Genomic DNA, 72089 nt, shown 5'->3' on the forward strand with positions numbered 1-72089 from the left:
CGTCATTACGAATGCCTCTCGTAAGAACGAGCTCATGGTGGCATCGTATCCATGTAACGAGGGAGGGATGTTGGATACGTGCGTCATTGGAGCGACCTCACTTGAAGTGGGTCAAGCCCTACGTACTCAACATCATTTTGGCTATTGGCGTTTCTTTACGTAACGAAATCGAGGTCGCCAACGGGGTTATCAACAAAAAAATGTTGAAAAAGGAATGGTGACAACGTCATTCTCACAAAAATGTAAGGACGGCCACCAACATCCTTTTCCCGACCATGACAACTTTCGATATAATCACGTAATAACGAATATACACATATGTTTACTTATCACATATATACGATCAAATACGTATATATGTGACCACATATGCCTATATTAAACATATCGTTATAGTAAATAGCCACAAATGATGTGATCGAGATACGTAATCGAGGTATATACCTCTACGCACACGAAACATCCACAAATAAGAGATCATCGTAATACGCAATGGAGGTATTGACCTCTTACGCATACAAGACCAAACGCATATCGTTTACAACAAATGAAGGTATTAAACTCATACGCAAACGTAACATATGTTCGTGAACGTAATACGTAATTGAGGTATTAACCTCGTACGCATACGACACTCATCACATATTATTAATATGTCAAACGAGGTATTGACCTCGTGCACATATGTAAATGTTTTAGATAATCAATTAAAGACCACTACAACATCATTGACTTAATGAAAAAAAATTACATATAAACTAAACACATGATTAGATGGGAGAAGAGAAAATAGAAAGAAAAATTATGGAAAGAGTTACCGAAGTTCTTTGTTGATCGTTGTCTGGATCAAGGCCAACCGCACAACGATCGATCAGCATCAATCAAAAGACAAATGAAAAACAAAGAAACATTAGTACAAAGCTCTGATACCAAATATTATAGATCTAGGTACTAAAGTAAGCTTAAGATAAGGATAAAGAAATGAAAGATAGTAAGGAGAAAGAGAAAGAAGGGTGCCGATCCACCCGACCACCCCCGAGCGAAGGGATCGAGACGGACTCGAGCCTCGATCAGCGTCCCATACCACCGCCGTGGCGTCGAGTCGTACCTGGTGCTGGCGCGCTCGCCACAAGAGTTGACCCACCACACGAGCAGAGTCTCGATGTAGTCAAAAGATGATCAAATGAGGGTAGCTAGGCCTCTTATTTATAGCAATACCCAAGGCCCCCAAGCAAGTTCACACTTGACCTAATGGGTTGTCTCAATCCCGAGGATTAAAAGTAATCCTCCCCTTCTTTACACTCTCATTTAACCCTCACACTTATCCACGTGTATAGAATACTACGGTAAATTCTTACCACGGGATATTATATGTTCATGCCCGTAACAACTACCATGATGACCAAACGAACACCCTACAACGAAATAGGGATAAGATGAAGAAGAAATACCCTAACTATCTACCTCTAACGACAAAATGGCGACCCCCTCAATGGTGCCTCTTCACCCCTGTTTATAGTGGAAAAGGGGTGAGCTTATTACAAAAGAAGAGGCCAAATATTCCACTCTTTTCAAAGAGGAATATTTGTCTTGATCTTCGGAGGAGAGATTGATGGGGCCTTAACTCCATCTCCTCTCATTTTCACACACACCACCATGCCCTCTACTTATTACACCCTTACTCCCATCCACCCCTTAGTTTACATGTGCATGTGTACGTAACTACACATCACATTTGTACTTCACAAACATCGTAGTGCACTTTTAGCACCTTACATTTTACCATTACATTGTTTTTCTTATTCCTATTTACAAATTTATTAAGTGCATGTGATGTTGCACATCTCAGTTTTATTCGTCCCACTCAGTTTTCTCACCATAGCCGAAAATCCTCACAACAATGGTCTCGAAGAATACCTTTCGTTTACTGTAAGCTGCCAACAAGACGATTGGGTTGACTTACGATGGCAAAATTTGCCTACAATAATAGTATCTATGCTTCAACTAGGGTTTCCCCATTTCTTGCAAACTATGGGGTTCCACCCGTGTTTTATCATTTCCATTCTAGAGATTTCCATTGTTGAGAATCAAACACAACCTAAGTCTAGTGTGTGAACACACCTTTGTACACTAAAAAGTTGAAGGTTACCACTACCTTCTACACATTAACTATGTGCCATAGAATCATATTTTATGACACATAACTAATGAGTTTCCACACTCCCCATGACACATGAGCTTCTATAGTTGTGTGAGAGAGAGTAGGCATTTTAATGAAGAGAGTGGGTGACTTTATATAAAGCATCTCCCTCCTTCCTTTGTAATTTTGTTGTTTTCTATTGTATTTCTTACTCCTTGTTAATATACATTTGAGCCTTTTTATTTTCCTATCTATCTTGTGTCTTTTCTCTCCTCTTTCACACACACATAACACACATCTCTAATCTATTCCGCATAACAAAATTACTCTAGCTAATTATTTACATGGTATTAGAGCGCATGGTTTAGTATATCCACTAATCCCACTCGACTTATAACACCGAGTCATTTAGAACATGTAATATGTCTCATTCCTTTATTGATAAATACATGAGACGTCAAGCATTACAATTTGTTAACAAACTTTTAAGAATGTATCACACATCCGCACATGACTTTTAAAAAAACATTAATAAAAAACACAGTTAATATTATCAAGATTTCAAATAACATGTATTTTCTCAATTCATACACATTTAGCCAGACATTCGCTTGGATTACGAGAATGCTTTCAACTATCATTGTAATATGCTTCATTTTATATAATGTTGAATTTGAATCCAATTGAACAATTTTACAAACACAATTTTAATGCTATATTTCTCTCTAACTCCTATAAAGCTTGTTATATTAAATGAGCAAATTGCATTTTTGGGTATAATTAGACACATATTCACAAGTGAATATCATATTATATACCTCACATGCCCAAAAACTTCTACGAACATTATATCCCAATCATATATGAACAACTAAATGTAAGATCGAGCAACAACGTTGACTTAATATTATTCTATACACTCAAAACTAAATAACCAAGATTAAAGAGCTCAGAAATCCTAGACTAAAGTTAAATTCAATTATATTAATAAAGAAACAATAATATCCAATATTTGTCATACAATCGATAAGTTCACCATCATCTATTCAATAAAAATTATACTTAACAACCACATACTTCACGAGTCAACCAATACAAATATATGATAGACAATTAAAGTTTGCAAACGAATCACATAGTGTAAAGGAATGGTACTCAAACAAAATAATCTTATATTCCAAAACAAGTTTAGTGTTACAATTGTATAGTTACAAACATAGTATGAACCATACGTTACCATCCCTGCATTCGCATTCGTGAATGATTGAACCATTCGCGAAAGAAAAACACCCTCAAAGAATGATAAATACCATACTTTTGGATTAACTATTTATTATGAGGTAGATAAGCCTAAAAATGGGGAAAAAAACAAAAAAAAACATTAAAAAAATGGGAAAAAAACACAAGAATGTTTGGATAACATTCGCATTCATTTTCCAACGTAGGAAAACGAATGTTATACTAGACGAACACGAATTTTATGTACTATGGTTACAAACACAAACTAATATACAATCACTCCATTAGGAGGTCTGGAACATGTTGCTCTCCAAGATCAGCTGACAGTGGTGCTGCATCAACATGTCTTGTCTCCTTAGCTGAATCTTGTATATGATCAAAACCCAGTGCATCTTCAAGGTCGCGTCCTTCCTCGTCTATAAGTTCCATCGGCTCTCTAGAGGCCATCTGAAACATCTCTGTTTCATTGATATGTTTTGCCCCAACCTCTTGGTGCTAGTCGAGACAATCCCACATGCCTTGGATCTTCATCTTAATAAAATTGACTTGGTCGGGGTCCGTTTCTAATGTGACACAGTTCCTGAACAGTTTAAGAGCACATGCAGTCGTCGTTCGTAAATAAACAATCACACAAACAAAAATAAGAAAACAAGACAAGAAATAATATTTCATTTTTAAAAAAATTGATGAAACTTATGAGATTAGTTGTTCCAGAAAATAAGTCAAGAGCCCAATCATCAGGGTTCGAGAACAACTCGACCAATCCATTAATCAATCGTTGGGGCTTTTGATAAGGGTTTACTAAACTCTTATCGGTAGACACGTGGTGCAATTTCTTCGTTACATCTAGGCACATGACATAGTTGACAACGTTCCGCTCATTAACATGTGGCCGAGCCTTCTTCTTAGAAATTGCATCATAGTAGCCCACGAACATGTGCTCCACAGCGCTCACCATTCGATCACCCAAGGTACGAGTTATGTTCATTTTAACCCTATTGTATAATTGAATCAAAACAAGTTAATAAATATGTAGTAAGCAACATAGAATCCATACATTAAATATATAGTAACATAATGCTTACCAATGCATATGTTCGGTGGCATGGCATCTCGACTTCAATGCAGTCGTGACCGATAACGTTTGACCCATACTATGAAATATAACAATACGCCATAATGGTGCCAAGGTCAACTTTGCAAAGTCCTTAACCATCTTCTCTATTTGCGGATATTTGTATGGCACATCATCGTCTATCGAGCTTGATATTCTGAAGCCATACGGCATATCCGCCATGAGCAATGTATAATGTCTCTTGGGTAATATGTCAAGCATATTACCCACATCACCATTATATACACTATAATACAATTGTCAGAAATGATCACTCTAATGCAAAAAGCTTTTTACGGTATGTGAGTCCTCAAGCACCTTGAGCTCCTTTCCTTTTGTCATCTGTTTCTTGTATTTAGCTTGTTCCAAATGGGTGATGAAGGCGTTAGGTATGACTTCATTGTTATGACTATTCTTCTTTGAACGAGGTGGTTTCTGTAATTATAAATTTTGTAAGAAGAAACCCACTATCCAAAAATCAATTAATATTTGTAGAACATACATACCCATTCTCTAAACACGATAAAGAATTCTTCAGGAGCCTTGTAAGATGATGTTTTTGGGCAAGATTGCTCCACTTCTACCCACGTAGGTAGGGACAATTTTTTCATCATCAGCTCTTGAATCTTCATATACACCTTATGGCTAAAAAACAAAAGAAACTAAAATTCGAATACAGAACAAATCAACAAAGCAAGCAAATCAAAATGATACATGCACATAGATGACTCACTTTTGAAACTCTGTGACCATTTCGTCAAGGCTAAACTCCTTGGCGGCCACTCTTGATAATACAAATATCAATAATCTATCATCCTTAATTCCTTGCAGTGACCGCCAAGGAAGTAACTTCATATGTTCAGCTAACTCTTCAATTACTAAGTCACTTTTATGTGACTTAGATTTCATCTCCACTTGTGTGTTGAGCTTAGCCTTCTTTGATTTTTGACCCTTTATTTCTTTACGCTCCCACATACTAAAAATGCGATCTTGGAGGTTCCACACCTCCCCTGTTCTAAAGGCAAGTTGAAACCATGAGTCATATTTTCTCAAGCCTTCAAACTTGGTGCTTTCGTCAACTGCTATCCCCACTTCAAGTAGACATTGTCGTCGCAATCGAGGATGCAGCCGAGGACCAATCTTTTCAACGCATCAAGGTACTCGTGATGGAAGAACCTGATGCGCTCGATACATGAAATATTTTGTCTATATTCATTATCTTTGTTATGATCCCAAGCTAACAACTTGGCTTCTTCATGTGTAAGGCATGCATTACACACTACATTCGGCATACTTGAAGAAAGGGGTAAGAGTATACTCCTTGACCAGTTGACATCGGGCTTCAGCAGAGTGGGATCCTTCAATCACATAGTAGGTGTAGTCATCTGCCAAATTGTTCTTGAAGTCAGCAATAGTAGGGCATTGATCTAGGTCGACCATTACTAAGAATGGCACTACAGTCGCATGCGGATTAATCTTCATTTTGCTTTTTAAGTTCTGCACATGCACTAAATGTGGCTCTCTAACTTTTAGAGCCCGTCCTTTTGTCTCCAAATCAATGGGTGGCCGTTGAATAGAGCAGATTGGTAAGTGAAATAATTGTCCTTTACGGACAAGCTTTGTCTTTACAATATTTTCTCTGATCCGATTCTGCTCCGAGGTGAGTATCCCGATGAAATGTCGCCCCCTGGAAGAAATTACTTCAAGCTTAGCTTCTTCCTCCTCATTTTCTACGAACTCGAGGACCTTCGGCTCGTCCTCTTCTGGTTGTTGCCTTTTCTTGTACTTCTTATGTTCCGGTTTGGACTTCTTAGCAAATATTGGTGGGGTTGTTGCTTGCGTGACCATCAGCTCTCCCTTAATGTACGGGCGCAAAGCAATAATCAAGTTGTGTTTTGACTGAACATCCTTTTTTAGGGCTTTAGGGTGGTAGGAGTCAGTTATGAAATTACGTTCATCGATCTTGACTCTTACTTCATAAGTAGCAATGGCTGAGGTATTTTTTGATCTTGACGTTGATTTGCGTTGTCGATTGTTTTATTGTTTCTGCTCTGTGCTTTTGGTTAGGGAGGATGAGGCCTCTGCTCGCATAGGAAGCCCGTGTGCTCCCAACTAGAGGCTCATCAGTGTGTGTGTGTGTGTGTGTGTGTGTGTGTGTGTGTGTGTGTGTGTGTGTGTGTGTGTGTGTGTGTGCGCGCGCGCGTGCGCTCTCGTAGAGCTCCAAGCTCTGTATCCGACCCAAGGCCGGTCCTGTATCTTATTTCTCTGTTTATTGATTATTGGTTTTATTGTATCTGCTCTCTCTGTGTCTATTGTTTCACTCTCTCTATATTGCATCGTTATTCGTATATTGTTCTATGGTGTCTAGGAGCACGTTGTTTCTCTCTCTCTTCGGTCTATAGTGTTGGATCGGATATGGTTCTCAGAGCCCGTGCACTTGGTATCCGGCCTCCGGTGACCAGGTCAGACAGCCCACTGTAAGCTTAGCAGTCTCTCTCTCCCTCCTTCGACTCCCTAGTCCCAGACCCCCGTGGTCTCACCCCATCCGCGACACCGTGGAACTCTTTCTTAAAATTTTCATTCATCATGAAGTCATCCAGTAGATATCATATTCAATCTAACATCAAGAATATTGCATACATCTTTCCACATCATCCTGCAACCAATTGATGTCAGCAAACAAACATTTCCAATGCCAACAATCCTACATGATCTATCATTCCCCATCTTTACATGGCCATATTCACCAGGTGTATAAGATTAGAAGCATTCTCTCTTGGGAATCAAGTGAAAAGATGCACCGGAGTCAACAACCCAAGTATACTCATCACTAGCAAGGTTCACACAAGCTTGTTCACTTATGAACAGCAAGCAACTCCTGCTCACTAGTAGCAATGGCTGAGGTATTTTTCTCCTTTGTAATTTTCTTTTGCTTTGTACTACCGTCATTTCATTTTTCCCTCTTGAAATGTCGATAGTTCTTATGGAAATGCGTTGGTTTCCCCCAATAGAAACACGTGACTTTACCCCTAGACTTTGACCTCCCTTTGGACTTGTCACGGTTCTAAGAACCCCTTTGCTTACTCCTTCCTCTATTGGGATCTTGTGTCACATTTGCCTCTGATCAGACGAGGTATCCATTTCTTTTCTTCTCATCTATTCATTTAGAAGACTTTCCTTTATAGCCTCTAGGGACAACTTGTCTTCTTGACAAGCGTTACTCAATGACACAACGTGAGTTTCCCAATTGTCCAGTAGGGAAGAAAGTACCAACAAAGCCTACAACTCATCATCTAGTGGCATCTTGGCTGAGGCTAGTTGGTTCACTAAACCCATGAATGTATTGATGTGAACTACAATGCTCTCACCATCTGTGTACTTCTGCCTCGCCGGTGTCGTGAAGATCCGTCACTACGCGCGGATCGTGAGGTGGAACCGCCGGGGTTTTGGACCAGAAGGATTTAGAGTCGATACAAGCTTTGGCGAGAAAGTACTTAAGATAGATTGGGAAAGAGAGAAGTTGAGATTACACGATCAATTTGATAACGAATTTCTTCCTCTTAATTTTCATACAAAAAAAACCGTGTCTTTTCTCCTCCCCCTTCCCTCTTTTATAGATGCTCTCATGCATATGATGCATGTGAGGGTACAAGACATGCATAAATTGCATGTTTGCCATTTGGCGCTTATGTATTACATGTGGTGCATGATAACCATGTATGAGAATTTACATGTAAAAGTACAATGATAGAAATATAATTTCAACTAAATAGCATGGCTTAATGGTAAGCCAATTGACTCCTAACTTGGAGGTGCAAGGTTTGAATCCTTTCTTGCCCTCCTTGTATATGTAAATATGTATATATATTTATATATTTATTTATCTAGTCGCCGGATACCGGTGCCGCCGCCGGTTACCGTTGCCTCGCCGGATACCGGTCACCGGCTCCATCGCCGGTCCGGTTTTGGTTGGCCAAAACCCTTTACGAGTAGCTAGCCCACCTCCACTCTTAGTTCAAGTTACCTTGAACTCTCTATGCTCCACACATAGACACAAAGATAATATCTTTTGCTCCACCTTATATATGATGAGAGTTGTATTTGTCGTGCCTATGTGGGATATCTCACAATTTTCTCCTTTCCTTTTACAAACTTTATACCCTCATATCTTGACATTTAGTTGTCCGTTTCTCGTGTAATAAAGTGCATTCGAAACCTCCATCATTTTGTACTTAGATATTAAATCTATTTAAAATGTTATCTTCACAATTATTGTACTACGTGATTCATACTCGATTTCGTACGTTTTATGGGATTTTCACACTATTGCCGAAAATCTTCAAGACATCCACCCCCACCAAACCGCACGTCCTCCGGTACGTGCCAAGAAGAGAAGAAGTGAGATTTCGGCTACGATGATCAATTAGATTCCTCGATGTCTTCATTTTCATCAGGCCTATTATGTTCATCGTCGAGGTAATCGAGGTCAGGATCCTTGTCTTGTCTTTTCTTGAAAATCTTTACTCTTTTTCCCGCAATGGGTACGGCCAACCTTGATCCGTCTAGTTCCGCAAGGTGGTATGTGGCATTATCGTTGGCACTTGTCACCACATACGGCCTGAACCATCTTCTTGCGAACTTCCTTGTTGTACTGTGTTGATTGTCAAGGGTGCTATCGTAAACCAAAACCCAATCCCCTTCTTCAATCTTCTTGGGACGAAGTCGATGCGTGTTGTCGAACCGAACTTTGTTCTTTACTCGGGTTGCCTTCATCATCTTTCGCGCTTTTTCTAAATCTTCAAGTCTTCTTTCAAGTTGCCTTATCCGCGCCGCTAATAACTCTTCTCGGCTCATCTCGTTCTCCCACGGTATCGCTACCCATGAGGCGATCGTCCTTTCGATGGGCATAATCGGCTTTTGTCCATACATAAGCTCCGTCGGCATATACCCTGTCACCGAGCTATGTGTCGTTCTATCGGCCCACAAGGCATAGGGTAATAGTCGTGGCCAATTCCCGACTCGACCGTTGCATGCCCGTACGATGGCTTTAACGATAGGTCCATGCCCTCGCTCGATCTTCCCATTTGCTTCCGGATTGTAGGCAGTCGTGAGGGAGAGCTTAACGCCTAGTCTTTCGAAGAGCTCCGTCGCTTCGTGCGCGTCCAACTCCCCTCGGTCGGCCACTATCTTCCCTACACATCCATATCGGCAAACAACATCTTCAAGTAAAAATTTACAAACGGCTGAAGTCGTCTTATTTTTCAAGGCTCGTCCTTCCACTTGATTTGTCAAGTCTTCCCTTGCCAGCGCTAAGTACTTCATTTGTCCCACTCCCATTGGCATCGAGACCAGATCCACCATCCATTTGAAGTGAATGGTGAGTGGGTATGTCGGCTTTAACTCATCACGATGACGTATATTTGAATATATTTGGCAAGTTTCACATGTGGACACGAAATGGAGTACATCTTTGTACATGCTTGGCCACCAGTACTTCTCCTTCAATTTTTCGAACGTCGCCCATGTTCCTCTATGACCTGCCCAAGCACTCTCGTGGAATTCGGTCATCAGCGTCTCTTTCTCTTCTTTCTTTACCACCACTCGACGTGGTATTCCTGTCCTTCTTTTTGGATGTCGCCAAAGGAATCCTCCCTTCAAGAAGTATCGGTAAGCTTTCTTTCGGATTCGTAGGGCCTCCTCCTTTGTCAACGAAGCATCTGTCGTCAATGTTCTTAGGAATCTCCCGATGAGTAACCATTCTCCTTCGTACTCGTTCTCGTTGAAGGCGTGGAGGGTTTGCGTGTCCTGGTCTTCCGCCGACAATCGAGCCATCTTGAAGAAGTCGAGGGCGACATCTTCATCTTCCGAAACCATGTTACTTCCATTTGAAAATCTTGCCCTCGACAGCATGTCAGCCATGGCGTTCTTCTTCCCTGCGATGTGACGGATCTCTGGGTTTAAAGACTTGATGTAGGCGATCCACCTTAGCATAGCAAGATCTGGGGTCGCACATCCCGAGACCATTCCGAGAATTGGGAGACAATCTGTCTCTATTATCACTTCTGACCCGATCAGGTAATCTTTGTCTGTCTTCACTGCCGACACAATACCCCAAAGTTCCCGCTTGACTTGGGCATATCTTTGTTGCCGTTCGCTGAGAACCTTTGCTCCGAACCGGACGGCATATCGCGCATTATCTTCACCTTCTTGGTTGATGACCCACCCGATTCCGGTTGGACTCGTATCTACGGTCACGTAAATTGGTTTCCCTTCGGCATAGTCGGCCTTCCTTAGTGCCGGAGCTTCAAGAAGCAGTTTCTTTAATCTTCGCATCGCCTCTGTGTGCTCGTCTCGCCATTCAAACTTTATTCTTTTCTTTAGTAGTCCATATAACGGTTCGGCGACATGAGCGTAGTGAGGAATCCATATATGATAAAACGCGCACGCTCCAAGGAACCTTCGAACCTCCGTTTGGTTTTTGCATTCTTCTTTCATGTCTTGGATTGCGTTCACTTTGGATGGCGAGGGCTTCCGGCCGTATGCTCCACACAAGTGACCTACCACCAAGATCTCCGGTTGCCCGAATGCGGATTTTTCTCCCGAAAATGTCAAATTCGCATCTTCGAGCCTTTGAAGCACCTTCTCGCAATCTTTCATATGATCCGCAACGAACTTTCTACAACCTTCCTTATCTTTCGATTCATGTTTCTCCTCATCCGAACATCCTTTTATCGGAATATCATCCAAGAATGGCATCGTGATGTTCGGAATGCAATCCTTCAAGACTTTATTCATGGCATTCACCATATGAGCCACCGAGTTCGTTGCGCCTTGGGGTAAGGTACACATCCGCACAAGCCCGATCGGAGTCCTCATGGTTGTAATGTCCCGACTGTCGATCGCCAATTGGAATTGGTCATATCCGGAGTAGAGATCGCCAATGGAGTAGATGGACCAGCCCGCAAATGCTTCGGCAAATTCGTCCACGATCGGACCGATTCCGGCATTTCGAATTGTCACCTTGTTGACGGGTTGAAGATCTTGGATGAATCGCAATGATCCATTCTTCTTCGGCACCGTGAACCACCTATTGGAATAAGGAGCATTCGACGGTTCTAGAATTCCCATACTCACCTTCTCCTTTAAAAGCTCGATCAGCTTCGGAAGGTGTGCTCTCGGAACCGGTATCGGTTTCAAGTTCCAAGGCACATGAGGCACCGTGAAGATCACCATCGGCTCTATAACCTTTGGGTCGGCGCATCCGATTTCTCGTGGGAAGAATGCGAAAGCCTTCCCATGTCTCTCAAGCATATCGCGAAACATTCGGTCCTCTTCAGGGAGAAGGAAATTCTCCTTTCCAACTCGTAGCTTCCCCTTCGTCTCTTTGGTGAAGACATGACCTATCTTCTTCGGATCTCTTAAGCTTGGATCGTTAGCGACTTCCTTCATCTTTTGCCAGCTATCTTCCGGTAGCGGAACCGCAACTGGCTTGATCTTCTTATCCATCGTTTTATATTTCGTGTTGATGTCAGCTTCCTTCATCGAGATGCCACGACGATATTCAGCGATGATAGCGTACATGTTGACAGAGTTAACCGAAATCACGCATTGGTTGTGAAGATAGCTCAAGTCCACGACGTCCTCGATTTCGCCGATGGTGTCGTTAAATGAGGCTTCTTCCATAATATGAGTCACAAACTCCCCTTCTTCTATTATGTTCTCTTCTTTCAACATCTTCTCGAATTCTTGTATCCGGTGCTTGTGCTTCTTGTCGGGTAGTACTAGTTTACATGCGCCACTAGGTGTGACACATGTTGCTTCTCCTTGCAATCCACGCACTCTTCTTTCTTGTGGGGTCTTGTGATTGCTCGGACTATTTGTGCGCCATGCTTCAATAGTCCGCTCTAAAAATCCGAGGATTCGCCTCCGAGACTATCTCGATTCCTTTCATGATTGGCTCGCACCGTTAGGAATTGGACCGATCTTTGGTTGTCAAGACTCTTTATTCGTGCGAAGGCTGCTCCATTATCAAACACTTTGGTCTCCATCCAAGATGATGTGATATAAGGTTGCCCTAGGATGACAGGATGCGACGCCGATTCTTGTACGAAGAAGTGTTGATCCATCTCCACATCCCCGATCGTGACTTTGACATTGGGACAAGCTCCGTACAAGTCCTCCGTAGACTTTGTTGCCGCACGAATCTTCCATCCATGGTTTGTATTGATTGGCCATCTTCCCTTTTTGTAGAAGTCGGTTGACATGAGGTTGATCTCCGAGCCGTGGTCGATCAAGGCTACGACAGTCTCTTTCTTCTCCCCGATCTTCACCGGCATCTCCGTTGTCGCTCGTGCCCAATGAGGTCAAGTGTAGTGGCTGTCCACCATATCTTCATCGATTTCGTCTCTTGCCATCGTTATGGCATTCGTTTTTGCTTTTTGCGGCTTCTCTTCTTCCTCGTCCGATTGTTGTCTCTTTCTCTTTACAAGGTCCACGATCGTGTCATGGAACTCCTTCTTCGTAATGCCAAGCAATTCCCTCAAGGACAAAGTTACGTGGCTATCAAGAACTCGTTCTTCGAGAATCTTCTTTAGGTCCGTCGTCTGCTCTATGTCCGACCTTAGCTTATAGGTAGGTATGGTCCTTGTCCTCCGAGCGGGGTCTTCGACACCAACCTTCACGGACCGAACCGTTTCTTCAACTCGTATGCTCGGCTCCCCTTTTCGGCTTGATTCTCGTTCCTCCGTTTGTAAAGGTCGACTCGTCTCCGCATCGTCCTTCTTTTTCGCGTTCCTTGTTTCATGTCTTTTTTATGGCCCTTGCTCTTCTATTCTCTTTCTCTTTTCTTCGACGAACACCTCGTGGTTGTCGCACATCACCTCTGCGAGTATGGTGTTGTCGTCCACCGGATCCGACCACCCGGTTATGCTTTGCACGCTTCGGTCCGCAAGCTCTACCTCGTTCGATGTGATTTTTCCCTTCTTCTCATATTCGAGAACGGAAGTCCAAAACTTTGCTCCCGCTCTAGCAGCTTCAGTCTTGTCTTTCCCGACTCTTATTCCGGCCGACGCAGCATAGTGCATCGCATCCACATGAGTCGCATCGGCATCCTCCATAGATCTCTTCATTCCTCCTCTTCCGAAATTCACCCGTAGGGGTCTTCTCGTCTCGCTTGAGCAGATCATGTTGTCCTCTATGTATACGATATTTTGTCGAATCGCCTCTCGAAGGCTCGCACAATCCCTTCTCATGTGGTCCATGCTATCGCACCACACGCATCTAAAGGGTTCTTTTCCTTTAGGGCCCCAACGATTCATGTTGGCTAGCGTGACCTTCTCGAACTTCTTCGCTAGCTCTTCAATGATGTCATCATCAATCTTCTTTTCTTCCACGTTACTTTGTCTTGGGGGCTCAGCTACTTTCGGCGGTCTTGCTTTCTCCGTGGTAGTCGATCCCGTCAAGTCGGTGTCATCAACCCATTGGCGACGCTTGTCGAGCCTATTGCATGCCCGCTTCACCGCGATCCAGTCCGCTACGAGCCCATTTGCTTGGGTATCATCTTCGAGAAGAGTCCCCAACTCTCGTCTATCCTTTATGTCCACGGCCTTCAAGAAGTACAAAGTCTTGTCCTCTTCAAGCAACACTTGGTCCGTATTGGGGAGACGACTAAACATCTGGTCGAATTCGTCGTACACCCTCGAGACGCTCATCTTCTTATTCTTCTTCTCTATCCACTTCATCAGGGCATGTCGAGTCATCCTCGTTGAGTCTTCAGTCACGAACTCCGCTAGTATCGTTTTCTCGAACTCGGTCCATGTTGTCTTACCTTCTTGAAGCTCGAGGACGCGTCTTTGGATGTTGTTGGCGACAACTCTCTTGAAGCTTGCGATTTGACGTGCCTCGGACACGTCCCTCTAATTCATCTCCCTTCTATATGCATCAAGGAACTTCGTAACGTTCCTTCCATCGAATTGGCCCACGAGCTCTACGACACGATCGACAACCTTCTCCACGCTCGCGTCGTTGTCCCGAGATCTCATCATTTGCTCGACGATTAGCATCATCCTTTCGAGATCTCCTGCTTGGTTGCTTGAGGACGCCATCTCCAAGTATTAATCTCGACTTGATCCTTCCTACCGCCTCTTTCACGTCGGGTTCACCACTTTATTATGTCGTGAAGATCCGTCACTACGCGCGGATCGTGAGGCGGAACCGCCGGGGTTCTGGACCAGAAGGATTTAGAGTCGATACAAGCTTTGGCGAGAAAGTACTTAAGATAGATTGGGAAAGAGAGAAGTTGAGATTACACGATCAATTTGATAACGAATTTCTTCCTCTTAATTTTCATACAAAAAAAACCGTGTCTTTTCTCCTCCCCCTTCCCTCTTTTATAGATGCTCTCATGAATATGATGCATGTGAGGGTACAAGACATGCATAAATTGCATGTTTGCCATTTGGCGCTTATGTATTACATGTGGTGCATGATAACCATGTATGAGAATTTACATGTAAAAGTACAATGAAAGAAATATAATTTCAACTAAATAGCATGGCTTAATGGTAAGCCAATTGACTCCTAACTTGGAGGTGCAAGGTTCGAATCCTTTCTTGCCCTCCTTGTATATGTAAATATGTATATATATTTATATATTTATTTATCTAGTCGCCGGACGCCGGTTCGCTGGATACCGTCACCGGATACCGGTGCCGTCGCCGGCTGCCGGTGCCTCGCTGGATGCCGTCGGTTACCGGTGCCGAATGCCGTCGGATCACCGGCTCCATCGCCGGTCCGGTTTTGGTTGGCCATAACCCTTTACGAGTAGCTAGCCCACCTCCACTCTTAGTTCAAGTTACCTTGAACTCTCTATGCTCCACACATAGACACAAAGATAATATCTTTTGCTCCACCTTATATATGATGAGAGCTGTATTTGTCGTGCCTATGTGGGATATCTCACAATTTTCTCCTTTCCTTTTACAAACTTTATACCCTCATATCTTGACATTTAGTTGTCTGTTTCTCGTGTAATAAAGTGCATTCGAAACCTCCATCATTTTGTACTTAGATATTAAATCTATTTAAAATGTTATCTTCACAATTATTGTACTACGTGATTCATACTCGATTTCGTACGTTTTATGGGATTTTCACACTATTGCCGAAAATCTTCACGACACCAGTTTTCTCATTAGTAATGCATTGTTAAGGGCATTCTTCCTCTCATACATGCCTGCAAGCTTATGCCACAACTCATAGCAATTTGTGTCATTTGCCAAATGTTGGAGTATGCACACATCTACAAATTGTCTTATGGTTGCTACAACCTTTCTATGAAGGATTCTCCACTTGGATTCAACTACCCCAATCAACTCTTCCCTCCTATAAATCGGCTCATACAAATCCCTCACTATTAGGAGATTCTCCATCTTCATTTTCTAATCAGAATAGTTGTTGGAGTCCAATAGAATCATTCCCAAAAAGCCATTCATCTTCCCCTCCATCTGAACCTATGGCTCTAATACCAGTTTGATATGATTAGGGTCGGAAATGGCCAAACACTCACGCTACTACTGACCACTAACAACAAGGAAATAATAACAAAATGCAAAATAGGGACACGCAATATTTTACGTGGAAAACCCTAAGTCGGGAAAAACCAAATGACCCTCTCAGAACCAAAATTTCACTATACTTCAGAGTGACAAAAATAGCCTCCTTTGTTGAGCGGGCAAGCTCAACCAGATCCAGATCGGCTGAATAAGCAAGAGTCGGATCAATATCTGGAACGGAGAACTGGATAGGTATCCGGAACCAAGAACCGAATCGGAGAGATGGATCGGATTGTAACCAGTAGGCCTTTAGAGGTCTACAATCTTAGCCTAGTATGTAGGCAGATTCCTTGGAATTAGTGTCAATCGCTCATATAAGCATTGAAGTACTTGTCAGTTCTTTTACGGACTTATATAAAAAGTGTTTTGTAGGACATTTGTATGTAAAGAGTGTTATTATTTTGAATTGAGTTTATGTTATTCTACTCTCTCTGTCTCTCCCTCGTACTATGTATTCTCAACCTTCCATTAAACCTTTAATTTCTATTTTACTGTTGTTATCTGATTGAGCCAATTTATCTAAGCTTTCGCATATTAACTTTTACATGGTATCAGAGCACGAGGGTTGAGAACCTCTGCTGCTAACAATTGCTTGAAACAGACAAACCCTAATCACCGCTAAAGAACAAAAGAAAGAAGGAAGATATGGGCAAAAGTATGGTGAGCTCGTTTCCTATAGAAAAGCTCGATCGGAGCAACTATGCATCCTGGTCATATAAAATGCACCAGTACCTATTGGGGCACAAATATTGGAGCTACATGGAAGGAGCAAATGTAGCATCACCGGGTTCGGCACACAAGGACTTCCTAGCATGGGAGCAAGGAGCAAGGAGTGAGCTGAGTGTTGTATTGCCTCGTGTCTTGTGTGCACGACCAAATGCTCGGCTACATTAGGGATGCAAAAATGCCAAAAGAGGCCTAGGAAAACCTCCGAAAGATTTTCGCCGCAAGTACCATGACTCTGAAGTTGTAGCTCCGACAAGAGCTCAATAGCATCCAGCAACGAGACATGTCGTTCATCGACTACACCACCAAGATAAAGGAGATCCGTGATGCGCTTGGTTCCATTAATGTGACAGTGGACAAAGACGAGATGGTCCAGATCTGCCTCAATGGTCTAGCACAACGGTACGAGCCAATCTGAAAAGACAATTTGCACCCGGGAGAAACCATTGTCCTTCTTCGACCTGCAATCGATGGTGATGGTCAAAGAAAACCACGCGACCGGGTCGAGGACCACTCAATCGGACAGTCGGATGTTATACACGGAGGCGGATCGGCCCCGTGGATGTGGAGGACAAGGTGGGTTTGCATGCAATAGCGACGGCCGGCAAGAGCAGAATTGGAGGCACGGAGATAGTGCAGACAATAGTTCTGAACCCTCCACAAGCAAGGGGGAGTCAAGGCGGCATCGGAAACCAGTAATCGAAAGCCGACACGGAATGCTAGTATTGTGGCAACAAAGGCCACTGGGAGAGCGAGTGCTGGAAGAAGCGCGCCGATACGGATAAATCCAGATCCTGCAAGACCAAACAAGGGAGCAGGCAAAGCTCACACTACACTGAAGGATCTGAAGGATCCAGGACCGAAAAGACCGGAAAAGGGCCAGCCTTTGTGATGAAGCACAAGGCAAACTCGATGAAGAAGACCACTTCCGGATCAGAGGAAGTGTGGTACGTTGACTCTAGAGCCTCTAACCACATGACGAGCCACGAAGAGGGGTTCTGGTTTCTGGAAAAGTCGAAGCAACTGGGAGTTGTCAAAACCGGAGACGACACTCCTCACCCGATCGTGAATGTCGAAGAAGTTCCCTTGAGTCATGTCGGACAAAAAGGGAAGCTTACAAATGTGCTTCACATCCCAATAATTACAAAGAACCTAGTGTCAATCGAGTATATCGTCAACCAGGGGATGCAGGTGCGGTTTACACATCTCGGGTGCTTCATTGACGAAGAGGGTCGGATCATCGTGCAAGGGCGTCGGGATGGGAGAATGTTTATCCACGACACCAATGACGTTGGCACCGCTTTGTTCGCAAAAGGACAGAAAGTCGAGTCAAATATCGACTTGTGGCATAGGAGGGAAGGACTTGTATAAAAAGTGTTCTATAGGACATTTGTATGTACAGAGTGTTATTATTTTGAATTGAGTTTATGCTAGTCTCCTCTCTCTGTCTCTCCCTCGTATTGTGTGTTCTCAAGCTTCCATTAAACCTTCATTTCTGTTTTACTGTTGTTATCCGGCTGAGCCGGTTTATCTAAGCTTCCGCATATTAACTTTTACATCCCTAGATCTCACTTGGGGAATATCAGAAACTCGAGGCCACAACCTTGACACAATCTTCATCTCACTAACTGGATGGAACAAACAAAAACAATAGAAAACACAGAGCAATAAAACTTGGTAGAATGATTGTCTGGTCATAGACGATGGTGCTACAACACCTACAAATCATCTTCTGAAGTCCCTTTGCCTTTCTACTTAGTCTCGCAAGAACGTTGCAGAGTTCACCTCTGTCTTTTCTATCTCTATCTATCTCACAACAACTACAATAGATCATCCATATAAGATATATATATATATATATATATATATGACCCAAAATAAACCTAACTTGGTTTTCGGCCTTACAGCTCTCTTACGGTTGTGTTCGGCCTTGTAGCCCTCTTCTCCCATAAGGAGGGATACAAAACGTAACACTTTATGCTTCCATATAAGGGAGAACATGTACAATTTTTGCAATTTAAGTATCTTGGTATCGATGTACCACCCACAAATAAATGGAGTGTATGCTTTGAATCTAGGCTTCAGAGCGGTTAAAAGTTATTATATGTTAAGCAAATGCGACAAAAAATGGATAGGAAATGAAACTAATGTTACTTAATGCCATGGCAACACAAGTTGTGCTTTATGGAGCAGAAGTGTGGAGAGGCATTATCTTTCTTAATGCATGGAATGAGATTGAGAAGATTCAAAAGATGTTTTTGAGAAAATATTGAGTTAAATCTATCGCCTCCTATCAAGTTATGTTGTTTTAAGTGTTCGAATAGATGTTGTTATGTTGTTTTTGAGGGAAGATTCAAAAGATATTGGCACTACATTACAAATAGTTCAAAATATACCAAATCATAAATAACCACATCTTGTGTCGAATATTTCATGCAAACTACAAAGAGATTTACAAGAACAACATTTCTTCATCATGTCAAAAAATGGTTAAAAAGATGGATGTGAAAGAATCTCTAGGAGCTTTCAAAGTCATTTTTTCATCATGTTAAAAAATGGTTCAAAAGATGGGATGTGGAAGAATCTCTTAGAGCTTTCAAAGTGATGCTATGAAATGTCATGGTTATATTGAGTAAAGATATGAAACTTACTAAGGACAAGAGTGGAAAGGTGTTAAAAGGATACTAAAGGATGACACATATTGTGCAATTTGATAATTATATATAAACAAGAGGGAGATGTTCATGTGTATGCCTTACATTCACACAGGGCCGAAACGAATCTCTTTCTTCTTTCTTACATGATCAGTTTCACACAAGTCCAAATGCATTACGTTTGAAAGTAGAAATAATCACTTTCAACTTCATGGAAGTAGATGCTTGAAAGTTACAAAATAACTATGGAAGAAACAGATGCTAATGCAATAGGTTTTGCACAATTATTAAGAAATTATCTACACACTAACCAATTATAACTGAAAATGCTTTACAAAATACCATCATATATTTCTTAAAAACACAAAAAATAGACATATAGTCAAAAAGCTAGCATGTATTATTATTCATTCTTTGACATTATTTGGCCACAAAATGGGTACCATATTGTCAAAGCTAGCATGTATTTATTCATTCTTGACATTATTTTGCCTGTCAAAAGCTAGCATGTATTATTCATCCTTTGGGACATTATTTTACCCATCTATCCTATTTACAACACTACCCTCCAACACCCAAAATTAGAAAACAATGCTCTCTCTATGAGAAGAGCATGCGCGAGGCCGGAGGTTGCATTGTTGCAAGAGACGCGAGCTCGCGAGCAACAACTCGCGTCTCCGAAATCTACCCCCTTTATCATCATCATGACGACGACGTTCTTTCTCCTCCTCTTCTTTTTCGTCTTCCTCTTCCGAATGATGGTGGTGGTGATGACGGGGCCTCCTCCTATACTCCTCCTCAGACTCCTCACGAGTCCGAGGAACACGACGTAAGCCCCCATAGACCTCCCTCATGACGCTGCATCGCTCCTCCACGGGGATGCGCTCCAAGCTCCGGCAACACCTCTCCGAAGGCCTGCTATTTACAAATGAGTCCCCGATTCTACGCTCTCTACGACCACCACCACGGTGCTCTCGATCGTGTTCATGCTCGCGCTCTTCTTCTTCATATTCACTACCCCGATGGTGCTTCCTTTCGTGCTCCGGCTCGCACCTATGGCCCTCGCGCTCTTCGATGTTCCCTTCCTCTTCCTTACGGATGTCACGCATTTGTTCACGGATATAGTCCCCGCACGCATCCCGGAGTTGTTCCTCCCGTTGAGGAGAGAGTCGTGGATCCTCATAACCACCTTCGAAGCGGTGCCGATCTTCAGCATTGAACCCAACAATATCATCATAGCCATCGTCATATCGATCCCGCATTGTAGGTGTTCTCGCCGCACCCACCATGGTGACCACCAACATGAGGGCCAAAATGGCCATACAAGAGCTTAAGATTATCTTCTTCATCATTGTTAAACTATATATTTTGCTTGTTTTTTTTGCCTTCTCTTGCACACTAGAGATGCAGGATCTATTTATACACACACCTCGCATTCATGCATATGCAATTGAACCCCCTCGCTCTTTCTCTCGTTCTTCATGTGTGCCATGTGTCCATGAACAAGCGTGTGCATGGCCACCCCCACACACGTGTAAATAATATTGGCCAATGTATTGCTATTACATGCCCATTACGTGTATGTTTGTTTGCGGCTTTCTAAACTCATAGAAAAATATAATGTGTGTGTGTACACATGGTAACCTTCAAAAACTATATACAAAATTTGTGCACAAATTAGTCGAACTAATAACCAAATCTAGTCACTGCTCACCTTCGGTTATACATAACCACAATAATGTGAGCCCTAACTAATGTTAATCATTAATCATGCATACAAAAAACGTGCAGGAACAAGAAGCTAGCTTTTGGCGCATTTAAGTCTCATTAAGAAGTCCAAGGTTTATGGGTAAGGGTCCCATGGAACATGGGGTTTGTCATGGTTTTCCATAACCTCTCACTACCCTTTGTACCTAAGAAGAAACAAAAACCAACATGTTGCTCTCATTTGGCATTGGATTTTGAGAAATTGGTACAAATGTACATACAAAACGACATTCGCGGATTCTCATGAGTCTTTTGTTCATATCTACGAACTTGTACTATACCCCACAAATTGAGTTGTCTACATTGACAATCAACACAATCAAGTTTTATGTAAAGCCATATAAGCAATCGTTGAATGGGCATTAAATCGTTTGGGTCAAAAGTAGAAAAGCCCAAGTGCATGAAACCTATTTACCTTGGACACTTTCATTTCATCCTACTAACATATTATGTCATAAAATATTTCCTTTTAAAAGGAATGTTTTCATTTTCTCTCCTATTTTCAAGGGTTGAATGTTGTAATGTCATGTTTAAGGACTAATTAAAACTAGAAGGTCGAAAGAAGGGATTTTATAATGATTGCAATTTCAAAGCCTTTTAAAGGGGAATTTGATGATCATTTTCACTTCCTATGCTATGACAATGCTAACATTGTTAGGAAGTCGTATCTTAGGAGCAATCCCCATAAGAGCTTTTTATAATGTTTGCAACATCACACCCACTATGGCATTTGAGCCCACAACGTTAATATTAAAATGCATTAATAGTGTCACCTCTACACTATAACAATTATAAATTTGAGTTCAAACCTTCATTGATAGTATAAACTTTCATTTATTTGGAATTTATCAATCTCCCATAATTACTCGGTTTACATGGGGGACAAACTACTCTTCCTATCCCTACAAAAATTGATGGCACGAGATGTTTCCAATTGCATAGGAAATCCAAAACTTCCACTTAGTCAGAGCATCGATATTTTTATCAATTTCCAAAAATCCTTCACCAATGACCGCGATCAAACATGCACCATTCATTCTCTAAACATGAGTGAAGACTCTACTAAAAATGATTGTTTGTATTTTGCCTCATTCAATAAAACCTTGTACAATCCACAAGCACCAAAATATACTCCATTTGCTACATATATTTTCAATATTGCATTAAACCATTATAGTATTTCTAGAAATAAAAGCATGGCATATTCCATATAGTATTTTAATGCACATGAACCATTGAAAGTCTTGGTTGACAATAAAAATCGGCAACGGTTCGGTTCAGTTTAAGATTGTCAAAACGGAACCGGTTTGAAACCGAACCATTAAAAAATATTCAAATCGTTAAACCATTAAACCGTTAAAACCGCGGTTTCGTGGTTTGGTTTCGAGTTTGGTCAAAATTCAAATTTAAAAATTTAAAAATTTAAAAGTATTTCCTTTTTTTAATTTTTAATTTTTCAAAAATTTAAAGATTTTCCTAAAATGTGAGAATAAGGCTTGAAAATGAAATTAGATTGTTTTTAAATTTATTTTTATTTTATTTTATTCAAATTTTTAAACTTTTAAAAAAATGTAAAAATATAAAAAATAATAAACCATTAAACCCTTTAAATCGTGGTTTCTAACTATTGAAACTTAAACGAACCGTTAAGCCATTAAGACACGGTTTCGCGGTTTGGTTCGGTTCAAACCGAACCGTTGCCGACTGTTAGTTGACAAATCACCATTCCATGAAATTTTGCCATTTGTAAAGTCTTATGGGAGACTTCCTTTGAACATTTTGAATCCTCTTCCTCAAGAATAACATCCTTTCTCTATTTCGAATGTAACATATTGTGAAAATTTTGACGAGTTAGCTCGGTGTCATGTGTTTTTCGGTCTTCTCTAATTTAATATAAACTAGAGCATGTAAAATTTTATTTTGTACCTAGAGTCTGTCAGACCTAATTCAAAGGGTAACAAAAAGTCAAGAACCTATTGTGGCCTAACATCTTAAGTTGTGTTATTCACAATAAGGGAAACGATATTGTAAAGAGTCAAGAGATGGATTCTGTGCAGCGGAATAGATATGAGTTGTGTGTGTGTATGAGAGAGTGTGTGTGAGAGAGACAAGGAGTAAGACATAGATAATACGCAAGGTAAAGTATATTAACAAAGGAGAAAGACTCAACATTATACAAGGTGGGAGGAGGGTGCTTTATATAGTCACCCTCTCTCTTCATTAACTACAAGACTCATGGAGCATGGGGAATGTGAAAGCTCATAAGTTATCTGTCATAGAATATGATTCTATGCCTCATACTAAATGCTAGAATACAAAGTGGTGACATAATGGTGACTCTTGACCGTTGGGAGTGTCTATTCACTCTCAAGGTGAGTTCACACACTAGACCAAGTTGAGCTTGATTCTCAACAAATATGCATTGTAGCTTGATTTGGTATAGATTCTTGTATGTAAAAGAGGACACCTAAATTTTTCAATATGCAATTTTAAAAGACAATTTGACATTATGAAAATCCACTTCCATGTGATCAAGGAAACATGGAATATGAATCTTTGCATCCACTAAATGCCCCCCCCTAAACATGCAGCGATAAGGTTAGACTAATGATTTGTGGTTCAAGTTACTTCATCATTTGTAGTGTATGGTTGAAAGAACCAAAGAGAGGTAATTGTGCTCTACTCACAAATGTACATTTTGTTTGGAGGTCAAGGCTTGTCAAACTTGACCACTTAGAATAAAAGTGTTGATGGAATTTGAAACACATTGCTTAGCTTAAAATTCGTTAGTTATAATTCCCAAAGTGTACATATACCCTTGTTTTGTGTTTGTAAAATCGTTGCCCAAAAAGTGATATTTGTGTAGTTTATGCATAAAGTACCCGTTTCTAAGGTGACAGGGAAAATAAGAAATATCGCCATGTAAGGTGAGAAGAAAACAAAGCATTTGTATTGCCTTTCCACTATAAGATTTCAACTCTAGTCCCTTTACCATCAAGTCTACTGGCATTGTAATTAGGTCAGTGTGTAGTAAATTGAATTCCTTAGTGTGTAAATGCTAACTAATTGAGCCAAAAGTGCAAGTGTGACATGTATCATTGAAAAACCATTATGACTTTGAAATCAATTTAGCATCGTAGGATAGAAAAGCAACAAGGCCATTGTGAGGCGAGAACATATGGAGGATTCACTCCTTAGCGAAGATATGTTGTGAGACAAAAGTGGGAGGACTATGTGGTGATAAATTCTCTTTAAATGCTAAAGTAGCAATTGGCAACGGTTTGTTCGAGAGTGTCAAACTCAAACCATTTAAAAAAATTGAAACTTAAAACCAAACTGAACCAAATTACGAAACCGTTTAAACCAAAAACCATTTACCGAACTGTTACAAAAAAGTCAAGCTCAAACCCAACGGTTTTAGAGATTGTCAAACCTTTAAACTGTTAAAACCACGGTTTCATGGTTTCGTTTTGGTTTTCAAGTTAGGTCAAATTTCAAATTTTCACATTTTAATTTTAAAAATTTTAAAAATTTCGAAATTTAAAGATTTTTTGTAAAATATCAAAATTAGACTTAAAATATTCAAAAAAATATTTGAGAAAAATATCGAATGTCGATCCTAAACCGTCAAACCATTTTAAGTGTTTGAACCGTGGTTTCAAACTGTTTAAACAGAAACCCGTTAAGCCGATAAAGCCTCAAACTGAACCGAATCGAATTGGTAAACACCCAAACCGAACCTTCTAAACCGTTGAGCCGTGGTTTCGCAGATCGGTTTGAACCTGCGAATTGTTATGGTGAAGATAGAAATTTAGAGGGTTACTGATTTTTACGTATTGAAGTGCAGAGTTGCCAAAGAAACAATAAATAATGTGCAACTCACAATACTGTAAATGCCTTGCCTTGCCTTGCCTTGTTTATGGGGCCAACAGATTCTTTGGAAGATTCTGCTTTGCTTGGAGGGGCCGACAGATCCTTTGGAAGATTCTGCTTTGCTTGGCAGATCCTTTGGAAGATCCTTTGAAGTAGAAATCCTCAGAGTGAATGGAAGGGTGGTTGGTTGCCTCCTCAGAATCGAATGTTTTGGCGAGAGCCCGCTCATTTTGCCGACACATATTTTCTTCTCCGGGATTCGATTAATCAATGGATCAGAAAGAGATTCTAATGAAGGACCACCATGGATCTTATGATCCCCTGAATCATGAGAGATTCTGAAGAAAGAATCTCCCTCCCTCTGTTTGTGTGCATATGAATTATGGGAATATACTTCAACTCCTTCCAAGGAAGGGTTAACTGTAAAACAATGCTTCCTTTGTTTCTCTTCTCCATTCCTCTGCTTAACCCACAAGGCAGAGATCTTGCTCTTCTTCTACAGATTTTGTTCTGGTTTGAAGAAGACAGACAGAAAACCAGACGCAAAGAAATCAAGACGAAAGGAATACAGAAGAAAACAAAAATACTGCAGACATCAACGATACAGGAAATATCAAGAAGAAAAGAATACAGAAGAAATCAAGAAGATTAAATAAAGAAAGAAACGAAGAAAAAAAGGATCCAGAAATTTTAGTAAGTGATCTTGATTGATACAGCGTACTACATTCATTTGTTTGCTAAATTCTTCATGATTTGACTTCTTCTTTTTGAGAAACATCTGTTCTTATTTTCTATTCCTTTTTAGCTGTTTTTTTTTTGTTATGTTGATGAAATTTTTTTTTCTTGATGATTTTGAAGGCAACATAGTGGGAACTTCAGGGTTTGAAAATGAGAATTTGTTACTGTTTTTTTCTTGAAATTATTCCTCCTTTGATAAGTTATTTTGGAAGGCAATATTGCCAAGTTTTCGGGTTTGCAATGCTAATTGATTTTTTCTTTGAAATATTTGCTCTTTCTCTCCTCAGCTAAGAGGGTTTTTCAATGCTAATTACTGGTTTTCTTAATAATATGTTATTCCATTCTATTCATAGGTTACGCATATTATGTTTCAGGATTGGCAATGCTAGTTACTGATTTCCATGAAAACCTCTGATATTTTCATTCCTAACTTATGTGGAAGGAAACAAAGGTCAATTTTATGGTTTGCCAATCTGATTCTCTGGTTTGCTTGAGAATGTGTGAATTTGTAAGATCGTTGTTTTCTTAGAGTTTTTAGGGGTTTTAGGGTTTTGCAACAGTATGGTCATATTTCCTCGAGAATGTGTAAGTTTCTTGTTGATGTGGAAGAGGACATTATTGATTTTAGAGTTTTGCTGGCTTTTTTGAAGATGTGTATTCCTTAATGATATATGTTATCTTGATGAAAACCTATTTCTCTCATGGTAATGCAAAGGTTATATGTATTTCAAGATACCTGTATGTATCATATATGTGGTTTCAAAGGTTCTCATGAAAATGATAATTCGATTTCAGCATGCCTTATGTTGAACAAAACATATTTCTTGTTTGATTATTCAAAGATTGTATATATTTCAAGGACGTCTATATGATATAATGTATGCGGATATGCTATACTATAGATTCATGGGTGATTCAGAGAACCAGTTTTCTGTACCAGATAGGGCTGCTGCCCCAACATATTATGGCTCTGATGGACAGCAGCATTGTCCATATTGTTGGAGCAACAGCCTTATTGACAATACCACAAGGGGAGGACAGTGCCCATGGCACAGTGAAACCAGTCAATCAGCACCGAGTTCAAGCGGATTGCGTTATCGTCGGAGGCATAGATTCGCATCTGGATCTGATTTCCCCAGGCAAGTATTCTATTTGTCTGTCTTTGTATACACATGAATTTATGTAAGGCAGATAAGGTATGTATGTATGTATGCATAGAAGGTACCCTTGATCATATGTGTAGGCATTCACATGGTATGGATTCATTCATGACTATTTTGTTCTACTTACATACTTTCTTTATATGCATTCATGTCTCTTTTACATAGATGGCTTTCATATATCATTCCCTTTGTTACTGACAGGCTAGATGGAATAATGAATGATGAAGCACAAGTGTTAGAATCATCCAGTATATTCTCTCGAAACGAGAATCGTGACCGTGCTAGATTCCGTGCACCACATTTATTTCATCCTCGATTTCGCACAGGAAGTAATGGTAGATATGTTACTGATGGAAGCTCAATTTATCTTTTGTCAATGGAAGATAGTAATGAATTTCGAGGAAGGCCATGGAGGTCTCGCACATTGGCAAGGGAAGAAAGTGAACCAAGTTGGCAACAATTTATGCAAGATATGGTGCAAAACTTCTTGGGACAAGGGGAAAGAATAGATTCTTCCATTGCAAGTCCAGACTATGTATCAGATCCAGGAGACTATTTAGATGATTCTAGAGGTTTTCAACGCTTATTATCAGAATTGGCGGAGAATGATAACACCAACCATGGACCACCTCCAGCAGCAAAATCGGTTATTGAAGCATTGCCATGGGTCAGCATTAAGCCAATGCATATTAAGGATGATTCAGCAACTTGTCCTGTCTGTAAAGAATTAATGGAATTGGATGAGTATGCAAAGGAGCTACCTTGTCAACATCTATACCATGAACCTTGCATTGTACCATGGTTGAAAATAAGAAACACTTGTCCAGTTTGTCGCTACGAGCTTCCAACAGATGATGCGGATTATGAGGCAAGGAATCAACAAAATGCTAATACAACATACACGAACACTGAAGCCGACAGCATTGAGACAGGGTCTTCTGATAGTGATACAAGTATGATAATAGAGCTTCGTCCAAACCTTATTGTGAGAGAGATTGAGGATGACGATTACTTTGAAGATATTGATGGTTACACTAGTGAGACAAGTGGTAGAGGGTGGTTATGGTTTGCAGCAAGGTTTATGGGGCTTTTCCTTGTTTTGACTCTGGGCAGTCGCCTCATTGGTGGCACTCGACGTGTGCAAACTAGACGGAATCTATATGACCATTGACAACTGATGCCATTACCATTGCCATAATCAATTGGCTTGGAAAACCCATAATATTCTCTTTGAAAATCCACACCATGTCCTTTAATTAAAGCCATTCCTCAATTGTTCATATCTAGCAAGTAAATTTACAAGAAAACAAGCATTATTTATATTGGTCATTTCCATGAATTAAGATGGAATGTCCAAGCAAACAAGGTCATAGATTGACCCTTTGAATAAATTACAAACATTATGCAAACCCCATCACTATTGATGTCATAAAGAAAATATCATTGCAAACATCATCATACATTTGATGAACAATAATTTTAGCTTCATTTGAATAAATGAGTCATTATTTTAGCTTTATTTACACATGTTTTCTTTCAAATGTTTCAGTCTTTACGACATACAGAAGTATTTAGATCCAATTGATGCAGGAGACAAAGCTTGCTTGTAATAGCTATCATAGCAACCATAGTGGTGGGATTCAAGCTACCACAGTCAGAAACATGAATAAACTTGTTTGTTATAGTGGTGGTCATTATGACATGGAGTTGTATTTAGCTCCAATTGACTGCAAGAGACAAAGCTTTCCTTGTAATAGCTAACATAGCAACCATAGTGGTGGGATTCAAGCCATCATAATCTCAACTCTTGTAATGTCATTTTACACGTCTGTCACCATACCTGCACATTCAAATACAGGTACCATACCACAAATATGATTCCTTGTATTTAGAGAGCCACAATTATCAACACTCTACAAGATGGTCGTGACACTGTTGGCTCCTTAGCCATCACTGCACTAACTGTCTTTGATAATAGTTTGTTACATCTCCAAAGTGATTAGAAATCCCTGATATCCTAGTCCAACATTTACAAGAATTTCATAATATTAGAAGATTCTCTAATTTTAGTCGAGTGTTCCATGTTAAATATTGATACCAGATAACCTAAAATATGATCAAGTGAAGCCATCAACATCAATGTTTTCTAAAGGAATAACTAGGAACCTTCCACAGTACTCGAATTGCAAATAGAGCCCAAATAAACATGTTGAGAAAATATTAATAATTTGTTGCAACAAGAATTAAGTATTTGATTATATCAAGATCTTATAACCGTGAGTTTCTTTCTTTTTAATATTACATATACATAGCAAGCAGAAAGGCTTCACCTACAAATTTAATGTGGTATTTACCTTCTGCTTATATAAGATTTTAGCATATGCTTCCAATAACCCTCACAACTAATGAATCCATGCTGCGCTCAACTTAATGAGCTGGAGAAAAATGTGTTTGAGTAAAATATTGTCTGAAAAAGGATAATATGTATATTAGCCCTTAGTAGGCTGAAATTGCTTGATTCATAAGCCAATTCATTGGATGCATTATCATCTTTCTATATCATAAAAGATGAATACATAGGGATTAACAACGCATCTTAAGATACACAAACACAAGATGAGAGAGGATGGATATAACACTTCAACGTGAACTGAATTTCCATTTCCATACAGATGGCATACCAAACTACTATCTCCTTCGTTTTGCTTCTTTCTTCAGCTCCACATGATAAAGATCCAAATTCGTGCGAATCCATAGACGTCGGAAGATAAGCTCATCCTTTGCCACCTCATCTTAGAATGCAAGTGTGAACCCACCCATCACCCCGATATTTGTCAGTTTTTTAATCAACAGTTCCCTAAGATAATTATATGAAAGAAGGGTAAAACGCCAAAATGCCCCTAACTTGTTGGGTACTAATCACAATACGCTGAAGTTAATATAAGAAATCACCAAAAATACCCGTGCAGCAAATGTTGTAATACATGGTAAAGAAGGGTATTCTGGTCATTTCCAAAAACTTAGGGGGTATTCTAGTGAATATCCAAACTCTTAGGGGCATTTGGTGTTTCAAGGAATTGGCATCAATATTGAGCACTAATATGTCTTACTCAGATTTTTCCAACTGACATTCGATATTCCAAGACAACGCCTTGTGAGAAATGCCGCATCCTCCCAGGCATATGGAAGATGTTTGATCCAGTATCTCCATATCCAGCATGTTTGCCAATATATCAACTGTCATAAACATCTCTTAATTATGAACTTTGAATGCCCAACATATATAAAAGACATGGTTCCACAACTTTCCAGTAAGTAAAATAGACCAAACAAACAAAAACATCACTAGTTTTTGTAGCAATGGACAAATACCATGATGGCATGCTCACTGAACCCTGGATAATGGCTTCAAACATAAAATTCTGTGGACACCTCGAACTATATTTTAGTAATTTCAAAATTACTAATCCTTGAAAAATATGTCACTAACTTATAAAAGATAAAATAATGTGGATTTAAAATAAGTTGTAAATGCAAGGTGGGTTTTTTGGATGCCTTTATTGTTGAGAATGATTAGAATTATAGCCCAACGGCTAGTTATCCCAACGCCCAGATCTTGGCCTTTAAGAGGAACCTTCTCCTCATGTATAAAGTGATCTCTGTGTTTCCTCTCTCCTGTTGTGACATATATGTATATTCTTGAGAATAAAGATGTTTTTCTCATTTTTCAATATGGTATCAGAGCCTAGATCCGCCCTTATGCAAAACCCTAGATCTTCCCCTCTGCCAAACCCTAGATCCGCCCCTCTGCTGGTGTAGCAGTGAACGGAACAGCACTGTCCTAGCATCCAAGAGACGAAAGGGAGGCTTCTCCTTAGGATGACAGTGCTATGTGAATGAGAGGTGACTTCAGCAAAGAAGTCATAAGAGGAGAGATGAGATAGTCTATGTTAAGAAGATGGATGAGGTGTCGTCAAAATTGAATGAGGATCAGGTGAAAACATTGGTGAAATACATGAAGCAGGCTGAGATTGTAGCGTCTGGAGGTGTGACGGGAACACAACCACCACCTCGCCTTCCAGATTATTTGTGAGCATGGATGTGCATTTCCGAGAGTGGGAGCCATATTATAAACAAAAGGTAACTTCACCCTTTGATGACTTAATTGAGACTGAAAATATGAGGGAAGGAGATAATGGTGAGAGGTTGCTAAAAACAGGATACACCAGCTGAGAAACAAGTGAGCATAGGAGATGAGGAAGAAGAAGGAAAAGAAGACGAGGAACCTGTATGTGTTGGGGCTCAACCTGAGGGGGAGCTAAATGTGTATACCTAGAGTGAGAGGCAAAAGGAAATATGAACACGTCTGCAGTGCCACTTGTGCCATCAAGTCCCATGTCCCAACTTGCCTCGACTTCTGAAATACCTATAGAACTCCCAAACCCAGAAATCACAGGTGATATGATTTCCTCTCCTTCTCCTATAGTGGTTAGGAGGACCTCTCGCAGTAATGTAGGAGTCCCTCCTGATCGTTATGGTTTTCCTCATGATATTGCTCAGTTTATCTCTTATTCCAACATATCAGCTACACATAGAGCATTCATTGCATCATTAGACTCCGTCACTTTACCCAAGTGTTGGCAGGTTGCTAAAGAAGATCCAAAGTGGAAAGCAGCTACGCAAGAAAAACTCAGAGCTCTTGAGAAGAACAAAACTTGGGAGATTGTATCACTACCACCAGGAAAGCAGTCGGTTGGGTGCAAATGGGTATGGGTATTCACAATAAAATAGACCCCAGAGGGTAAAATCAATCGTTACAAGGCTCAATTAGTGGCTAAGGGATATAGTCAAACATATGGCATTGATTACAATGAGACTTTTGCACCCGTAGCAAAGATGAGCACTATTAGAACGCTTATTTCCTTGGCAATGAATAAGGATTGGAAATTACATAAATGAGATGTAAAAAATGCATTCCTTCATGGAGAGTTGATGGAGGAAGTGTACATGAATATCCCCCCAGGTTTTGGTACAATTCAAACAATAGGCAAGGTGTGCAAACTAAGGAAGTTGCTTTATGGACTGAATCAATCTTCTCGAGCTTGGTTCGACAGGTTAAGAAGGGCTATGGTGGGTATGGGATACCAGCAAATCAATGTGGACCATACTATGTTTTTCCGACAACAAAAGGAGCATACTACATTACTTGTTGTGTATGTGGATGATATAATCATCACGGGTGACAATGAAGGTGCAACTAGGTAAAGAGTTTGAGGTGAAGGATCTAGGGTTGCTACGATACTTTCTTGGAATTGAGGTAGCTCGTGGGGCAGACGGAGTTGTTCTATCTCAGCAAAAATATGTATTAGATCTTCTCACAGAAACTGGAATGTTGGGTTGTAGGCCTATAGCTTCTCCAATTGACCCAAAGATTAAGATAACTGAACTTGCATGAGAAAAAGTTGATTGTGAAAGTTATCAAAGATTGGTAGGTCGGCTGATTTATTTGACTCACACTCGTCCAAATATTTCATTTGCAGTAAGTGTGGTAAGTCGCTACATGCATGATCCGAGGAAAGATCATATGGATGCAGTGTAGCAGATTCTGAGATATCTCATAGGTGCCCCAAGGAAGGGATTGATCTTTAGAAAACATTGTCACATTGAGGGCTATTATGATTCTGATTGGGCTAGTTATGTTGATGATAGGAAATCCATATCAGGTTACTACATGTATGTTGGGGGCAATCTAGTCTCTTGGAAGAAGCAAAATATAGAGCTATTGCACATTATGTACTATAAAAACCCCTTATGGGGCACATAAGGAATATAACCTTTTTTCCCCTCATTTTGGTGTAATTCCTCTCTCCTTCTCTCTCACACGTAACCCCCTTGGGAGGGGGGTGGAGCCATTCTAGGCTTCACCCCCCACCCCAACAACACTTTTGGCACGCCCGAACGGACGACCTTCCCTTGAGAAGAAGTCACGTCTCCCTCCCTTGCTCACCCTCTCCAACAATAATCTATCTCTCTCTCTCTCGTTGCATCTCCGTGTTATGTGTGTCTATGGGATGGAAACCCTAGTCCCTCGAAAGAAGAAGAAGAAAGAAGTAGCAGAAGGGAAGTTGTACTCAACCCCAAGTACGCTTACGAGAAAGAAGACGAGCTCGTCACGCAACAAACACCCGATTTCTCTGCTACGTCTGCTCACACTCAAGACTCTCTACTCATTAGGGTTAGGGTTAGGGTTTCCCTTTTCGCCTACGTCTCCTCTCCCCTCTCAAGCTTCTCTCTGTCTCTGTTTGTTTTGCTTGCTCACACTCAAGACTCTCTCTCTCTCTCTCTCTCTCTCTCTCTCTCTCTCTCTCTCTCTCTCTCTCCTAATCTTCTTCTCTGTCGCTCAGATCTAAGGAGCTCCCGCCCTCGCTTGCCTTTGATTCCTCCCGTTTTCGCATCTATATTTACATCTTCGCACTCAGTAAGTAAGGTTTCTAGCTATGGCGTCCGAAACTGAAAAGCTGAGATCAACCAGCTCCTTAGCCTCATCATTAACACCTTCTACAGCAACAAGGAGATCTTGCGAGAGCTCATCAATAACTCCTCAGATGCTTTAGACAAGATTCGCTTAGAACATCTCACAGACAAGTCAAAGCTCGATTCTCAGCCTGAACTTTTCATTTACATTGTTCCCGACAAAGCCACAAATACTCTTATCATCGTTGACAGTGCCATTGGAATGACTAAAGCAGATCTTGTAAACAATTTGGGTACTATTGCGCGTTCTAGAACCAAGGAGTTCATGGAGGCCCTTGCAGCAGGTGCTGACATGAGCATGATCGGTCAGTTCGGCGTGGGTTTCTACTTTGCATACTTGGTGGCCAAGAAAGTTGTTACCACGAAACATAATGATGATGAGCAATACATCTGGGAATCCCAGGCCGGTGGCTCCTTTACTGTTACTAGAGATGATGGAGAGCCTCTTGGAAGAGGTACCAAGATCACTCTCTACCTGAAGGAAGATCAGCAAGAATACCTTGAAGTTGTTAGAAATATTGAGAATCGATTAGATAGGTATATAGAGTTACAACCACAGAGATGGATATATGAAAACAAAACTTCTTCTATTACATATGAGAGTAACTCACAATGGTAGTTCACCAGTGAGCCCACACCTTAGAGCTTAGATGGGAAGTGGACCAGTTCACTACAAAATTAGTGGGGATTGATGATCAATACACCACTGTGTAAGAGAGTGGATTATATTCATATTCTCTGTTTGGTCTGAGTGTAACATTAAATGTGCATGTCAATTGATAGTAGTGGAGATATTCCTTTTTTGTCAACTTGTCATTAATATGACCCAACTCCCTAGATACAAGATAGAGCTAGATAGTACTTATCTTGAAGTCAATAGCACATACTTCAAGACTAAGTACATTGTAACTTGCACACAAAATATTCTAGTTGACTTGATTAGCCAATCCTATTACCTATTTTGCTCTTTCCTAAATCCATTGTGTCCTACACATCTATGGTTTCCTAGATTAACACCTTATCGACCCATATGGTCGAGTTGCACACTAGCCGCTCCTCATTTGGGGTGCTATCACAAAATGTGCACTCTAAGAGCACATATGGGGATAGATTTACAACCTGGGGCTGATCATTGATTATATCTAACAACATTCACAATTTATCAGCTATCCTATTTCTCTGTGGGTTGAGAAGCCGACGACAAAGGAGGTTTCTAATGATGAGGAAGAAGAGGAGAAAGAAACCAAGGAAGAAGAAGAGGGTAAAGTTGAAGCGATGTCATTTGCAAGGCGAAGCTTGTTGCAAGGTATGAAGGAGGAATGGCCAAAAATAAGAAACTTCAAAAGTTTTGAAGGATTTGTACGTGAAGTCCGACCTACAAATCGAGAACACAACCTTGTCATTGAGTCATATTCATTGGGGGAATTGAGGAGCACATGAAGAAGATTGAATCAAAGAATTCATTGGAAAACTATGCATACAACATGAGGAATACCATCAAGGATGATAAGATTGCCAATAAATTGGATGCCGCCGCCGCAATCACTGCCGCTACCAGAATACCAGTTGAAGAAGACTGAGAGGAGAACAAAGAAAGAAAAGAAAGCAAGAGAGAAAGAGAGAAAGAGAAAGGGGCAGAGAGGAATATTACAATAACTCAAGGGCACACACTCGAATTTCAAAAGTTCGAGGGTAGAAGACAAATTTTAAAAGCACAAGGGCATAGTACAGAATTTCAAAAACTTGAGGGCACGCAAACAAATTTCGAAAAGAGAAGGGCAGGACACAAGATTTCTAAAACCGAAGGATACTTAATAGGACATAGAATTTTGGAAATATAAGGTTACAAAAACTTATCACTATTCACACTAAGAAGGAAAAACATATATATATATATATACACACACCCACAATCATTGATAAACCTAAACGAAGGTACCATAGTGGATAAGACGATTGGTGTGCGATCCAATCGTGCAATTATGCTGACCGAACGAGAAGGTTCGTGTCAAGCCAACTCCGATCGAAGTTATCAATCGTCGAGCAGTAATCCGGTCAAGGAATTTCCGACCGTGAGAGAAGACCGATAGAGGTCCGATCAACAAGAGTTTTTTCGACATGGGCTTATGGGTCCGGCTTATAGGCGTGCCAGGTGTTATCTGTATAGGTGTACGGGATGGATAAAAGATGTAATGTATGGTGTGTAAAGCCTAAGGTGTGTAATAGGTAATATGCATAGGAGTGTGTGAGGATGAGTATGTGTGAGCACATACACAATTATGTGTATGTGACAAGAATGTAACGGTCGTCTTTTTGTAACGATCATTATTTACCGTTACATTATGTACTATAAAAACCCTTTATGGGGCACATAAGGAATATAGCTTTTTCCCCTCATTTTTGTGTCATCCTAGAATGGCTTCACCCATAAAGACAAATACAAAATGACAAATCCAAATCACAAAAATGTGAGACGGGAAAAATGTCTATCCATTATGTGCCCCATAAAGGGTTTTTATAATACATAATGTAACGGTAAATAATGAGCGTTACAAAAAGACGACCGTTACATTCTTGTCACATGCACATAATTGTGCATGTGCTCACACATACTCATCCTTACACACTCGCATACATATTATATATTACACACCTTAGACTTTACACACCATACACATTACACCTTATCCATCACATACACCTATACGGATAACACCTGACACGCCTGTGGAACAATGCATCGCACATCGAACCCACAAGCCCATGCCGAAAAAAAACTCTTGTTGACCGAAACTCCATCGGTCTTCTCTCACGATCAGAAATTCCTCGACCAGACTACTGCTCGACGATCTATAACTTCGATCAGAGCTAGCTTGACACTTCTCGTTCGATCAACATAATCGCACGATTGGATCGCACACAAATCGTCTTATCCATTGCGGTACCGTTATTTAGGTTTATCAATAATTGTGGGTGTATGTGGGTGTGTATATATAGATATAGATATGTTTTTTATCTTCCTTAGTATGTGTAGTGATGAGTTGTGTTTCCAAAATTTTATGTCCTACCTCTCAGGTTTTTTTTCTAAATTTATATTAAGTACTCTCCAGTTTTAGAAATTTCGTGTCTTGCCCTTCTATTTCTGAAATTTGTTTGTGTGGCCTCGAGTTTCTGAAATTTTCTTCTCTGCTCCTTTCTCTTTTCTCTTTCTTCGATTTTTGAAATTCCCTTGTTCGCCCTTGACTTTTCAAAATTATCCTCTCCGTCCTCAAATTTCTGAAATTTTGCGATCTACCCTCGAGTTTTCAAATGCCCCTCTCTTCTTGCATCAATTCTTCACTTTGTATTCCAGCCTTTCACTTCTGGCGGATGGCAGCGGCTATTGTTTAGACCATTCGCATCTCCGCGATGGATATGAGGCCATGTATTTCACTATTGCTTAGGCCTCTTCTAGTTGGGATTGACCTCAAAGATTGACCGGTGATGAGGAAGGGAGGTGGGAGCTTTAGGCACCAAAGCCATGGGTGCCATTGGCTTTAGGTTTCATTTTTAGTAGCACATACCTACACACATAGGCGTACACGCAACATAGACATAGGGAGGCAATAGACAAGGAGAGAGGGAGACTTCCTCTCACGGGAGGGTTGGTCGTTCGTGCATGCCAAGAAGCCTAGAATGGCTCCACCCCCCTCCCAAGGGGAATTACGCGTGAGGAAACGAATGAGAGGGAAAAATGTTATGTTCATTACATACCCTATAAAGGGTTTATATAGAACATAGTCTAACGGCTAATAATATGACCGTTACAAAAAGAAGACCATTACATGCTTGTCACATGCACATAATTGTGCATGTGTTTACACAAATATTTAACCTCATTCACACTCTCCTATATTACACATACAAAACAACCCCTTTAACGTGTTTTACCCTTATACCGTCCCGTACAACTCCTAGGGTAACACATGGCACACCTGTGGGACAATGCATCACACAATGAACCCACTCGCCATGGCAACTATTAACAACCGAAACTCCATCGATCGTCTCAATGGTCAGAAATCCATTGACTTGATCATAGCTCTACGATCGATAATTTCGATCGGAGCATTGCTTGACTCAAACCTTCTCGTTCGGTTAACATGTCGCTCAATTGGATCACACTAATTGGCTCATCCATTGCGGCATGGGTCTTTCATGATTCTATTACATGTATGTGTATTTTTCGGTTTCGCCATGTGAATTGAGCTTTGTATTTTGTACACTTGGTCTCTAGAATTTTTACCCTCAAGTTTTTTGAAATTTTATTTTCGGCCCTTTATTTTTCAAAATTTCATCTTTAAAATTTTCTCTTCATACCCCTCTTCTCTTCCTTAGTTTCCTTCTATTCTCCTCTTTTTTCTTTTCTTCTTGTGCGTTCTTCTCTTCTTCTGCTTCTTCCTCTGCATTTCTTCCTGTTTTCCTTCTCTCTGTGTGTATGTTCTTTCTTTTTCTTTTTCTGTGGTCACCTATGGCCATTTCCATACGTGACGTCACCATCTGTCGACCGTCAGCTCGGCCGCTACTATTTGGCGGGTTCGTCCATGTCTTTTCGGACACCTGTGAAACTTTGGCCATCTCTTGATGGCCAGCTTTGTTTGGGGCCGTCTTTGTACGGCTTTCGGACTGCTACTGTTTAACGGGTTCAGCCGTGTCTTTTCGGACACCTGTGAAACTTCGGCCATCTCTCAATGGCCGGCTTTGTTTGGGGCCGTCTTTGTACAACTTCCAGACCATCTTTTGGGCTCTGCTATCATCGATCTTCGTTCGTCCGCTCCGTCGTATGTCAAACCGCAGTCTTTGGGCTGACGCTTTTGTGTCAACCGATTCTCGGCCCAGCCATCTGGCCGCGTCTGTCCGGCCGCCGCCGTTTGTCGATTGTCGAACCGGCTTTGTCCTACGGCCGTCACTAACTCGGCCGTCTTTGCCCGGTTGGCCTTCACTCAGTTGTCATCGTCCATTTGTCGGCCGGCCATATCTGTTCGCGGGCCGGTTGTCGAACATCGTTCGTCGCCGTTCATCGGTTGCCGACTGTCCGTTCGGGCTCTATCGAACCGTCCGTTGCCGTTTGTCGGCTTTGTCGGACGTCTACCGTCTGTCTGGCTACTTCCACCAGCTGGCCATGTCTCGGTTGGCTGTCCGACAACGGCCCTGTTCGTTGGCTGTTTGGCCAGCCGCCGATTGGCACTATTCGGCGCCATCTACAATCATGAATCAGGAACGAAATAGCTTCGATTTAGCCCACTTGGGGTTGAGCCACCACCATAACTTGGATTCAAATAACCACCATATCCAATATTGGCAACATCAGGGCGAGGAGATGGTGGTGGTGAATTGGGCCTCACTCCACTCTCTGAACCATATGTAGAGTTTCCATAAGAGCTCATTGTAGAGGGAGATGCACTTCCATAAGGCACATTACATCTAGAGCCATGTGATCCCTAGTTCACATTGCTACTCATTCCACCATAGCTCTAATTTAGATTCGGACTCAGGCTCAGAGTTGCCATAGGAGGGGGGGAGAGCTTGGGTGGAAGCGATGGAGTGGGGAGTGATGATCGCTGCCATAGCTGTGAGGAGTAAACAAACACGCAGAGAGGAAGGTGAGATGAGGGGATGATGAATGTAGAGAGGGGCTGATGATGGTAAAGGCATCACAAGCATATGCAAGGTCATCATCATGATCCTCCCCCTCCTGTGGATTCTCCATCATCATGTGGGTGTGTCTACGAATCTGTAAAATGCCCACAAGTCACTACCACCACCAAGGAAAAAGGGGACGAGGAAGGCAAGAGAGAGAGGGAGAAGAATATTGTGTGCTTCCAAATCATTTTTCTCTGTACGTGTTTCTAAGAGAGCTCAACTGATAGCCTTTTCACCGGGATGCAACTGTGGACCAATTCTTCCAAAATCCTTTTCTCCCAAAATCTTATGCATCAATTTTTCTTCTCAGCCATGGAAACTTCTACTTCCTCTCTTAGTTTAGCTACTTCAGCTGCAAGAAGACCGTTAGTATTCTGCAGGTTCTCCACCATTGAGCTGACGGATTGAAGACGATCTTCAGCCATGGCTCTAGATTTCCTTTCAGCTTCTATCCTGTCACTCTTCTCTGATCGGATGGTCTCCATGTCTTCTTCAAGTCTTTGATCTCATCAAAAACCTCCTATTGTATCATGTAGAGAGTCTTTCACAAAAAACCTCTAATCAAAATGGCTCACCATATAGTGATTGTATGCACAAAAACACACTCTCTAACACACACAAGTAGAGGCATAGAGAGGGAGGGTGAAAGATTAGTGATGGTGAGGGAGAGTGAAGGAGGGAGAGAGTGACCTTATATTTCCAAAAACTCCTTATTGGGCACATAATGGACATAGCTTTTTCCCCTCATTTCTGTGTCATTTCGTATTTTTACTTTCCTTCTCTCTCTCTATCGTAATCCCCTTGGGAGGGGGGCTAAAGCCACCCCACCTCAACAACACTTTTGGCACGCCCGGTGGGACGACCCTCCCTTGAGAAGAAGTCATTCATACTCTCTCTCTCTCTCTCTCTCTCTCCACACAAATCGTTCTTACATCTCAGCATATTCTCTCTCTCTCTCTCTCTCTCTCTCTCAGGAAAACGAAGCTTTCCATTACCACAGCTCAGTCACTGGTCGCAGTTCCAGACCCAGAAGTAGAGTCGCACTCCCTGCCTCAAGTCGAAGTTACCAAGACAGAGTAGAGAGAGAGAGAGAGAGCTCCACCGAGCTCTGCCATGGCTAAAGAAGGAGAAACGGATGAAGGTGAAGAAGAAACGGAAGAAAGGAAGGAGAAGAACGCAGGAAGAAGACAGACAGAGAAAGAAAACAGAAAGGAAGAAAAAGACAAAGAAGTAAAAGAAAAGCTTGAGGGCTGGATAAATTTTACAATAATGCGAGGGCACGCAACCGAATTTCAAGAACCGGAGGGCAGCGGATGAGAATTTCACAAGCTCAAGGGTATCCATTAAAATTTTGAAAATTTTGAGGGTAAAAACGAAAATTTTTAAAACCAAAGGGTACAAATCATGAATTTTCGAAAACACAACTCACATGATGAAAGAAAGAATACACAAAAGCACAACACGATTTCACGACCCATGCCACATTGAACTAGCCGATTGGTGTATGATCTAATCGCGACTTGTGGTGAGAGTCAAGCAAAGCTATGATCATAGAGCAGTGATCCGGTCGAGAGATTTCCAACTGTTGAGACAACCGATGGAGTTCCGGTCGAGAAGAGTTGCCATGGCGAGTGGGTTCACCGTGCAATGCACTGTCCCACATGCGTGCCATGTGTTACTCGTAAGAATATACGAGGAGGCATAAGGGTATGTGTAATGATGTGGTTGATATGTATGTATAATATGAATGAGTGTGTGAGGATGAGTATGTGTGAGGTCAACGGCAGAATATAGAGCTATTGTTGTAGGAGTTGCGGAGATGTGACTAAGAACTCTCCTAGTAGAACTAAAGATGAATCAAGAAAATCAGATGAAGTTGTGGTGTGACAATAAGTCAGCAATCAGCATTGCCAACAATCCAATGCAAGCATCATAGGACCAAGCACATCGAAATCGACAGATTCTTTATCAAGGAGAAGCTTGATAGTGGAATATTAAAATTGAGTCATGTTTCTATTGAAGATGAAGTAGCATATTGTCTTACGAAGGGACTTGGGCCAGTAAGTTTTTCTAGATTGTGTGACAAGATGGGCTTAGTGGATATCTTTCGCCCATCTTGAGGGGGAGTGTTGAGAATGATTAAAATTATAGCCAAACAGCTAGCCCAACAGCCAGATCTTGGCCTTTAAGAGGAACCTTCTCCTCATGTAAAAAGTGATCTCTATGTTTCCTCTCTCCTGTTGTGGCATATATGTATATTCTTGAGAATAAAAGTGATCTCTGTGTTTTCTGAATGAAAAATAACAACAATTTAATACAATTTAACTTATTTTCTTCACTAATGGTCTTGAGATAGAATATGGCTTTCGCCACGATCTACAAACAAGACGATGATTGATACTAACTGAGTTCGTTAACAGAGGGATTGAGAGAGTTCTATCATTCCCATTCGCTATCTCAACATCATTCGATTATTGGTGAGAACTCAGAAGATGGCCCAGCAGGTGGAAAATTTTCTGTATTGCATGCACGTATATGAATTAAGAGTAGTCCCTCTGTTATTGGATGGAATTTTTAAAATGAAGTGTAGTTCTTTAGCTCATATGATGCAAACACTCTATAATCCCAACCCTAGCCTCATAAATCCTCTCATCACCTCACTCTCAAGACACAAAACTAGTTCTCTATCAAGTAAGCTTTAGAATAATGATAAGAAGAGCTTCCACTACTACAAGATAGTTGGATCTTGTTAGGTCGTCAATCCTAAGAATATACGGCATTTCACTTCTACATGGATTACTTCTATTATTCTTTTCCATGAACCTACATTGTATGGTAAATATGGGAAATCTGGATGAGTAATTCATAATGAGCCCAAAATTACGAGGTGGCTACTTCATGAACTTGGTGCACATAGCAAAAAAGTTGTACCAAATGTCATGAATTGAAAATAAAGAATTTCAACCATAACAATTAATTTGTTGACCCTTTCAAAAAGTAGCAAATAAGAAAATGTGAGAACCTTAGAGAAAATCCTGGTGAGAAGTGTGGTTCAAACCAGTAAACTAGTACATACCTCAGCTGTCTTCTGAATCAATGAGGATAACGTCTAGGCATGCTATAGCACCACATGCTAGGCTGATGCACACATTTCACTATTCGCTTGGATATCAGAAGCTATGCCCTCTATGCATCTACGTAAAATGATTCAACCATCACGGTGGCTATTGGATACAAAGAATGTAAAATAAAGATTCCCTCTGTCAATCATTTTTCCAATCAAAGAGGAAAAGAGTGATTGGGTAGATATATCATTGAGTGGATTGTAAGAGCTTGAATCAGTTCCAATTTCCGGCCAATATTATTTTCTTGTTCTTAATCATCCACACTAGATTGATTGCTACCAATAAACCGAGTGACATTCGAATATCAAAAACGAGGGATTCTCTTGCATAAATGCAATCTCCCACTTGATTTGGCAACAAATCTTTAGGTTCAGTCCAGAAAATTACTATTAAACTCTACAAAACCTACATGCAAGAACTCCCATTTGATTTGAAAGGAATGTGAGAGAGAGAATGATAAATAACTATTAGAGATCAAAATTGTCCAACGAGACAAACGGGTTAATTCATGTTATCAATACTAAAACAAAAAAAATGCTTTAGGTTTCCTAAACCTCCATGATCATGATCTTAATGCATCTAGTGAAATAATTTTTGAGATGGTTTACAAGCATTTAGTTCTAGGTGTCATGTGGATAGAGCATGGCATGCAATGATCTCCATGATCTGGTGCCCATGTACCTTATATCATAGTACACATGATTCACATTGTCGTCAGCATTCCTTTGCTCCCTCTATGGTGACTCCTTGGCATGTTTCCAAATGGAGATGTGGAGCTATGAAAATTAGTATGTGTGATTGCCATTGCATTTTACATGCTTACACAAGGGTTGATTCCCTAAGCTTTTGAAGCGCAGGCAAGATTTTGCCAAAGTGTCGTGGGTCAACCTTCTCCATCATTTGTCAAACTGTGGTGGAGATCACAACGAGGGTGGCATAATTCTCATTGATGTGCTGGTAAGTTGGACACCTACAGAAAATGTTTGTCGCTTTCAATCTCTCCTTCACATAATTTGCAAAATCTTTCAGCTCTAGATATGTGAAGTGCTTATCTTGCTTCGATCTCTAGTCAGTGGAAGGAAACTCTGCGTTGGTCTATTGCTTTATGGCACTTGTGCCACTTCATCACCTGTGAGTACCAACCCTGATCCTCTATGTGTTCAGTTGTTGCCATTTTCTTTGATGCTTGAGATGTTTTGCTAGTAACTCTTTAATGTGGCATAGTTCAAATCACGTTGATGAGATTCACTGTTGGAATAATGATTCTACCATGACTAGGGATGTTGCCAATTAAGCACAAATAAGTACAGGACTCTTGGAAATGTTCCTATTGGCATTGTTGATCCAGATTTGCATATCCTCGAGTTAGTCAATCCTTGTTGACCTAGGTCATAGAGAACCGCCCATTCTTGCTTGTAAATGTGACTCGTAGATATACATAGGAAGAGCTCATACAAGTTTTATACCCAAATCTAGGGCTTTCTGGTTTGGGGACATCATTTTATTGAAGTGGACATTCTGGCCACTTGGGTCTTAACAGATTAAGAATATCCAAGTGACCCAAAAGCGAAAAGATCAAATTATAATGCTTGAACAAGTATATATCACTAGAAACCTCCGGGAAGGGCTACTAGGAGGAAAGGTTTATCCCCAAACAAAAACGTGGCTTACCACCTGGGTATATCCCTAAAACGAGAGAGAGAGAGAGAGAGAGAGAGAGAGAGAACCTTTCCAATAGTGTAGGGAAGAAGAATAATCCGAATACCAAACAAGTCCCAAATTTCTGGTGGGTCTGCTCCTTGAATCTTTAAGTTTAGGTCTTTGCTAAGTTCATTGTCAACATTTTCTCTACAATTAAAAAATGAAGAGTATTAGGATTTTAACACAATCTATACAAGAACAAAGATCAATAAATAGAAGTATTACATAATGCCATGTTAGAATGTTTAACCTAGACAGCATTAAATTGCTCCATCGCCATCTAAAATTAATATGAACACAAAAGAGTTCACTAGTAGGCATGGGGCAAAATACTTTTGTCAGCAAGTTTGCATATAAAAAATCCTGAGCTTTTATTTTCGCTTTTTCTACAAATATTAAGATTAAATTTTAATGATCCATGTACACTTCCCAGGAGAGTGACTACCTGTTTTTTGTTTTCAGTCCCTTTTTCTTGTTTTTAGCACCAGCATTTCGCTCAAGCTCAAGTGCTCTTAATTTATTTTTGTAAGCTGGAGTTTGCTTCACCATATCCATCATCTGCAATGAACATGACATTCAAGCTCTATCATGTATGTGTAGCAAAATAAACCAAATTGCAATAAGAAAAAGCATGGAAATATAAGCAATTCTAATACAAACTCAGTAACACTAACATTGCATGTCCACATAGAAAATGTACATAATCTAATATGCTATTAAACTGAACTTGTTCATATAAAGTCTTTGGCAAGAGAACACATAATCTGAACCAGTCTAATAACCCCTACCATTTTCAAAACACCGAAAATCTATGACTTCAAAGAAATATGTGCACTTTTGTATAATAAATTATAAGATGATGGAAGAACACAAGGATTAACATATTATATTAGGTTTTCTGGGCATGAGAAAGTGAGAAAGAGAAACAGCCAAAAGACTAATGACGCCTAATTTTAAGAAAAATCTAAAGTATTAGAAACATTACCTGTGAATAACGAGTCCATTGATTCAAGTATTGAAAACCAGAGAGAATAATAAGAAGTCCAGCAAAAACGGCCCTTAGATCCTATCAATTAATAATCATTAAACATGTCAGGAAGACAATTTTGTACATTCAGATTCAGAACGAGACACCAACGATATCAAAAAGCAAAAAACAAACCGTTTGTGGTCCATAATATGCTTGGTAGTACCTTGCAGTGTTGTAGAACACCTGTAAAAACGTCATAGAGAAAAATACTACGTAAAAACAATATTAGCATTGTAACGTATAAAAGCCAAACCAAAGCAACAAACCTGTTCAGGGTGAGCCAATGCATAATCATACTGTTCTCGTGTTTTTTCATCCTTGAGAATCTGTGTGCATATAAACATGACATTATGATTTCAAATAAGAAAAAAATAATAATCGGTCTATAAGCAGAGGGTGACAATTGAACATTATAGAGAAAAAACAAGAAAACAACCCATAAATAGCCAATTCAAAGCATTGTTATCCAACTCAGTTTTAGATTGTGTCGAATAAATGAATCACAATTATAGAGATTAGTATAATTATTATACGATCCTGATCACATAAAGCAAAACTTCACCTCTAAGAATTAAAGAAATATAACACATGTATAATAGCCATGTGTATTTATTTCTTATATGTTATAAATATTTATTTAATTAGACTAAGTTTTATTTTGAAGTTGACAAAGTACCTCATATGCAGTTGCAATCTTCACAAACACTTTCTTAGCCTCTGGATCAGGATTCTTATCTGGATGACTGCATCAAATGTCTTAGACAGGGCTATGTTTCTATATGGATAACAGTAAAAAGACTAGAATAGAAAGCATACTATTTCAAAGACAATCTGTAATATGCCTTTTTTATATCTGCTCCTGTTGCAGATTGTGTAACCCTGCATCATAAAATAAAGTATTTTTGCATAAACAAAATGATTAGGTCTCTCTCTAGAGGGTATGTAGCAATAGGACTAGAGAGAATGTGCTCACAGACTCATTTCATGTACCTAGTTGTGGCCATTTGATACTCTCTTCACCCCAACGATTCTTATCTGGGGGGACCTAGTCCAGACCGTCATCACAGATCTTGAGGCATCACTGATAGGTGGATATTGATGTGGAAACCTATTCTATCCATTATCTACACATGAGTCGGCCTAAAGTATTGATAACCCATGATATTATGAGGTCTAAAAGATGATTACCATCGATGGTCATAGAGGCTCTGATCAGGTCGGTGTCCTTTCTTCATATAGATGGGAGCTACCTCAACATGAATATGTCAGGTTGCCTATAGAATCTTCAATATAGGTGGCAAGTGAGGGTGACACTTCATATTGATATGTACTTTTAAATAATGTGTCTTTGAAGAAATACAGGAAACGTGGTGCCCATATTACATATACAACAATAAATTGTAGACATAATCAAGGTCTTATGCGTTTAAGATGCCAAAATGGCCTTAAGACCAAACAAGAGATTGCATCTTAAAATGTTTTCTCGTCTTTGAGAACAAAAAACAAAAATAAATATAACTAAACATCGAGTACTAAAGGCTCTAGATAGATATCTATGAAATTAAGTTTCTGAACTTAGATAGACTGAAACTTCTGCCTTTGAAAAATCTGCAACATGTGCCCCTCCAAGATGGAGAGATATCAGCTGTGAAAGCATCTTCACTGCCAGGAGATAACAGCCTTTATTTTTCGAGGACAGTGGTGAGTCACTGACAAAGCTGTAATCTAGATGGTTGAGCCCCTACATGTTTGGCACATTTCTATTGTTTGATCTATCATAACCCCTTTCAATTTTCTTTGTCAAGAATCCACTAGCCTGGTCCTTGATGGACTTGCAGCATGTAAATGAATGATGGAGCTAAAGAACATCATGATTGTTCTTTGCTGACAAGTTTTGGTTGCATTATTATTCTTCAATAACTTCTCTCTATGTCTCTTGAGTTCTAGCAAGAGCAGTACAAGCACCATCGGTCTTCGTAAAGAAAAAAATGAAAAAAATGAAAGAAAAAGAAATAAAGAAATTGTGTGACTGTTTTGCATGGCATAAAAAGTTGTGATAAAATAATAAAGAGAAACAAATTATGGTCCTTAGAAGAATTGCAAAACTACATTGGTATGCCCAAATGGAATCATGTTTTGACTTCCCTGGTTTCAGCATAGATAGACTACCTCCCTTTCAGTACTCCTTGGATATAACACCTCTCATACCAACTCACTTAGTTAGAGATTAGCAAATTCATCAAGCAAGAGACTAGGAGGACATGGGTCAAACCTATCCAGGATTTAGGTAGGAAGATAACTTCTATTGATACCATTTGCTTCACATCACTGAAGATGGGAGTTATACTATGCCCTGGATATGGATATCCATCTATGTCATGGATTGACATGTATCATTGAACAGATCCACACCTCATCACACAATTGAAGATAGAGATAGGTAGGTATATGGGTATGCCAATTGAGCAAAGTATATATGTCCATTGCCATGAGATTCAAGATATCTCCACTGCATCTTTAGGGAGGAATTTGGACCATTATCTCAAGTCATGAACTTCTATAATCAGGAGAGTTGGAGTTGGTTTTACTAAAGATTCAAAAATTAAGGATTTCTCTTGAGCAGTAGAGAACCAGCAGAGCCTTTATATCATTTTCATTTCTTTCTTCGAATATATTGTATTACCTTGCTACAAGTGAGCATGCATCATTTGATTTCAGAGTGAGCTTAAATTCATCATTGAACCATATGGTATGAGATAGGTCATACTTTCTGTAGCTCTGCACACTGCACTTTGGAAAAATGAGCACATTCTCAATATCACAAGTAATGTGCTGACACAGGAGTGATTCCTCTGATGTGTGAGCATAAGTAAATTTTTTTCCTTTTCGTCTTCTATTACCATCATGAGGGATGCATGGGTTTCTGCATCTCGTGGAAATTTTGAGGTAAATGTATAGGTTTGTAATTCAAACTTGGATATCTAACCGAACTTTGAAACTTTGTATTAAATCTATTGCTTCACTTTGACTAGTACATACTCAATGGCATTAGCTCCATAGCTTGTTGTATGGCATATCCAATTGTGTGAGGTATAGAAACTTTTGGTTCCATTGAGAGCTACAAGATGCATAGAGTTCATCATATTTATCATGGTTTATCCATATGCACTTGTATTACAATAACAAAAGTGTCATTTCCATTGGGTTTAATTTCTAAGCAAGGATGTTTATAATATGACTCCAGTGAGAAATTTGTGGTTTCTTCCTCCAGATGTCCAATCCTTGCAATGATGTCTCCATCGGCTGATGAGACCTAACACGAGATTGCAACTTAAGATGTTCTTTCATCTTGGATAACCAAAATAGGCATAAATAGCTTAGTAAAACTTCCTGAGGTACCCAATATTCCATTGGCTAAGCATTTAACTTTGTGATCCATGGTCTTACAGTGGGCCATCGTCCCACCAAGAGGCACCCTGGAGCTGATCCATATTCTTTCATTATCAAATTAAATGCTATCACTTCAGATCCCTCATGTTCCACTTTGATCATGTCCAAGTGTGGACAATCCAAGGTATATAATGTATTGACATTTTATCCCATGTAATTGGAATAATTATCACAGTTCAGCAATACCAATAATGATTATAACCCTGTTCTGCCAGCTGTTTTGAAAATGTAAGTGCAAATCTTGGGTACCTTTGGTTTGGAATAAAAGTAACTGATTCATAGTTCTGACTAGATACCTTCCTCATGTACTAGACTGTGATTTGTATGTACATTTTACTCATACATTACGTGGAAATGTTTCATTTTGGTCTAATAGAAAATATCGCAAACACGTTTGGTCCAATAGGTACCTCCAAGGAAGATAATAAAATCAAAATCTCTCTTATATAACCATCTCTGTGTGTCTGCCTCCTTCACTCTTTCAAACAATATGCAATTTACGATATTAGTAGTCAAATATTGCATACCCGAGAAGGTCATAGCAGTCTGCATCATCGCAATAGATGGCTTCGGTTCTCTGAGGAAGAAGCGAGAAGAAGACAACGATAGGGATGAAGATGAGCGTCCAAAGCGATGCAGAACCCATCGCTCCGTCTCTGTCTCTGTCTCTGTCACTGTCTCTGTCTTCTTCTTCTTCTTCTTCTTCTTCTTCTTCTTTTAACTCAAAAAATGTGAAAGCTATTTATTATCATGTCTTTTATCGCCGTCTTCTACTTCATTTTCTTCTTCTTCTTCTTCTTCTTCTTCTTCTTCTTCTTCTTCTTTTAACTCAAGAAATTCTGAAAGCATACAATGGACTGCAGGGATCGTCAAGTAGGGAGCTTTAGGCCATTGGAAAACATACAATGGACTGTAATATTTTCCATGATCACATGAAGTGTGTCACATCTAGAAAAAACCTACTTGTCACAAAATTGTAAATGTACACCTGAATAAGTCGTCATTTACCATGATAGCTTATTCATTTCTTTAAAAGTGTTTTAGTTTGAGGCGTGTTCACATAGATTGTTACCTCTAGGAGTAGTGTTTCTCAAGATTTCATCATGTGTGATGGCAACATATTCATTTCTTCGAAAGCCAATTGTTGTTACCTATGGGAGTATTTGTCCAAGATTGGAAAATCTTACTTGCCATGCTACATTTGTTACTGAACCATTCCATCTACATTTTGTTTGGGATCCAACAACTACAACATTTCCTATAACCAATATTTGTTGGTTTCATGGATTTTGCAAGCCCTTTTAGATTTTTCGTTACATGCACGTGACTCTATGACAAATTGGAACAATTTTCAATTTTGTCGAACACATTGAATGTCTCGTTACCAAGCCAATTTGTTCAATCACCATTGATCAATATGTATATCACATATGAAAGTCCTTGTGAAGGACTTGGCATGCTTGTAGCTTCACAAACCACATGGTACGCTTCCACAAAGCATAAAGCATGTCACTCTTGTTTTACTTTAATTTTTTATTGTTTATTCAATATAGGAGATGACCTCTAGGTGCCTATTTTTATCTATTCACCTCTTCTTGGATGTTAAATATTTTGTCAAGTCGCCCAAGCATATGCATCTACGCTTATGAGCATAACATCATATTCTTGATCTAGCTTTTTCCTTGCAATATCATTTCTAGAAATGGTTGCACGTACTATATCATTCTAATTCTTTGTTGGTGTAGTGCTCATGCATGCCTCTTATTTTCTTGAATATATGAGTCAATTGGAACATTTTAAGTTCAAGTAATGGTTCGGGAGCTGACGTATCATGAGCCATTGCTTTGATCTATGTGTTGGAGTTATGAAAACTCAATGTTTGGCCTAATCACTCAAGACCCTATAACACGTTCGCGTTCACAAGTGGAAGGATCGCGCATAAATGGAAGGATAAAGAATATTTTGGTTAATTTTAGGGCTTTTTCAATGATTTTACAAAACACATTGATACGAGTATCATACATGTTCAAATATACTATGAAAAAGGTTAAAAATTCACTATTTTCGTGATTTAGAAGTAAATAAAAAAAGAGGAATTTCAAAAAGTTACATTCTCAATTTATATCACAAACTTCACAACCAATGTTATTTTATAAGAAACGATTTTTTAGAAATCATAAAAATTCAAAACACATGCTTTTATATTACTCGATTTGTTACAAGCGGAATGTAGTTACACTTAATAGCCAAAAATACATTCATGATCACTCATTTACAGAGAATCACTACTATAACTAATATACAATGACGATTCCTCCTCCTCATCCTCGGATGTACCAATCAGTGCATTATCTTCGCCATAAACCAAATGGTTCAACTCTAGATTATATGTAGCAGATCTCGTTTGCCTTCGACTCGAGCCACCTTGTAGACTTGGTATTTTTATTATTATTATATCTATTGTTGACTTCCTTAATCGTCTGGCTTTTGTAAGCGTGAAGTAGTACACGATGATATCCACATCAGAGATATCAAGGGTCGAGGTGTTATGAATGTTTCGCTTCCTCTTCCTACCTCCCCTTATTGTTGGGCATTCAATCATCTCCAATGTATACTTACCTGTAAAAGCCTTTGCACTTCTAGTGTTGTACCAATGAACGTTTGCAGACTTGATCATGTTTTCTATTTCATGCATTAGCACTTCTAGATTTTTACCAACCCAAAATTGGTGGCCATGTGAGTTCTCATCAGCCGGCGTTGCAATCAACATCCCCGTCGCGAGCTCTTGCAAATTGCCTTGCCATCCACAACAAAGAGACATTTATGTGGGACCAAGGATGACCAAACTGTCATTAATCGCATTTGCTGGTTGCTTTGGAGTTTTATTTACACGATCATGTTGTAGCGACCATGTGAATGGCGTTTCCAAATTCCAATTATCACCAAATACACAATTGTCTATAATTCCTTTCTGATCACTAAAAAATACATCCCACCATGACGTGTCTTGTTGTGCGGCATATTTCTTGGCGGCCCCAATATGCTTCTTTTTTTTCTAAGGCTTGGAGCCGTAACCGTTTTTGTTCCGATACCAAGTCGCCATGCAACTGTCCTTTCTTCTCAATTGGCATTTGTTTAGCTCCATGGACAATTGTAATTAGAATACAAAGTAATAACTGGCAACCACCTTTAGGTTCCCATGTTGTAGAAGATGAATATTGTTTAGCATACAAAAGCGTAGAACCACTTATTTCATTTTTCTTTATCATAAAAATGTGATCGAAGCTTATATTGTTTAACTTGGCGAGCACTTTAACATTCCCAACACCCCCATCTGATATATATCTCTTAAGGTCATATACCTCCTTCAAGTGTAACACTTTTGGGCATGGTGTATATGACAGGAACACACACTCCCGATTTTTTACCGGCCGCCCCGTTATCAGCCCATTCTCGCCGTTTGTCGAAACGGCCACAGACTCTCTTTACCGCAGCCCAGTCGGTCGTCAGCCCGTCTTCGGTTTCCAGCAAGGAGCCGACTTGATCCCGGTCCCGCTCGTCCACCGACTTGACGAACAGTAGGACCCGGCTCGTATCCAGAACGGTTCGGTCAAGCGCCGAAAGGCGCGCAAAGCGTTCTTCGAACTCCCGGAGGAGTGCCGTTGCATTTCTTCCCTTGCCGGGGGACTCCACCCATTCCATGAAGTCCCGTTTCGAAAGCCGGAGCGCGTCGTCCAGCCCGTATTTTTCTAGGAGTCGGCCTTCGAACTCCTCCCAGGTACGGCTCTCCGCCCGCACCTCGAGCACCTCTGCATGGATGCTCGGCATCGCCACTCGAGGAAACCCGGCAAGACGCCTCTCTTCCGGAATGTCCCGCATCAGCATTTTTGCCCCGTAGGACGCCAAATACTTCGTGGCATCCTTTCCGCTGAACCGGCCGATCGTACCGACGACCGCCTCAATGGCTCTATCGAGGGTGCCGGAGCCCTCGCGTGCGCTCAATACCCGATCCACGGCCGAAGCCATGGCCTCCGCAAGATCCGACCCTTTCATCTTCTGCTCTTCTACCGCCTCCTTCACGTCGGGTTCACCAAAGATGTCGAGGTATTCCTCGCGGATGCGTGGAATGAGGCAGGACCTCGGGGGTCCTGTACCGAAGAGCAAGAGAGAAGGGAGAAGAGACCCACTACGTGCGAGAGTAGATTCACAGGGACACGGCCCTTCGACACAAAGAAGCGAGTGGGACAATGACACAGAGAGACACGAATGTATGTATGTATTAACAAAGACAAACAACAAAACACGAAGTCGGTTACAACCGAACAGGCCGGCGAACAGATGCCGATACCTGTTCGTAAACGCACAGAAATGAAGGAGTAGGTTGGAGGTGCTGCCGGAAGCACTCGGGCATTCCTCAGAGCAGCGCGAGCCTCCCGAAACCTGCATAGAAGGAAGCTATGGAGTTTGCGAACCAGAGAGAGAGAGAAGCCTTCGCACCCAAACCGACAGCACTTCGTCCTCGACTCTCCGCAATCCCCTCGCCCCTCCTCGTCTCCCTCCTTTTATAGGCAAGGAAGGAGCCGTTTCCCCTTTACTTCCTACCTACCGAATCTGCCTACCTAGGATCTCCTATGTATAACATAAGGCGCACGTGCATGAAGAGCCGGTTCCTACGCTCCGGTGCACCGATTCCGCTTGTGGACGGTTTTCTTCACGACACCGAAAACTCCGGAATTGAACAGGCTGGCTGAACGGATGAATTGGACGATAATGGAGAGAGTCCGAAGTATGCTGGCAAATGCAAAGTTACCCAAGATGTTTTGGGCTGAGGTGCTGACAACGTATGTGATAAACAGATCACCCTCAGCACCCTTAGAAGGAGACTCACCACAGAAAGTATGGACCGGTAAAGACGTATCCTACCGGCATCTAAAGGTGTTCCGATGTCTTGCTTACGTGCATGTGGTGAAGGACAAGAGAGCAAAGCTGGATCCGAAGTCCTGACCATGCATATTCCTTGGATACGACGACGATGAGTTTGGTTACCGGGTGTGGGATTTGGTCGAAAAGAAGGTGTTTCAGAGTCGGGATATAGACTTCATGGAAGACAGGACCTTTGCCGACTGGGAGTCGGAGAAGAAGGTGATGAACTCCAGATCATCCAATGAAAACTGGCTTGAGGACACAAGGACTTACCCGGTTGAAAACCGGATGTTAGCCGGTAACCGGATGACACTTGGCGAACCGGCCGGATACAGACAAGAAACCGAACCGACTAAAAAAGAAGAAGAAGAAGAAGACACCGGAACTGACAAGATCTCGAATCGGATTCGGATTCGGAACAAACGGAGAAACCGGTGGTCAGAAACCAGGAATGGAGATATCCTCTCCGAGAGAGAAGAGCCCCCCGGAGATTTCCGGATGCAGAGCATGTGTTGCTAACTGATGAGGGGGATCCGGAAAGCTTCAAAGAAGCAAAGAGAGACAACCACAGCCGCAAGTGGTTGAGTGCCATGCAGGACGAGATGGATTCCCTCCATGAAAACCATATGTATGAATTGACGAAGTTGCCGAAAGGGAAGAGAGCACTCCGGAACAAGTGGGTGTACAAGCTAAAACCGGGAGACGCCAGAAATCCACCAAGGTACAAAGCCCGGATCGTGGTGAAGGGCTTCTACCAGAAGAAAGGAGTGGAATTCAATGAGATCTTTGCACCAGTAGTAAAAATGGCATCCATCCGGACGGTATTGAGCATAGTGGCAAGCATGGACCTGGAGGTAGAGCAACTGGACGTCAAGACGGCATTCCTACATGGCGACCTCGAAGAAGAGATCTACATGCATCAACCGGAAGGATTTGAGAAGAAAGGGAATGAGCATCTGGTGTGCCAGCTGCAGAAGAGCTTATACGAATTGAAGCAAGCCCCTCGACAATGGTACCGAAAGTTCGACTCATTCATGACCGACCAAGGGTACTAGAAGACGCAGGCCGACCATTGTGTGTTTGTGAAGAAATTTGATAGAGGAGATTTCCTGATACTTCTTCTATATGTGAATGATATGTTGATCGTCGGACGAGACTAAGGCAAGATTCAGATGCTGAAGAAGGCTCTTAACCGGACCTTCTCAATGAAAGACTTGGGTCCAACAAGACAAATATTGCCATGCACATCATCCGGAACCGGTCGAAGAAGCTGTTGTGGTTGTCATAGGAGAAGTACGTTGTCGAGCTGTTACGCTCTTCGCATGGGGAGAGAGGCGGGACCGCGGGGGCCTTGAACCAAGGAGCGTGAGAAAGAAGAGAGAGAGACAGCTTGCAGAAACACAGAGGGAGAAAGAGAGGGAGAACAAAGTCTTAATTACAAAATCAGTAACGATTACAACCGGCAAGCCGACAACGAACCCAACTCAGGCGAATACAAACAAACACGCATGAGGCTCACACACGCACACAGAGCCGACTGCACTATGGAGCCTCTACCAGAAGCACACGAGTTGTCCACGAAGTAGAGGCAACTAAATCCAAAATCCTGCAGAGAACGACGAATGATGGAGGAGAGAGCTCGGTCCCAGTTCAACAACACTTCGTCCTCGCTCCCCAAAAACGCGATCCCTTCATCCGCCAGCTTCCTTCCCTTTTATAGGCCGTCGAGCAGGCCATTGCACCCTCGTTTTCATCGATTCCTTCTCTGTCCTTTCGGACAGAGATACTCTTTGATTTCCTAGACATTTGATGCGTCACATCTAGTCTATTTACACCCTCCGTCCTACTCCTAGTTATATACAAGGTATTAATTGGTGTAGAAAAGTGTAGGGCTGGTTCATGCACCCTACTTCATCGTTTCCGCTTCTGGCCGGTTTTCTTCACAACATCCACCCCCACCAAACCGCGCATGCACCGGTATGCGCCGGAGAGGGACAGATACCGGAGAAAACCGGCTCGCGCTCACTCATCGCTCTCCGAATTATCGGCGTCCCCGAGCCAATCGTCGTCGTTATCGCTCCCCCGCTCCGGCTCGTCTTCGTACCGTTTGTTGAACGTTTTAATCCGCTTCCTGGCTACCGACACCACCAATCGTGTCCTGTCGAGCTCCGCAAGATGGTACGTGCCGTTGTCGTTCGCCTCGTCACCGTGTAGGGCCGAACCATCTACTTGCGAATTTGCGGGTCGCCTTGTGTTGGTTGTCGAGGTTGCTGTCGCAAGCAATCATGTAACAAAATAGGTCCATTATAGTGATGATTTAGTAATAAAAATCTTTCCATGTTTCCTCTCTCATGATCTCTTTCTTTAAACTTTTCTTATGTATGAGTAAAATTAAGTGTTATTCATGCTTGCTTACTCTAAGCCTTCTCACTCATAAGAATAAATAAGTATTATTCAATCTTGCATAATCTCCTACTCGAAGATTTACTTATGCATAAATGTAATTAACTATTATTCGATCTCTTATACTATCAATTTACTCTTATTAGAGGGAAATCTCTCGTCTTTAAGCTTAAAGTGCATTAAGCGTTAAGCCCTAAATCCTTCCGGTTCAGAACCCCGGCGGTTCCACCTCACGATCCACACTTACTGGCAGATTTTCACGACACTAGTCTGGATACAGAGTGAAGGCACTCCGATCCAACAACGGAGGAAAATATACCTCCAGAGCCTTCAAGCAATACTTGTCCGATAGAGGGATCCGACATCAAAAGACCGTTCCTTACACACCCATGTAGAATGGAGTGGCAAAATGGATCAACCGAACGATCCAGGAGAGGGTGTCCGCAGTGCTTCAACAAGTCAAACAAAAGCTGGAATTTTGGGACGAGGCATTGCAGACGACAGTCTACTTGATAAATCTGTCGCAGTCGAAAGCAATCAGGCTCGAAGTGCCACAAGCACTATGGTCAGGCAAACAATAACCTAACATTGTATAGAGATACTTCTTAATCATCTTGTACATTGAATTTTAGAGAGAGAGAGAGAGAGAGAGAGAACGAACGTAATAACAAAGCTTCCATTAAAGCTTAAACCGTGTCTGTCTTCTGTTGTATCTTCTTGCCTCCCTTCTGTGTTGTTAGTTGAACACATACGACAGATCCACACACACACACACACACACATACGTTTCCGCGCATAGTCGATCTACATCTTCCTCTCTCTCTTCCTCTCACACACATACACACACAAATCACATAATCTTCTGCTGCTTTATCAATACTCACATAGTTAGACCCTAATTAACCCTAGTTAATTACCTAATTATTAACATGGGATCAGAGCGTGTGGTTTAGTACATTTACTAAACCCACCAGACTCCCACCCAACTCCATGATTGTGTGTTCAAGATGCCGACGACAAATCCGGCTATCTGCTACTATAGTGCTGCTACGTAGCATGTGCACATGACCAAAGGAAGAAGAGCCAGGATGGAAGATGCTACATCAACATGAAGACACAAATGGGTAGCTCGCTCCCTAGTGAAAAGCTAGACCGAAGCAATTATTCATCTTGGGAGTACAAGATGAACCAATACCTACCCGGCCAAGGGTATTGAAGCTACATCAACGACGCACTCGGAACCAAACCCGATATCACAAACACCAACTAACCAACGTGGGAGCAAGGAGTGAGTTGGGTAATGTATTGCTTGGCAACATGTGTCCACGACCATATGCTTAACCACATTCGAGATGCCAAGACGCGTAGAGAAGCGTGGGTGAAATTAAAGAAAATTTTCGTCGCCAACATGACTGGCTGCAAGCGCTGAACAATATTCGGCAAAAATATATGCTCGTGTCGAGCTACACCACCAAGATCAAGAGCATTTGTGACTCGCTTGGCTCCATCAACATAAATGTCGATGAAGACGAGATGGTTCAAGTATGCTTGGGCGGCCTCACACAACGATTTGACCCGATAAGGATGACTATCTTAGCAAGAGAAAACCCTCCTTCGTTCTTTGACCTCCAATCAATGTTATTGGTCGAAGTGAACCACATACAAACCAAGACCAAGAAATCGGAAGGAAAAATGTTCTTCTCGGATTTGGATGGTGGCCGAGGATGAGGTCGAGGTGGTAGAAGATGGCAATTCGACCCATCACACGAAGGGAACTCAAACCGTCAACAACAAGACAGAAGCCATTGAGGGACCTTCTGAAGAAGGAGGAGGTTCCATGCCGAACAAGGTCGGTGAGAGGAATAGTGCTTGGCTGCAACCAAGTCTTAAACACTCAATGGAAGAAACAAACCAGAAATGAAGATTGATGCACTTACACAAAATGAGCACCGGATGTTAACGTGGAAACCCTAATCGGGAAAAACCCACGGAAGCCCACAGATTCCAACAATCACTATAAGAGGAAGGGTACAATACGAGACTTAGAGGCAACGATCTTGAGCTCTATGTCTTCGCCAATCGACAGTTACAACAGAGAATACTTTCTGTTTTTCTCTCGTTCTCTCTCCTTGTCTCGCTGTACAACGATAACAACATATGAACATTGTTTCCCTAGTTATATCTATACTTATATAAATCTAGGGCTATTTACAAATATGACCTCAACGGTCATGTCTGAACATATTTACTAGTATGTTCCTATTTGTTGGTTCATACCGTATCCGGCTGGACTCCTTTCGGATTCATCCGATCCGGTATCCAGGTACCTTTCGGACCCATTCGGTCCGGTTCCTTCCTTTTTCTTGTCTAGATCCCATCCGAAGGGACCTATTTCCCAAAAAACTCCCCTTTCACTCCAGTATGGGATGTCTCATCAGTCCGATCTGTCTTCGGCACACATCCAACTTGTCGGTTGACAACACCTTGGTCAACATGTCCGACCTGTTCTCCTCCGTATGGATCTTCGTCAACAAAAATTCTTTATCTTCTACCTTCTCCTAGAACCAATGATATCTCCTTTGGATGTGCTTGGTCTGGGAGTGGTACACAATGTTCTTCGCAAGGTGAATGGCACTTTGAATGTTGCAATAGAGCCGGAATTCCTCTTGTCGGATCCCTAACTCCTCGATGAAATCCGTTATCCAGATTATCTCTTTTCTAGCTTCTACAGTTGCCATGTACTTTGCTTCCATTGTCGATAGTGCAACGGACTTCTGTAGCCTCGACTACCACGATACAACTCCCCTTGCATAAGTCATGACATATTCGGATGTAGACTAGCTGGTATCCGCATCAACCAACATACCTGAGTTTGTGAATCCTTCAAATTGGGGTTTACTTGAGCCGAATCGGAGGCACATACTCGAGGTGCCTTTCAAGTACCGGAGTATCCACTTGATTGTGGTCCAATGTTCTCTTCCCGGATTTCTCATGAATCGGCTGAACACTCGGATTGCATATCTGATATCCGATCGTGTGCACACCATTGTGTACATCAAACTTCCGACGGTAGAGGCATAGGGAATCTTCCTCATTCCCGATTTCTTTACCTTTGTCTTCGGGCTCAATTTTCCGGACAGCTTGTAATTTTCCGGAAGTGTTGACCCGATCAGCTTAGCATCCGACATGTTGAATCATTGGAGCACCTTCGTCACGTACTTCTCCTGTGATAGCCACAATAGCTTCTTCGTCGAGTCCCAAACTATGTGCATCCCCAATATCTGTTTCACCGAACCCAAATCTTTCATTGAGAATGACCGGTTGAAGGTCTTTTTTAGCACTCCGATTTTGGTTTGGTCCGGTCCGACTATTAACATGTCGTCCACGTACAACAAGAGTATTAGAAAATCTCCTCCATCGAACTTCTTCACAAACACGCAATGGTCGGCTTGCATCTTGTGGTATCCCTGGTCGATCATGAAGGAGTAGAACTTCCGGTACCATTCCTGGGGAACTTGCTTCAGTCGGTATAAAAGATTCAACTGGCGCACCAAGTGCTCCTATCCTTTCTTGACGAATCCTTCCGGTTGCTGCATGTAGATCTCCTCCGCAAGGTCTCCATGAAGGAACGTCGTTTTCACATCTAGTTGTTCGACCTCGAGGTCCATGCTTGCCACTATGCTCAACAGAGTTTCGATGGATGTCATCTTTACTACCGGGGTAAAGATCTCGTCGAAATCCACTCCTTTCTTCTACAGGAAACCCTTTAACAGAATGCGGGCTTTGTACCTTGGTGGATTTCCGGTGTCTCCCGGTTGCAGCTTGTACAACCACTTGTTCTGAAGCACCCTCTTTGCTTTCGGCAGCTCCGTTTGGTCATATGTGTGGTTCTCATGTAGGGAATCCATCTCATCCTGCATGACACTTAACCACTTCCTGCCGTGGGTGTCTCTCTTTGCTTCTTCGAAGCTTTCCGGCTCCCCCTCGGTGGTCAGCAGCACATGCTCTGCATCTGGAAATCTCCGATGGGCTCTTCTCTTCCTGTGAGGAAATCTCCTTCCTTCATTCTCGACCACCGATTCCTCCGTTTGTTCTACATCCGAATCCGATTCGGGGTCTTGTCTGGTTCTAGTGTCCGATTCTTCTTCGGTCGGTTCTGGTTCTTTGTCCGAATCCGGTTGGTTTATCCTAGTCTTCGGTTGACATCCGAATTTTGACCAGATGTGTCCTTCCATCTTCCAACCGATCTCTGTCGGTCGATCTGGAGTTTGCTATCTTCTTCTCTGAGTCCTAGTCTGCAATAGTCTTGGCTTCCACGAAGACTATGTCTGGACTCTGGAAGAATTTCTTGTCGACCAAGTCCCACACTCGGTAGCCGAACTCATCATCGCCGTATCCAGGGAATATGCATGGCCCTGACTTTGGATCCAACTTTTCTCTCTTGGATCCAACATGCACGTAAGCGAGACAACTAAACACCTTTAGATGCTGGTAAGACATGACTTTATTGGTCCATAGTCTCTGTGGTGTGTCTCCATCTAAGGGTGTTGAGGGTGATCTATTTATCATGTAAGGCACCGCCATGAGTGCCTCAGCCCAAAACATCTTGGACAACTTAGCATGTGCCAGCATGCTCCGGACTCTCTCCATCACAGTCGGGTTCATCCTTTCAACCAATCCATTGAGCTCCGGTGTCTTCGGCACAAGGAATTTGAGCCGGATTCTCTTTGACCATCAGTACTCTTTGACCTTCCTCGGCAAGTTTATGCATCCCTTTCTGGCTCATGTCGCACAACCTCTTGTGGCACAACTCACCGTCATTGTCAGATGCCACGTTCACTTCTTCCTGGCAAATCTGGGCATGCATCAAGTACAATGTGTTGATCTTCCGGGCTCGAGACACGATTAGGATTCCTTTGCTAAACTTCATGACTCCGTTCTGGATGCTACCTGCGTAGCCTTCATTATCCAGGTGGTGGATTATATCAGGTTCAACCGAACCTCCGGAACGTGTCAGATATCCTTCAATAGCAATCTGCACCCGGTTGACATAGTCAACCACACATCTCCTATGCCAACAATCTGGCATGCACCATCATTCCCCATCCGGACACAACCGTGATCTCCGGCTCTGTATGATGAGAAGCATTTCCCGTCGTGGGTCAGATGAAACAGCGCTTCGGAGTCGACCACCCGCCGTTTCTTCGCTGATAAGGTGTAGCTCTCTCTCCTCAATGATAAGCAATAGTTCTTCTTCACTTCTCGTGATTTCCATTGTTCCGTTCTGATCCAACCTCCTTCGGTCCGAACCCTTCTTCGAGTTGGTATTGTTGGTTCCTTTCTCCTTCCGTAAGTGCCGACAATTCTTCTGGAAGTGCCCCGGCTTCCCACAATAGAAGCAGGTGGGTCTCCTCCTTGACTTCGACCTCATCCTCTACTTTTCCATGTTCTAGGGACTCTGATTCCGGCCTCTTCCCCAATTATGATCGTCTTCCGTAACCAAAGCCTTCAGATCAGTTCCGGACTCCTGGTCCTTCTGGTGAGCTTCTTCATCCAACAAGCTTGATTTTACCCTTGCTAGGGATAGGTGTTTTCCTTTCGGCCCGGAGTTGCCCAAAGTGACAACTAGCATCACCCAATTATCTGGGAGGGAACCGAGCAGCAACAACGCGAGTACCTCGTCGGCTAGAGGTACTTCCAACAAGGTTGTTTGAATTATCAACCCCTGAAAGACATTCATGTGCTCTTGCATACTGGACCTGTCTTGGTATCAAAGTCTCACTAACTTCCGGAATACTGAGTTGTGATTCACTGCATTTTTTCTTTCCAGCATGGTATCGATTTTCTTCCAGAGCACATGAGCCTTACTTTCTTCGTTAAAGTTGTTGTACAGGCTCATGTCTATGAAGCATCGAATGTATGCCGTTGTTCTCATGTGCATCGCCTCCTAGTTTGCGGCATCGATTTTATTTGGTATTTTGTCTCCGAACTATACCGGAAGCCAAAGATCTTTGACCACCAACATGTCCCTCATCTTTGACTTCCACACTAGGTAGGTGGAGCCGGTGAGCTTGAACATGTTGCCGAATGGATCTTCCATGCTCTAATACCAATTTGAGAAGAATAGTGCTTAGCCGCAACCAAGTCTTAAACACAATGGAAGAAACAAACCAAAAATGAAGATTGATGCACTTACACATAATCCGATGACACCAGATGTTAACGTGGAAACCCTCATCAAGAAAAAACCACGGAAGCCCATAGACTCCAACTGTGCAGAATGTCATGGCGGATTCGATCAACCAAATGATCCGGGAGAGGGTGACAACAATGCCCCAACAAACCGGACTAAAGCTGGAATTTTGGCCGAAGCGTTGCAAACGATAGTATATTTGATAAATCTGTTGTTGTTGAGAGAAATACGGCTCAAAGTGCCATAGGGACTATGGTCAGGTAAACATGCGACCTACGACAGGCTTCGTACTTTAGGATGCGATGCCTACACCTTCACCCCTAGGGACAAAAGGACCAAGTTGGCACCCCATGCACTTAAGTGTATATTTTTCAGTTATGGAACCGATGGGAACTTCGGCTATTGACTATAGGACCCAAAGAACCAGAAATTGATCTGGAGTAGTTATATAGTCTTTAATGAAGACTCAATTCTTTCTTAATGGAACCAACCAAAAATGGTTGGAAAAAAGGTCTCCTTCGACATAGACAGAGATACCATAGAAGAACCGAATCATTGGGCCAAACCAGTGATTCAACAAACAATCAAAATCGATTGAGCCAACAACGCCTCTATTGAATCCGAAACGGCAAGATATTCCTAGTCGAAATCGACTTTGATTCAACTGAAAGATTGACAAATGTCGAACCGGCAAAGTATATCGAAAGGGCCAAAGAAGGAAAACAAGATAAGATGCTGAAAGGCTGAGCTGAGCTGGCCATGGCTTCTACTCCTTCGTTAATCAATCCCAAAAAAGGGGAGAATGATTTAACATCACCGAAATCCTATTTCAGGGGTGTATCATCCCATAGGACTCTTGGAGATAGTTCAAGAAATATCAATCAGCCGATAGAGATGATGGAAGGATCTGAACCAAAGAACTCGGCACCCAAGTGATCCAAACAAGTTAGAAGGCCAACATAGTTTTACCAACCGGGCATCGACTACGTCAACTACACAGATGTAGGAGAATATGAGGAAGTTGTACCTACACGTGATGCCGAGACATGGCTACAGGACATTGGAGTTGGTTGAATTACCAACTAATCGGAAGCCACTACCGTGCAAATGGTTCTACAGATACAATTACATATCCAGTTCGGAACAACCCAAGTACAAAGCTCGGCTCATCGCCAAAGGTTTCAAACAGGAACATGGGGTTCACTACAACGAGATCTTTTCGCCTGTAGTCAAAATGACCACCCCCCAGCTCCTTTTAGGGGTTGTGGTGATAGAAGACCTAGAACTGGAGCAACTCAACGTAAAGACGATCTTCCTTCACGGATATCTAGATGAAGCCATCTATATGTCTCAACCGGCAAGCTTCACAGCGATAGGGGAGCAAGGTGACCTTGTTGGCAAGTTGAAGAAGATCCTATAAAACCTCAAGAAAGTACCAAGAATTTGGTATCAAAAGTTTGATACTTACATCTGGCAGCTCGGGTACAGCCGGTTGAACTCTGACCCATGCATGTACGTTTGGGAATTGGCCGACGAGTCCAGGATCTACCTGATCCTATACGGCAACGATATGTTGATTGCAAAGAGCAATCAAGAAGAAATCGGAAGACTAAAGCGGACCCTTTATAAAAAATTCACGATGAAGGAACTCGGACAAGCCTGACATATCTTTGGCATGAGGATCGAGCAAATTCGGATGATGAAGACTCTCCAGGTCTCCCAATCCGACTATATCCCAAAGGTTCTTTGAAGGTTCAACATGGAGAATACTAAGCTGGCACCGACTCCGCTCCCAATGTCAACATGACTAACAGACATGAACTCTCCTTTGACTGACAAGGAAAACAACTCAATGGAAAGATACCCTATGCATCAACCGTAGGAAGTATCATGTATGCAACAGTGGAGACCCGATGTGATCTTGCATATGCCATTGGGGTTGTCAGCTGGTACATGTCGAACATAGGACGGAAGGATTGGGAGGCCATCAAGCACATCGTCAGGTATTTGAGGGAAACCGAAGATGTACAATTCACTTTTCGATCAGCAAATCTGACACAAGTCAAAGGCTACACCAGGTAATCCAGACAATCAGAAGTCGACATCAGGGAGATCGAAATTGCAAGACTGCATGGCCCTATCGACCATAGAGGCCGAGTACATTGCCACGTTGGAAGCAACAAAGGAAGCAATCTGGATGCACCAACTATCAGCCGATTTTTCAGCCACAAGCCAAATCGATCATCCAATGTCGACCATCTATTGTGACTCAAGAGCGCAATACACCTCATTAGCAATCCCATCTACCATGTGAAGACGAAACATATTGAGGTGTGGTTTTATCATACCCGGGAGCTCGTAACAGAGAAGAAGCTCTAAATCCGGAAGATCAACACCTAGGTTAACATCGTTGATTGCCTAATGAAGCCACTCCCAAATCAACGCCTCGGAGCATTGAGGACAACGATGGAACTACAACAAGCGACCGAGCAGAAGAGAACCAAACAAACAATCACAATAGGTAAGTCAATGACCGGCCCGATCGGACGAACCGAAAAAGCAAAGTCCAAAGAATCGGAAAGCCAAAAGGCTAAGGACGTAGCCGAGTGCGAGGATGTCGACAAGAAAGGAAATGATTGTCTGGCGAGCGAAGCCGAAGACAAATCGAGGATCCAGCAGTGAGCATGGAAGCTATCGTGAGCAGGAAGCGGACAATTGACTAGAGGCCGAGAGTTGGAATCGGACATGAGCCGACTCGAATGCAAGTTTATCCGAATCAATCGATCCAACTAACCTAGTCTAGCTGACCTGGATAACAGACGATCCAGATGACTAGCCGAATCAAGCTAGTTTCCGACTATAACTCTGCTAACTCGGCCTAATGCCAAAAGACTTGTATGTATACAATTGTAGAGAAAGTTAGAAGTTTCTCTCTTGTTGTAATCTCTAATGTCTCTCTTGTTGTGTTTTCTGCTCGGTGTCTGGAAGTGTGCATCACAAGTGCGTGGACAAGCACTTGACCTTACCCAAAAGTGGTGTTTGGAGGAGGCAAAAATATACTATGCAAGGATTTTTTTTGCAAAATTAGGTTTCAAACACATGAACTTCATGACAAATTAAATCATTTCGACCAATAGACCAAAACATACCTTTAATAAAAGTTTGTTATTTATATATGTTAAACTAATAACTTATAATTTTAAATGACTTCGATAAACATATACTCAAATGGAAAGATTTGATTGTATTAATTTATATGAACTTATGTCTTAGATTTTAACCCTACTTTCAAGAATTTTTGAGCCACATTGCTCTTTTATTCTCCTTGAGACATCAATATTATTTTGTTTTCCCCTCTTCCCTTCTTTCTCCTTCCCCCTTTATATAAGATGAGAACACCTATATATAAGGTCTAACATGCATAACGGGGTGAGAGCATATCGCCACTTAGTGTTCATGCTTTAAATGACATCAAATAAATATATTAACTACATAATTATATATTTATTTAGCATATGAAATAGTTATCTTAGTGATAGTTACATTTCGTTAAAGAGGAGGCATGTTGAGTTTGAAACTCACTCTTCATGTTTATTTTAAATAGAAAATTTACTCGCTTTAGAGGTGGTTTCCCATCGTGTGCCATTCGCAACACGACACCGGAATGCATTGAGTCTTTGTGCAAGTACTCCAGACATATTTTCACAATTTCATCATAATGGATTGTAAAGTTAGAGGTTAGTGGGTCACACAAATCTTTCATCTTCAATGTGTAGTCCAAAACAAACATATCTTTTTGTCAAAAATTGTTGACATGTTGCGAAATATATAACCTTCCAACAATCATGTTTGCAATGAAAATGTTCTTGAAGTTTTCCCACACTTCTTACACGATGTAGATGAGCATGTGAGCATGTACACATGCTCATTTGATTCAATGTTGGTAGTTGGTATGGGTAAGGTCGAGCATCATGTTTTTTACTTCTTTAATGCAACCACAATAACCTTTTCTCACAACGGATTGGTGCATCGTGCACTCCCAAGATGCAAAATCATTTCAATTTAGATTCCCATTTGTTTCGATCATGCACTTTTCATTTGTTTTTATGTTGCAATCTTGTTCTTTTTGTCTCTTCAATTTTCCTTCGATCACATGCTACATAGCAATAATATGTTAATTGTTTTGTCGTCGATGGCTCAGACATACTTAACACAAATGGTCAGTTGCAGTTAGTGGATATACTAATCCCCAATCCTTGATGCTATGTAAATGGTTACCATGTGATTATGTAATAGGTAGGTACTGATTATATGTGTAACTAGTACCAATTATTTGAGTGATTCTTATTCAAATCTGATGAAGGAGAGAAAGAAATATGTGTTAATATGCATGTGGAGAAGATGGATCAAGTGCGAGAAATGATTAATATTCAGGAATTTATGTAGAAGAGGGAAAATATGTATCAAACATCATCAATTACCAAAGAACTCCATGATGAGTTTATATACGACCATGTGTGAGTACACATGTAATGATGGAAAAGGGTTTAGGGTTTAGTGAATGAGTGAGTTAGTGTGTTGTCTACAAAAAATGTACTATGATATGAAGTACAAAATCTCATGCATTAAGCACTTATGAAGTGACTTACAAAAACACCAACTATTAAATAGTTACAAGAACTTTGAACTATTAGTTAGGTAAATAGTTAACTCTCAATCAAATGTGTTGAAAACATAGTTGAGGTTGATATCGCAACATTGTCCTTCAAATCCTCCTTTCTTCACCCTCCCCACCATTGCCTCGTAAATCTAACTTCTACATCAAGTTTCAGTTTTGGTGGGTAGGTAAAGGGGCTACCCTTTTACATATTTTATGTAAAGGAGGTAACCTAGCATTAAATGTGGTTGGTGTTACCTTTTCTCTATAAAAAGAGGAGAGGAGGGTTCATTGAGGGGTTTGATTTTGAAAAAGATTATGTGCAAAAGAAATAGAAAACCGAACACAGAAAATACGCAGGTTTAATGGAGAGCTTGAATATACACAGTACACGGGTGAGACGGAGAGAGAACACACAATCTGTACATACACCGTGCTTAGTGAGCACCTTTTATACAAGCCTTGACAATAGGGCTGACACAAGTATTGACAGTACTTGACTGCTCATAAATGAGCCTACTACATTAACTCCCAAAATTATTCCTTACGAGGAATATCTTCCCAACGGCCTCGCAGTTTTCACACCGATACGGCCATGTTATGCGTACCGATTTACGCACCCAGTCTACGCACTGGGTTACGCATCGTATTACGCACGAATGTTGAGCTTGTCTCTCAACACTCCCCCTCAAGCTCAATTTGAGGTTCCACCTACTCCGCCAGATCTACGCTCCGGTTCCTTCTGACTTCACGCCTCGCTCATGCTCCTCGACCCGTTCGATTCTGCGCGCCTCGACCCTTCCGGTCGGCCTGTCTGCTTACACGGCCCTTCTCAGCTTTTTTTGCATTTGCGGTGTTGGCGACTCTTCTGCTGCCTTCTCTTCCGCTTGGCCCTTGGTTGATTCAATGTATCCGAATCAAACATCTGAACCTACTCGACTTCCTCTGATCGGTTTTCGCTCTCGTCCGAGTTGGTTGTCTCCAACTCGTTTTCGGTCTTCTCGCCCTTGATGGCTTCATCTCCCCCATGCTTGGTTGTCTTCGGCTCTTTCTTTTGACTGCTCCCCTTATGTCCGCTTTTTGACTCTTCCGCGGATCCGCCCTCGACTTCTTCAGCCGATCCGAAATCGAATTCGTCATCCAACTCGTCGTCACAGTCTTCTCCGCTCCTTTCCTACTCCCTTCCGTGGTCATCATGGACATCTGTCCCACTCAAGTTCGGCACGTCGAGGTGACGCAACCCAAGCGTACTCGAGAATTGCCGCAACTTGTCTAGACCAAGAGGCTTGGTGAAGATGTCGGCGTTCTGCCGATCCGTCGGAACATACTGAAGTTCGACTTTACTGGAGAGGACATGCTCACAGACAAAATGGTAGTGCACCTCAATGTGCTTAGTCCGGGCATGGAAGACGGGGTTCTTAGCTAGCTGGATGCTGCTGAGGTTGTCGCAGTAGATTGTCATTGGATCGAATACCTCCACCTGCAGATCCTTAAGTAGCCGCTTCAACCATATGGCTTCGCATGTCGTGACAACCGCTCCTCTATACTCGACTTCGGTGCTCGACAGCGCAACTGTCGGCTACTCCTTGCTACTCCACTCGATCGCAGCACTCCCAAGAGAGAACGCTAAACCAGACGTGGATCGGCGATCGGCGGCGTTTCCGGCCCAATCAACATCGGTGTAACCGACCAACTGTGTGGTAGTATCGGTCCGATATAGTAGCCCCCAGTCCTTAGTGCCATTGACGTACCGGATAAGCGTTGTGCGCACTAAAGGTGCTCCTCGGTCGGTCGCGCCATGAACTGACTAATCACCCTGACCGGGTAGCTGAGATCTGGTCGGATGATGGTCAAGTATATAAGGCTTCTGACTATCTGTCGGACCCTCGTCGGGTCGCATACCTTTCCGGAATTAGGGCAAAGCTTGACGGTTCTATCCAGAGGAGTCGAGACGGACTTACAGTCGGCCATCCCGAATTTGAAGAGCATACTCAACACGTAATGTCGTTGGCTGATCAGTATGCCTTCGGGGGTGCGGATCACTTCGATCCCAAGGAAGTAATGAAGGTCCCCCAGATCCTTCATGTCGAATGATGCCGCAAGCTAGAGCTTCACGCGGTCAATCTCACCTAGGTCGGTGCCGGTGATGACCAAGTCATCAACATAAAGTAAAATGCTAACCGGCCCGAGTCGACCTTTCCGGATGAATAGTGAGGAGTCCGATTTTGACGTCGCAAAGCCCAACCGACGCAATCGTTGCGTGATCTTCGCGTTCCAGGCACACGGGGCTTGCTTTAGTCCGTAAAGGGACTTCTTCAATCGGCACACCGCCAAAGTGTTCGTTCCGGAGTGAAATCTAGGGGGTTGTACCATGTATAGCTATTCCTCAAGCTCACCTTGCAGGAACGCATTCTTTACATCCATCTGATGTAAGTGTCACCCCTTTGCCGCAGCTACCGCGAGCAAAACACGGACGATCGTCATCTTCGCGACCGGCACAAACGTCTCATCGTAGTTGATGTTGTGGTTCTACGCATAGCCTTTCGCTACTAATCGGGCCTTGTATCGGTTGACTACGCCATCGGTGTTGTACTTGACCTTGTACACCCACTTGCATACGATCGGCTTCACACCTTTTAGTGCGTCAACCAGGTCCCAGCTTTCATTCTCCGCTAATGCGCGCATCTCTTCCTCCATTGCGGCGCGCCAATTTGCATCCTTCGCCCCTTCTGCGTAGCTCTCTGGCTCACGCACTTCCACTGCACGGGTCATGTATGCATAGTGATACGCCATGTACTCATTGTATCCGAACCGCACAACAGGGTTCTTCTGGCGGGTAGATCGGCGCAATTGCTCATTAGCCGATGTTGAGGCTATTTTAGTCGACGCGGACTTCACTCTCGAAGACCCATCATCACTTCCCTCGGAGTCAGACTCGGGTCGATTCAACTCGTTCTTATCCGAGCCATAATCTGACACCTTCTTCTTCCCTTTTTCCTTGCGCGTAAGCCGTCTCCTCGGCTTCCTGCGCGGGGAATGCACGACCGAGTCTCCACTACTCGCCAGCTCTTCATCGGACTGGTCAAACTGACTCAGTCGCCCATCCGGTCCGCTTAACCGAAATGAAATCGGACTCTCTTCGCGGGTCCCGATTTCAGGCTCATCCGGAGGCATCTCAACCTTGCTGACCTCATCGTCAGAACTCGGATTAGAGGTGAGGTCTGGAGGCAAGTACCAAGACGCGGACTCGTCAAACACAATGTTGCAGCTCACGCGCGCTTGTTTGGTGCGAGGGTTATAACACTTATAACCCTTCTGCTCGTCCAAATAGCCAACCAAGATACACTTCTCAGCTTTCACGTCCAACTTCCTCCGTTTCTCCTTCGGCACATGCACATACACAATGCTACCGAAAACTCTCAAGTGTCGCAGATTCAGCTTCCTTCTAAAATAAAGCTCATGCGCCGACACTTTTTCTCTGATCCAATTCTGAATGTACACCGTGGTTCGTACCGCCTCGGCCCAATAGAACTTGGGCAAGCTCTTCTCCTCCAACATTGCTCGTGCCGCTTCTACAATTGACCAATTCTTCCTCTCGGCCATGCCATTTTGCTCCGGTGTGTATCTACAACTGAATTCGTGCCGAATTCCCATCTGTTGTAGATAGCCGTTGCATTGACCAGAAAAGTACTCTTTTCCGCCATCAGACCGCAAGCGCTTGATCTTTCGTCCTGTTTCCGTTTCCACGAACCCTTTGAGGTCCCGGAAACAGTCGAAAACTTCACTCTTCTTCTCGATGAGGTAGATCCATGTGTGCCACGTATTGTCGTCGATGAAGGAGACAAAATATCGACTCCCGCCAAGACTAACGTTCTATGCCGGCCCCCATACATCGGAATGTATCAAGTCGAGCTTGTTCCGGCTCCGATTACGCTCGTTAGGGAAAGGAAGTCGGTGTTGCTTCCCTAGCTAGTAGGCTTCACAAATTCATGCCTTTTGGCCACTAAAATTGGGCAATCTGAACACCACCTGTTTCGACTGCAGGTCCTGAAGCCGTTGATAGTTGAATGTGGCCTATTCTCTTGTGCCATAAGTCAATATCCGACTCGACTTTTTGTCCTTTCGCGAACATTGCGGTGCCACTGTCACTAGAGTTGAGGATAAACATCCTCCCGTCTCTGTGCCCTTGCGCAATAACTCGGCCTTCTTCCTCGATGAAGCACCCAAGATGCGTGAACCGGACTTGCATCCCCTAGTCGACGATCTACCCTAGTTGGGATGTGTAACACGTTCATAAGTTTCCCTTTCTGCCCGACATGGCTCAAGGGAACTTCACCGACATTCACGATCGGATGCGGAGTGTCGTCTCCGGTTGCGACTACTCCCGGTTGAATCGGTTTTTCCGGGTACGAGAACCACTCCTTCTGGCACGTCATGTGGTTTGACGCGCCGGAGTCGACGTACCACACCTCGTCCGACTTCGGAGTGTTCTTCTTCATCGAGTTTGCTTCGTGTCTCGTCACGAAGACTGACCCTTTTCCGGCTTTTTCGGATCCTTCGGCGTAGTGCGATCACTGCCGATTTCCTTTGTCGGTCTATCCGGAACCTGATTCGGATCCGGTCTTATCCAAATCGGTGCTCTTCTTCCAGCACTCGCTCTCCTTGTGGCCTTTTTTGCCACAGTACCAGCATTCCACGACAGATTTCCCTTGCTGGTTCTCGTCGACTCGACTCCCTCTATTCTGGAGGGTCAAGAATTGTTGTCGGCATCACTTCGGTGCCTTCTTCCTCGATCCCGTCGACCGCCTCCATTGCGCACCGACTCGCCTCGTCTGCCACGACCACGGGGCCTATCTCCCTCCGTGTACAACATCTTGTTGTCGGCATGCGTGCTTGTCGTCACACCCGTGTGGTTCTCCTCTATAAGGAGCATCGATTGTAAGTCAAAAAATGACGGCATATTCTCCCGTGTACACACAGCAGTTCGGAACACTCCGAACTTCGACACCAGTCCCCCAAGACAGATTTGCACCATCTCGCCTTCGTCAACGTTCACATCGATAGTGCCTAAGGAGTCGCATATCTCTTTGATCTGCGAGGTGTAATCAGCCACCGATAAGTCACGTTGTCGTAAATTACTCAGCTCCTATCGGAGTTGAAGCTTCCTGGTTGTGGTGCTTGCGGCGAAGATCTTCAGATTTTCCCAAGCATCCTTTGGCATTTTCGCATCCCGAATATAGCTCGAGCTATTCGCCCACACAAGACGCGAAGCAGTACAATATTCTGTGTGTCGATTCGAGTGTTGTGTCATTTGCTCCGTCGACATAGCTCCAATAACCGTGCCCGAGCAGGTACTGGTGCATCT

General features: G+C 42.0%; 2 protein-coding genes across 2 annotated transcripts; one reads left to right on the forward strand and one right to left on the reverse strand.

Annotated features, from left to right (window-relative positions):
- The first annotated feature begins 25513 nt into the window (after positions 1 to 25513).
- LOC147866217 (uncharacterized) lies at positions 25514 to 28545 on the forward strand. The gene is made up of 2 exons (XM_087316589.1): positions 25514 to 25818; positions 26766 to 28545. Exon 2 carries the CDS (start codon positions 27175 to 27177, stop codon positions 28195 to 28197), a length of 1023 nt encoding a protein of 340 aa, XP_087172715.1. The 5' UTR covers positions 25514 to 25818; positions 26766 to 27174; the 3' UTR covers positions 28198 to 28545.
- Positions 28546 to 29227: 682 nt separating this feature from the next.
- LOC147866218 (Chaperone DnaJ-domain superfamily protein) lies at positions 29228 to 49275 on the reverse strand. The gene is made up of 10 exons (XM_087316590.1): positions 49076 to 49275; positions 45915 to 45977; positions 45775 to 45841; positions 45365 to 45424; positions 45231 to 45281; positions 45054 to 45134; positions 44514 to 44626; positions 44095 to 44215; positions 30137 to 30263; positions 29228 to 29818 (listed from the first exon to the last, which is right to left on the reverse strand). Exons 1-10 carry the CDS (start codon positions 49192 to 49194, stop codon positions 29715 to 29717), a joined length of 906 nt encoding a protein of 301 aa, XP_087172716.1. The 5' UTR covers positions 49195 to 49275; the 3' UTR covers positions 29228 to 29714.
- Between the last annotated feature and the right edge of the window lie 22814 nt (positions 49276 to 72089).

Source organism: Azolla caroliniana, unplaced genomic scaffold (genome assembly GCF_043228905.1).
Source record: "Azolla caroliniana isolate FFs.n. ecotype wild unplaced genomic scaffold, voAzoCaro1.0.p SCAF_3, whole genome shotgun sequence".
NCBI classification, from domain to species: Eukaryota; Viridiplantae; Streptophyta; class Polypodiopsida; order Salviniales; family Salviniaceae; genus Azolla; species Azolla caroliniana.

Coding starts and splice junctions, on each gene's coding strand:
- LOC147866217 (XM_087316589.1), top strand. CDS start 27,175: ATGTCTCTTTTACATAGATGGCTTTCATATATCATTCCCTTTGTTACT.
- LOC147866218 (XM_087316590.1), bottom strand. CDS start 49,194: ATGGGTTCTGCATCGCTTTGGACGCTCATCTTCATCCCTATCGTTGTC. Junction 45,425..45,774: donor AGATTGCAACTGCATATGAG/GTACTTTGTCAA, acceptor ATATGCACACAG/ATTCTCAAGGATGAAAAAAC. Junction 44,216..44,513: donor GGACTGAAAACAAAAAACAG/GTAGTCACTCTC, acceptor TTTTAATTGTAG/AGAAAATGTTGACAATGAAC.